Source organism: Adiantum capillus-veneris, chromosome 29 (assembly GCF_014529385.1).
Source record: "Adiantum capillus-veneris isolate H3 chromosome 29, ASM1452938v2, whole genome shotgun sequence".
In the NCBI taxonomy this organism is placed as follows: Eukaryota; Viridiplantae; Streptophyta; class Polypodiopsida; order Polypodiales; family Pteridaceae; genus Adiantum; species Adiantum capillus-veneris.
In genome coordinates this window covers 66,048,637-66,108,321 of record NC_140959.1, presented here as the reverse complement: position 1 = coordinate 66,108,321, position 59,685 = coordinate 66,048,637, and the positions used below count along the sequence as shown (strand labels likewise).

The 59,685-nt window shown below is 41.2% G+C and overlaps 1 protein-coding gene across 1 annotated transcript; it reads right to left on the bottom strand.

Annotated features, from left to right (window-relative positions):
• Positions 1-29,016: 29,016 nt before the first annotated feature.
• LOC147419334 (heat shock 70 kDa protein 15-like) lies at positions 29,017-53,317 on the bottom strand. The gene is made up of 2 exons (XM_086505799.1): positions 52,883-53,317; positions 29,017-29,535 (listed from the first exon to the last, which is right to left on the bottom strand). Exons 1-2 carry the CDS (start codon positions 53,315-53,317, stop codon positions 29,017-29,019), a joined length of 954 nt encoding a protein of 317 aa, XP_086361925.1.
• Between the last annotated feature and the right edge of the window lie 6,368 nt (positions 53,318-59,685).

The following is a 59,685-nucleotide window of genomic DNA, read 5'->3' as shown; positions in this document are numbered from 1 at the left end:
CATAAACAAAGAATGCACACACACATTGAGAGAGGAAAAGAGAGAGAGAGAGAGAGCATGCATAAACCAAAAACGCACACACACATGCATAAACAAAGAATGCACACACACATTGAGAGAGGAAGAGAGAGAGAGAGAGAGAGAGAGAGAGAGAGAGAGAGAGAGAGAGAAAAGAAGAAGAAGAAGAGAGTTGAACTCAAGACCTGTTATTCATGAGGGAAATGGCATAACCAATCTATCACACTTCGGTGATAAAGAAGTTATACCATTTTTCTCCTTTTTTTATTGGCGTGCACACACAGCCACACACACACCCGAGAAGAAGAGAGTTTAATTTAACGTCGTAGGAAACTAATTAAAGAGACCTAAAGATCTAGCCGACGAGGAGTTGAACTGAAGACCTGTTATTCAAGAGGAAAATGGCATAACCAATCTACCACACTTGAGTGATAGAAAGGTTATACCATTTTTCTCTTTTTACTGGCACACACACACACCCACACACACAAGAAGAAGAGAGTTTTAACGTTGTAGGAAACTATCCCAAAAGACGTTAAAGATTAGGTTAGATGTAGACTTACGTTAAATTAGATTTAGGTTTATTTAAGTTAAATTAGATTAAATTTAGGTTTATTTTTAGTTAGATTTACGTTTGATTAGATTAGATTTAGGTTTATTAATTTAGTTTTATTTACGTTATATTATATTAGATTTAGTTTATTTACGTTATTTACTTGTTATTGAAGAGGGAATTGGCATAACCAATCTACCACACTTGGGTGATAGAAAGGTTATACCATTTTCTTCTTTTTATCGTTTAAGATAAGGTTAGATTTAGATTTTCGTGTAGGCGCAACTCAGAGAGCCACCGACGCTTGTCAAAAATGGCGAGAAAATTTCCTGCCCTCACAGCCTCGACAGTCCATGCGGACCAGCAATTCCACCTGCATGTTCGACTGCTGCTACCATACAATAAGCCATCATGATCAGCTAATGGAAGAGCAAATTGAGCCTACACAGAAATTAGTGATGCAAGATGACGATTCCAAGGGTCACACACACACACACACACCACATCTCGTCAAATCTAGAGTAAGAATTAAGTGCCTTGAGCAGACATCAGCTACATTGCAAGAATGGTGTACCTGCATGCTACAAACAAAGATCTACTATGAAAAGATGTTAAGATGTTGTGAAATGCTACAGCTAGAGAAGAGACAAAGGGGTTTTGTCCACTACATGCAGTATCATGTAGACGTGGGTGTGTAGATTTCTTGTACCCACAAATATAGGCGTTGACCAATAAAGACGAGATTATAACCCGGTGGTTCTGATCTCCGTGCACCTCTAGACCGAGGTGTGCGGGGATTGGACATGACTAGAGAATGTGAGGTAGTTTACATTGTGAACAGAGAGAGAGAGAGAGAGATAAAAGACGAAGAATGCCAATAGAAGATTAAATTTGTTGTCCAGGTTATAAGATTTTTATCCTCATTATGAGTAGTGACAAGGATGTGGGGCCGTCCAACCGAAACACCTATCTCTCAACGAGGATCTTATGTCCTTGTAATCATGGCAAGCATGCTGTGCGACGGACAAGACGCATTTCTTTGCAGCACGTTCGCAAATTTGGCGAATTCGATCCATCTATTATAGATCGAGTTTTTGCCAATTATAACTCATCGGACTCTGACGTTGGCCAACAGGCGGCAATCTTGCAACCCAATAGACATCTTCGCAGGCGCTTTGGTCAAGCAGCATATGTGAGGCCACAAGATGTAGCTTCTGACAACTCGGGGGATGATCATGCAGACCACATTCCCAACGAGGCAATGTTTGAGCCTGAGATTGATGAAATGATCGAGACGATCATGGATTCAGAAAGGCTTATCTATGATGATATGAAAAGTGAATCCAATACGCCATTGTATAATGGAGCACGTGTGTCTAGATTGAAAGCACTCCTGGTTCTTCTCAACATGCAGGCAAAGTTTGGATGGAGTGACACTAGCGTCACAGCGCTTTCAGGTGATCTATTACAATTAGTTTACTTTAATAAAACTCTAAATGTATAATGATCTGATAGATTTTTACACAATTGTACTGTATTTTTATGTTGTGTAGGTTGCTCAAAGAGCACATACTACCAGCTGATAATGTGATGCCAGATTCCCTAGAGGAAGCAAGAAAGATTTTGCGAAACTTGGGGATGGATTACAATTCGATCCACGCTTGTCCTAATGACTGCATTCTTTTCAGAGGGGAATACATAGACATGGAGAAGTGTCCAAAATGTGATTCCGAAAGATATCGAGTAGATCTCCACGGAACAAAAATTCCACAAAAGGTTTTGCGACATTTTCATCTACTTCCTCGCATCAAGCATTTCTTCGAATGTAAGTCCATAGCCGCCCTAGCATCATGGCATGAGGAGAATAAATCTTCGGATGGTGTGCTATGGATTCCTACAGATTGTGCAGCCTGGAAACATATAGATGGAACATGGTCGGATTTTGTCAGGGAAGCTTGAAATTTGCGCTTAAGCTTGGCTATGGATGGCGTAAATCCATTTGGTCAAAGATCAACATCTTACAGTGTATGGCCTGTTGTCATCGTTAACTACAACATTCCCCCGTGGTTGACTACGAAGAAGGGGCACCTATGGCTAAGCTTGATTGTGCCAGGGCGATATAAAGTGAAGAATATGGATGTGTATCTTCGTCCACTATTGGAAGAGCTACAACAATTGTGGATTGGCATAGAAGTGGTGGATAGGAGCTGACACACAGGTTGACGGAATTCTTTGATTAGAGGCATTCTAATGTGGACCATGCATGACTATCCCGGACTAACAGAATGCTCAGGTGATCTATTTACACTCCTCACTCAGACGCTGTAAATCTTGGTTTTTCTCAAGCTGATCTATTATCATGTGTATACATGCAGGGATTCAAACAAGCAGATACAGAGCATGTGTCACATGTGGACCTAGACTGAATGCACGTAGGGCGCCCTCATAGGTCATCAAGCATATCTTCCAGAGAATCATGTGTTACGTGACGGCTTTTTGGGAAGAGAGCCATCGAGGATGTTTGCACAAGCATGGTTAGAGCAGAAGGATGTGTGTGATGAAGGATTTCCCCCAGGGATGAAGAGACTATATCTATGGTACGAGTTACCATACTGGCCCCGACTCATGATCAATCACTTGCTCGATCCAATGCACATATTCAAGGATGTGGGTAATCTACTATGGGACCATCTGACCGGCAAGAAAGATACTTTGGGAGCCATAGTTGACCTTAGAAATGTGGATCGTATGGAGCAATATTGGCTGCAAACAGCGTCCGATGGATTGATAAAACTCCCTAAAGCACCATGGATTTTCACAGGAGCCCAAGAAGGCAAAGTAAAAGAGACCATTCGATCTTTGCAGACCCCCACTGGAGTAATGCACTCGCTCCGAACGTGTTTTACTAAAGAAGGAAAGCTTACCAGTTTCAAGTCACACAACTGGCATAAAATGTGTCAGGTATATTCATAGTGGAGTATATCATAGTGGAAATTGTGTAACAAATTAGTGTGTGGACTTTAATATCATTGTTGCACGTGTTTTGCACTTTATTTTATCGGTTTCCATTGAGGGATGTTTGTCTCTTGACGTTCGTAACACAATCTACAAACTTGCGAAGTTGGTGCAATGGATCTCACAAAAGGATATCAACGTAGACTCCATACCATTCGCCAAACTAAACGCTTTGGAGATTGTGTGCATGTTTGAGAAACATTTTCCTACTACCATGCTAACCATTCAGGTGCATCTTCTTGTTCACATAGTTGATGAGGTGGAAATAGCTGGCACAGTACATTCCAAATGGATGTTCTTTTTAGAACGTTTCATGAAAACGCTCAAGGGATATGTGTGTAAGAAGGCACGTCCGGAGGGTAGCATGGCAGAAGGTTGGCTGGTATCAGAGTCCCTAGTGTACATTGGAGAGTGCAATCTCGGTGTTGAGAAGAAGATGACGGAAGATCTAGAGACTAAAATCAATCGATTTTGCATGCTTCATAATCCAGTCATGCAGAAGTGGATTTCACAATATGAGGATGCAAAGCAAGAGTGACAAAGGGCACGAATCGAGTGGAGACGGGGAAGACGACCACCGATGCACTATCCGACGGGTCTGGAGAGCCTACCAACATTCATGAGCTTAAGATGGTTGCACAACCAATTGAAACGTGCACAACAGTGCGGTGAAGAAGTGACTGAGGAAGAGTGGGAGTACTCTCGGGGTTGCGCGACCAAGGTAAGTTTGCAATGTACGACTAGTAACTTTCTAGATGTTTGAACGGCCACTCATAATCTTTGTTGGTTGTAGTATGAGTCATACACAGCAGCATGGTGTAAAGGTCGACATTTTAAGGTGGAACGGATCGACAAAAAGCGTTTTACTCAAGATTGTGGAATCATGGCAAAATTTGAACAGTCTAGTTGACGACGGTCCTCTGATGCAGATCCTGTGGTGGCCGAACTCACTTACTTCGGCACGCTACAAGATATTTTGAGGATCGATTATAGAGGATTTTTTGTTGACTTGTTCGACGTGCAATGCTTCAAGATAATCATGGAGGGTCGCAACGCTACTGTGCGTAGAGAAGAGTCTGGTTTTCTTGAGGTGGATTCAACTAAGAAATGGACTGACCTAAGAGACACTTTCGTACTACCCGAGCATTGTGAACAAGTAAGTATGTAAATAGTTAACATCCCATTTTAGAATTTATGTGCTTAGAAGCTCTCATGTAAGTTATGTGGCTCTGGTAGGTGATATTTCATCCTATAAAGTCTGCATCAAACTGGTGGTATGAGGGTGGTACATCATAGAGGTAGCCCCTCATAGTGCACGGACGTATGAAGGCTACCATGTGCCAATCACAGCGGCATCAATGGAGGAGATCGGAGAAGATGCTCAGTCAGAAGCCGTGGAGGTGGTGCTAGACGAACATCAAGCTACTACTCTCTATGGGGTGCATGCAGAGGATCTACAAAATGAAACAGAGGACATCTGTTTAAACGGAGAGCTCTATATAGATATAGGAAGTTATGCTGAGCTATGCGAGGATGAGATAGAGATCTCTTAAAGCAATAAATATTATATTTGAACAATTTTTCTCCATTTTGTAAAAACTCTGGCTCTCTCTCTCTCTCTCTCTCTCTCTCTCTCTCTCTCTTTCGATTGAAAATTCAGAGTTATGCACTTGCCTCTTCCATCACTCAAGTTGAATAGAAGAAGAACGCTTTCTGTTGTTGCTAGCCTTTGAACATTCCAAAGCTACAAGCACCTTCAAGTTCTTGTACGATTCTCCGTTTTGAACAATTTTGCTGCGTTTTGTAAAAACTCTGGCTCTCTAAGTACCTTCCATGTTGTATAACACTCTTTTGATTTTGCACTCACATCTTGGGCAATCCATGGCCACATGCAGCTCCACCACTTGGTTTTTCGACTCCAAGATTTGATTGTGCTCTCTCTCTCTCTCTCTCTTTCTCTCTCTCTCTCTCTCTCTCTCTCTCTCTCTCTCTCTCTCTCTCTCTCTCTCTCTCTCTCGATTGAAAATTCAGAGTTATGCACTTGCCTCTTCCATCACTCAAGTTGAATAGAAGAAGAACGCTTTTTGTTGCTGCTAGTCTTTGAACATTCCAAAGCTACAAGCACCTTCAAGTTCTTGTACGATTCTCCGTTTTGAACAATTTTGCTCCGTTTTGTAAAAACTCTCGCTCTCTAAGTATTTGCGTCATATGCGTCATTGTGTCATTGTATTTAATGGTCCATCTCTCTATCTCTCTCTCTCTCTCTCTCTCTCTCTCTCTATCTATCTATCTACTTGTCCATGTTTTCTACTCCATTCATTCAATATTAAGTTTAAATGTTTGTGTGTTTAATGCAGGTATGGATGATGAGGAGTTTCTTTCTTCTTTGTCACCCCAGCAGAGACAGTGATACGTGGAGCGTCATCGCTCTGGCGCACCATCGCGCGTTCCTACTTCATCCGCATCTCCCTCTGTTTCGGAGTCCTCAGCGCGCTCCGAAGCTTCGGTGTCGACGAGACAATCTTCACACTCGTCTAGGCACCGGTGCTCTAGTGGTGGCGGTGCCGGTTGTTGTGGGGGTGCCGCCACCGATGCTTCGACACCGCCTCGTGTTCGACGAGGCTCTTTACCCTCCCCTTCTTTGCCCGTTCCGACACCAGCCACGGCATTGCCATCGACACCAGGTTTTGCACGACTGACTGCCGTTCCCCGCAGCTACACACCACTAGCTACTCCTCCAGGAGTCACTCCAGTGGACACTCCTCGCTTCGGGGCTCAGACTCCAGTGGAGACACATGGCGTCTGTATCCCCATTGACATGCCGCTAGAGACCCCTGCCGAGACACCCAGGTTCACGAGTCAGCGGCGAGAGGGCTTGCCTTACTCCGTCAACTTTAGCGGCGGCATCATCTTGGATGATGAAGGCAAGAAGGTGATTTCGCGCATGCGCGATCTTTGCTCTCAGATGTTTAGACATTACATACTAAACAGCTGGAGTGAAGTACGGAATGAATTAAAAGACAGAGTCATCAGCATGCTTCATGACGAGTTTCCCATTCCAACACGGGATGACCGCTTCAATGAAGATGTGATGAAGGTTCAAATGTGCCAATACTGCAAGCATAAGCGTTTCAAAGTGCAAAAGCAATCAAGCATGGGTGGAGCAGACCAGATTGGCTGGCCAAAGAAGATTGGAAGAATGCGAAGAAAGCAGCGCGCGAGAATCCCGACAAGTGGAAGCAACAAAAGGAGGCGGGTGGGCATCATTTGATGCCGATTTTGTAAGTGTTTTCGCATTGCTCTCTATGTTTGATAGTTTAGGGTTTATGGGATTTTAAATTCTAACATAATGGATTCTTTGTATGTTTTGATAGTGGTCGTTTACAGGATGTGATCCCACACCGTATGAGTGTGAGTACGCAGGCAAGAAGGGCTTAAACGCCCTTATAGACATCCTGAGTTCTCGTGGTGGAATGGTTAGTATTAGGGTTTATTCTTTTCTATTTATTGTATTGTTTTATAAACATCGCTATATGTTTATACTTACAAAAAGCTATCTTATTGTTTTTTTTTTTTGCAGAATCTGACAGATACGCCTCTTGGACGCGATGAGACGTCTGATTAGACGACGTCAGTTTAGCCATATCTAGATAGCATTAGTTTCTTTTTGTCATAGCTTATGTATCATGAGACGACTTTTATACGTCTTTTTGAAAACCATGTATATTTTTTAAATAATGACAATGGTTTGTAACTATTACATTTGCAAAGATTAACAATCAAGTGATTTTGCCTATGTGTACAATTGTCATTGATTTACTTTCATCAAATCACGCTTGTGAGTTTTGTATCTTTATTTTGCAAACAATACATACTATGGATGATGGAGTTAATGATTATAGTGTCTTGTGGGTGACTATTTTGGGTCTATATTTACCTTTGCACTTTTTTTCAAAGGTAAATAGACAAATGAAACATTCAATATGGTTGATGGGTGATGCCCTGCCACCAAAAAATTTTCCTCTCGGGTGTCGCTATGACCGTCACTATATAAGGCTCTGCAGCATCGCTATAAGCGTCACTATTGATGGCTCTGCAGCATCGCTATAGCCGTCGCTATATAGCGACGTTTATAGCGACGTCCCCGTATTGACGCTCATAGCGACGCCAGGGGTTATAAAAACCCATTGTATTTCCGTCGCTAAAAGCGTCACAAGAGCACACAACCTCTTGTAGTGATATCATACGATTCACATGTTGTTGGATGTAGCATTGTGCTCTTTATCTAACCTGCATTGGCCAAACACAAAGCCCCTCTTTTTGCAGCATGCCTCGCTATCTTTATCAAAGTCATGGTAGTGGAGGCCAACCATTCAACCACTTTTGCCCATAGATTGACCCCCTTCTTTTGTGGATAGTTAAACTCTTCATGAATAACCCCCCCCCCCCACATGGATAAGCTGAACTACTAGAAAATATTTACATTGACCTTTGGATTTTTGGATGGTGTCCTCATCATCATCGAGATCCATAACACCCTTTTTCTTTGGACATCTTTGCCCTTTTTGATGGAGCTGCTACTACATTCCCTTGGACATTGTCGCCACCCAAGTACAAAGCCTTCTTCCTAGATGGTTTGGGAGATCCTTTTGTGGATTCATGAGAAGTGGGATTTGGGCTAGGGCCACTCTCCACGTATGGAGGGTTGGCATGGAGGTGGAGCACATGGATAGGGTGGTTCAATAAAAAAGGAGAGGAGGGTGATGAAGATGTAAGCATAGTTGTGAATGTTGCAATTAGGGTTGCAGAGAAACGCACAGAGCTTGGAGAAGACGAAGGAAGCTCAAGGCACACAATAGAGAGTATGTTACTTAGTGTGCAATGGAAAGATAGATAGCCCTAGAGTGATGGGCGTATATACAATGCTCGGGGGAAAAGACCTCCTAAAGAGGGAAAAAATGCCACGGCGGTCTTAGTGTGTTCACACACATCACTACCACATGTATATGGTAACAAATCCCCCCTGGAGTGATGCGGTGAACGAGAGCTCGCACATAGTAAAGGGAAGTGCCATGCCCTGAGGACATGATCACTCCACAAAGGGGGGTAATCCCAAAGCTTTGCGGAAAGCTTCAAGCTTCTCACGAGACAATGCCTTTGTGAAAAGGTCTGCAAGGTTGTCCTGTGTTGGCACATAAGACAAGCTGATCTCTCCTGCTGAGAGCCTCTCCCTGACATAGTGGTAATGCACCTCAATGTGCTTTGTGCGAGCATGGAAAACCGGGTTCCTCGCAACTGCCAATGCACTCTGATTGTCAATGTAGATAGTGTTGGTAGTGTCCTGTCCAACACCCAAATCAGCCATAAGGCGTCTGAGCCATACACACTCAACTGTAGCTGTGAAGACTGCCCTGTACTCAACTCCACAACTCGAAGTGGACACAGTAGGTTGCTTCTTGCTCAACCATGATATACATGAATTGACAAGCATGAAACAAAAAACACTTGTGGACACTCGCGTGTCAAAACAACCAGCCCAATCTGAGTTGAAAAAAGCATGTAAGTCTGGCGGCAATGATCCCCCCTTGGGATAAAACAAGCCAAGATGTAAAGTGCCACTAAGGTAGCGAAAAATCCTCTTGACATCCTGCCAATGCTTAGACCTTGCGGTATGCATAAATCTGTTGACCTGTGAGACTGCAAATTGAATATCCGGCCTCGTGTTGCATACATAAATGAGGTAGCCAACAGCAGGTTGATAAAGAGTGACATCAGCAGGATCGCCAGCATCATGTAGACTCAACTTCAAACCTGTTTCCATGGGAGTGGCAATAGGTTTGCAATCCTCAAGTCCAAACTTACATAGCAATGTCTCTATGTAACTTTTCTGACACAAGGCAATACCACCATCACATTGCTTAAATTGTATACCCAAGTAATGATGCAACTGCCCCAAATCTTTCATCTTGAAGGTAGCATTCAGATCAGCCTTAAATTCAACAATATGTCTCTCATTTGGTCCAGTGATCAGCAAATCATCGACATAAAGAACCACAATGAGAAGTACACACCCTCACGCTTTACATACAATGTGCTTTCTGTTGGAATGTTACAAAAGCCTCGTTTGCCCAAATGAGTGTCAGCTTTCTCATACCAAGCACGAGGAGAATGATTCAACCCATACAAAGACTTGTTACATTTGCACACTTTGTCCTCTTGTCCTTTCTTGACAAAACCGCGAGGCTGCGTTACATAAACTTCCTCAAATATGTCACCATTCAAGAAAGCAGTAACAATGTCTGATTGATGTACATCCTAACCAAAATGAGCTGCCAATGCACATAGAAAACGCAATGTAGTGATACGACAAGTGGGAGCAAAGGTCTCTTCATAATCTATGTCTTTTTGTTGTGCATAACCCTTTGCAACAAGTCGAGCCTTATGGCGATCGATCTCACCATCCGGCTTGCGTTTCAACTCGTAAACCCACTTCGTAATAATGGCCTTTTTGACAGGAGGCAAATCACATAAAGTCCATGTGTCATTTTCTATAAGTGCATCATATTCTGATTGCATGGAAGCCATCCAATTTTTTGAATTCTGTGCTTCATCAAAAGACAGAGGCTCCTCAACATCATGTAAGCTAGACACAACCAAAGCATAACAATCTGATGCATAAGATGCATGGCAAGAGCCTGAACGAGTATGACTAGACAAATGTGCATCCAATTTACTGTCACGCAAAGTGTGCACTAGCAATTTTGGCATACCTCTAGCCTGCTCATTTTCAGCCCTTTCCTCATCAAGTACATCATGTACATCTGCATCAGTAATAGGCTGATCAGTAACATTTTCAAAAACCCTCATAGGCTATACATTTGCCTCATGGGAACTTACAGTCATATTTCCACCACTGAAAAGAGGTAACAAAGTATCATAAATGTCCTGTGAGCTTACATTACTGTCTCTAGTACATGACATCAAAGGCTGAACAGAATCTTCCACAAACACTACATCCCGTGAAACCAGAATACGTTTTGTTTGTGGATGATACAACCTGTAACCTTTGCTTTCAGCACTATAACCAACAAAAATACATTTGACAGCTTTATCATCAAATTTTCTGCGTCGTGTTTGTGGCAGTAAAGCATATGCTGAGGCGGTCCGGGGCGGGCAACAAGAGAGGCGACCTCTAAACACCCCTCAAGGCTCCCATGCTGCTCAATTGGGATTGGGGCAAACACAAGCACAACACAACAACCAACCCACAGCCAAACCCAAACAAGATAGGGGCACCACCTAGTTAGAGAGCGAACTAGGACGCAAAAGACGAGAATCCCTTAGCAATACAAGCGAGAAGGAAGGGTACACTATCACTAATTTAAATGCTACAAATACACACACCAAACACACACACAAGAAAGAGAGAGATCTTTGTGCAAGAATTTAGCTTCAATTTTAATGATTGACGTGGGTGCATGAACAGCTTGCAGGAGAGTCAAGAGACACGATTAAGGTTGATGATGTTGCAATCTACACATTATCTTAGGGTTATGGGAGACCTCTCACCATACAACCCTCTTATAATGTTTTCCCAAGCAACAAAAACAAACACAAGAGCTCTTGAGTCACATACAAGCAGATACTACAAAAGAATCTCAAAATGAAAACGCGTCACCTAAACCAAACGAGATGAGGTTGCCAAGTGTGAATTGGAGAGACTCAAGAGAGTTTTGACCCGCGATTTGCACCCAACTTATTGATTAAATTGATGCACAAAAGTAGGTACAACTTTGATTGTAAGTTATGAATCACTCACTCCCTTGCAATGCTATAATTAGCTCAAAGAAGCTTTCCTATACACCACATGTAATGGTGCATAGAGAGCTCACTCTCACTCCCTAAAACTAAGATGGTGAATGGCACGCTCAAGTAGTGAGCAATAGTGTAGGGATCCTGCCCTTTACAAAGGGAGAAGGGCTCTATTTATAGGTGAGGAGAGCCTTACTTAGGATTATACCTAATCAACATTTTCATAGAAAACCATGTTTATGAAAATTTTTATATGTTCTTATGAGAGTGGGGCTCTCTTGTCTCTTGAGTCACATGGATGTGGGCTCAAGAGGAGAGAATTATTGAGGTGAAATAGAGAAGATTCTAGAGAGGTGAGTGATTTTTTGTGTGAGGTTGCCTACTCCACGGTAGAGTAGAGTGGGTGCAATATACAAAAAAAGGGTTAGCAGTTAGTGTTAGTAGTTTGAAGTTAGTAGGATGGGGTAAAATTACATGGCATATGCACTCAAGGTGCATTATATGATATATACAATGATAAAAAGTAAGAGAAGAATGAGAATATACACAATTTGGTGGAAACCACAAGATGTAAATGAAATTTTCCACCTTCTTCTCCAGTGAATGAAGCGGTTGTAGAACTTTGTCGGTGCAGTTCTTGTGACCATGGGGAAGTTGAATTCTCCATGATCAAACTCCTCCTTTTGCAGGGCTTGAGATTGGTTATTTTCTGATTTTTTTCTCTTTTATGAAAGGATGAAGAGGTTATGGTAATATGAATTTGATTCTAGAGAGAGAAATTGAGCTATATGTGTGTAGAGATGATAAGCTTTTGAGCTATGGAGTAAGGAGAGATGGAAATGGTGAAGAAGATGAAGTAAGCCATGAAAGTTGCAGGTTTGAGTGAGGGATGGAGAGGAATGAGTGTATGTGTGTGGAAGTGGGAAAGGAGGTGAGAGAAGACTATGGGTTACTTTGTGAGAAAAGTGGGCAGACTGGGGTCCACTCAAAAAATCATAGCTCACCGGTGGTTCCTCCAAAAATCACCAAATTTTTGAGGTGATTATTCAGCTTTTGTTCCACATTTTCTCTTTTGACCACTGCTCCAAATTCGGAGTGGAGATGGGTGCCAAAAATCTCACCAAAAACCCTGTTTTTTATGCCTGCAAAAGTCTTTTAGTGGCCCCCTCCTTTGTTGAATTTGGACAATGCATCCAAGGTGAGACCCTCCTTTGTCATATCATAATACAAAGCATCCAAGTTTCCCTTTACACATGCATGGAGGAGGATTATTGGTGAATAAAGCAATATATACATGGTGGGACTAGTGTATGGAGTATTCATGGATTTTAGCTCAATGAGCACATGGTGTTAGAATAATGAGAAAAAAATAAAATAAAATAAATGTGGAGAAATTATGGATATGGAAAGATATTGGAATCATATGATATGGTCCCTCTTTGTATTATTTTGGGTGAAAGAGAAAAAGGTATGCAAGTAAATAATATAATAAACGTGACTAAGAGAGTAGAAATCAATTTTTGTTTTCACGAGAGTGAGGGTGAAAATGTGGGGGTGATTTGTATAAAAGAAAAATATGAGGTTAGAGTATGTACACATTGGCAAAAAATATGCTTATGGTGTAAGAGGATGAAAGAAGGCATACACAGGTTTAATAAAACACACACCTAAGTATAAACTTTTAAATAAAATATAAAAATAATTATAAAAACCCTTAAATTTAGGCCATATATACAATGCAATATTTACACACAAATGGGCCATAATATATTTTATTTTTTTGATTTTATTTATTTATTTTTTGCTCAACTAGCCTAGTGACTAGCTAGCTGAGGGTTTTAAGAAGATATGGGAAAAGCCCCCTAACTCACACACGCCTATGTACAATGAAAAGGTAAGAATAGCCACAGTGTTTAGGTGATTTTGGTAGGGTGGGATAACTCACTATGGCAATTACGGAGAGCCGAAAAACGGCTATCATTAGCCCTCCCCCAGGATGATGGTATATTCATGTACCATCATAGAGCATCTTTTCCAAAGAGAGTGCTTCAGAGTCCTTGATGAGATCTTCATTGTTTGGCCCCTCAGAATTTTGGTTGGAGTTACACTCATGCTTCATGTAACAATACTTACATGAGACAGCAGCCTTTGGATAGATCTTTGGTAGATCCTTTGGGAGAAGGCGAAGAAGGCGACTCAAATAGGGCTTCAAGCGATACCTGTTTACCTTTCTGGAGTGCTCTTTGCCATTGAAGTCCATAAGCTGATAGTAACTTGAATTGAAAGCCTTCTTGACTATGTATGGCCCTTGCCATCTAGTTTCAAACTTAGCATCAAAACGATTGTCAAGTCGACTGTCATACCTTAGCACAATCTCTCCTTCCTTTATGCCTTTGTCCTTTAGTTTCTTGTCGAGCTTTTCTTTCGTTTGTGTGGCTTTCGTCTTGTAACACTCGTAAGCTGCTTCTCTTTTCCACTCAAGCTCCACTAATGTAAGAAGTCGATCCATCCATACCTCTTGATCATCTTGTGCACCTTTGCCATGAAGCCGCATTGTTGGAATGGTGAGCTCGATAGGCTGCAAAGCCTCTTGATCATAGACCAAGTGAAATGGTGTGAACTCCGTGGCTTCCCTATATGTGGTTCGATATGCCCACAAGGCACCATCCAAGAAGTCATCCCACAACTTTGTCTTGTTTTTCACCATCTTCCTAATGATGCCTGCAATGACACCATTAGCTTTTTCTACCAAACCATTTGATTGGGGATAGTAGGGTGTACTGTGACGATGTAGAATGTGAAGTTCTTCACAAACTTCTGTAAGCAAGCCCTTCCTAAACCCTAGACCATTATCAGAAACAATCTCCAAAGGTGTGCCAAATCTACAACAAATGTGAGTGTAGATGAATTTGCTCATTGTCCTCTCATTTACCTTTGCCACACTTTGTGCTTCCACCCACCTAGTCATATAGTCTACAGCCACTAGAATGTAGACTTTACCATTTTTTGTCCTAGGCAGAGGACCCATAGCATCAACGCCCCACTTTTCAAAGGGTCCATTTGCAAGCACTATTTGCCTTGGGCCATGCACCAACCTTCTATTTCCATTTATCTGACAATTGTGACAGCTTTTACACCAATGTTGAACATCCACATGCAAACTTGGCCAAACATACCCCGCAAGAAAAATCTTCTTCACAGTTAATTGTTGGGCAAAATGACCACCACATGCCTCTTCATGCAAACCTTTTAGAATGGTTTGAATTTCCTCGATAGTTGGTACTCTTGTGCACACTTGATCCTTCCCTCTTTGATAGAGGAAGCCTTCTAGGAAGAGATAGAAAGTTGCCTTCTTCATGAGTCTCCTCTTCTGAGCTTTAGTGAAGTCTTGTGGAAACTCGCCCTCCAAAATGTAGCCAATAATGGGATCCAATGACTCGAATCCCTGGTATTTCGGTTGCTTGACAGCTACTGCCACCATGATGACCTGCACTTCTTTCTCAACACATGTAACTACTTGTTGTGCAAGTAAATCGGCATCTTCATTCTGTTTCCTAGGAATATGATATAGTTGCACTTCTTCAAATTGATTAAATAATCTACGAATGGCATGAACTTTTGTTCTTAGGCTTTCACTCTTGCATACCCAAATGCCTAAAATTTCATTCACAATGAGAAGTGGATATCCCTTTACCATGAGACGTTGTATCCGTTGGCCAATGCACATCTTCAAACCATGAAGTAGTGTGTCGTATTCTGCTTCATTGTTGCTAGTTGAACTTGGTAGATTGACCTTCTCTTTCATGACCACATCTTCACTTGGGTTGAGCAATACTAGCCCTCCTCCTGCTTTTCCTGTGACTCGTCGAAAAGCTCCATCAAAGAACAAGGTAAAAGCATTAGGAATACTTTTTGGTGGTGGCAATGGTAGGGTCTTTACTTGAGGCACCTTAATTTCCTTCTCATGTACCCTATAAGTGAGAATCCATGCCAATTGTGCACGCACACTATCTTCTACCTTGAAAGAGTATTGGAACTCTTGCAACTCCATAATCCACTTTGAGATCCTAGTACTAAGATCCATTTGAGATGACACCCAAGGGAACAAATTTTCTGCAGTGAGAATTACAAAAGGTTTTGGTAGCAGGTAGGATCTAAACTTTCTCGACGCAAACATGAGAGAAGAGCATCATGAGTTCTGCTTCTGTGTAGCCTCTCTCCAAAGCATTCATGACCCTACTAGCAAAGTAGATGGGTCGCATCCTGGTACTGTGGGGATCTTGTTGTAATAAAACTGCACCAATCGTTTCCTTCCCAACACTAGAGCTAACAAAGAATGTGTTCTCCCAACAAGGAGGCATGAGTGTTGGTAGCTCTGACAAAATGACTTTAATGTTACAAAAGTACTCTTCAAGCTCATCAGACCATGCAAATTCTACTTGTTGTGTCAACTTTTGCAAAGGATGAAGCAACTCCGAAGCTAAGTGAATAAAGCGTGACATATACTTCACCTTTTGAATGAATGAGATGACCTCTTTAAGACTCTTTGGTGATGGTAGCTCAATGAGAGCTTTTGCCTTTGCTGGATCCACCTCAATAACTTTATAGGAAACCTTGTGACCAAGCAAGATCACTTCATCCTCACCTATGTGACATTTGTCGGGGTTGAGTTGACCTCCCATGTCGTAGAGCTTCTTTAAACCTGCTTCTACCCTTTGTAGATGCAATGATTTTGAGCTATAAATGCATAAATCATCAATGAACACCCTAATTGACTTTCCAAAGAATGCTTGAAACACCATGTTCATGAAACGTTGAAATGTTGCAGGAGCATTTGTTAGACCAAGACCAAATGGTATGACTCTAAAAGCATAACCACCCCAAGGAGTGATAAGGGTTGTTTTCAATTGATCTTCCAATGCGATACCTATTTGAAAGTAACCCGAGTAGACATCACACACAATGTACGTCTCATGACCAGCTACCTCATTTAGTATCTCATCTTGAAATGGAAGGGGAAAGTGATCTCTTTTTGTTGCCTCATTGAGTGGACGGTAATCCACACACACCCTCCACTTGCCATTTTTCTTAGGAGTGACAACACGGGAGAGACCCACTCTGAATTCTCCACTGGATAAATGAAACCTGCTGCTAGAAGCTTTCTTACCTCCTTGAGTAAAGCCTGCTCCTTGATGACTCAATTTTGTGTTGAACAACATCTACTCCACGCATATCGGTGTAGTCTTTAGCAAAAAGCCTAGGAAATTTCCTTAACACACCTTTGAGCTCCTCTCTTTCATCCTTTGTAAGTGTTGTAGATAACATACCTTCTAGCATTCTTTCATCTTCCACTTTTTGGTTCTCTTGGGAACCTACCTCTTCCAAACCTGGGCAAAGAGGTCTCTTGGTTGTTTGGCTTAAACCTTACCCCCATGACTTCAATGGAAGTCTCCTCTTCAGTAATGCTGCCGCTACTTTCTCCTTCTGAAGTGCTATCGGTCCAGTCTTCCTCCGTCTCACTTTGAGATGATTCTTCATGGAGTACCTCTTGGCGTTGCTCCTTCATGTCAAAGACAACCTTCTTATGATTGTCATTCCTGCAAATTAGCTTTCCACTCTCCCAATCCTGCAAAGCTCGCATTTTCATTATCCATGGTCTTCCTAGGATAAATGGGTAACCATTTCCTTTGGTAGACATGACATAGAAATCCACTGCCTTCTTAATGCCAAAGGCCTCCACAAAAACATTTTTACAAATGTCTACGCACCTAGCCTTGCTATTGTTTGCCATCTTGACTTTAATTTCAGGTGTCTCATGGATGTGCATGCCTAGTCTTTGCATGAGCCCCTCTGTCATGATGCAAATTTGTGCACCCCCATCCACTAGACCTTTCCTAACCAATCTTCCCTTGATGTAACAATCTAGCACAGGTGTAATATCCTCATTCATTTCAGCTTGTGCAATTTTTTCAACATGCACACTCTCTTTTACCTTTCTCCTCGTGCTAACTGCCTTTGTTAAATCCCTCCTAACTTGTGGACATAATGCAAGAAACTGAGACCATGAGATATCAGGACCCTTACCTCTCATGTCTTCCAACAAGTTGTATGGAGCCATTCCATGTCCAAGAGGGAAGTCTTGGAGGTTGATACGACGTCGAGTCCTCTTAGCTTCCTTGGTCTCCTTTGCCTTCTTTTCTCGTCCATGGTCACTTTGTGATGTAACTCCTTCTTTCTCCTTACCTTTCCCTCGGCCACGCTTAATGCCATTTGCTTCCATGTCAACCTCTCTTGAATTTGTCACCTCTACCGCATGCACATTTGGGTCTGGCAAAGGTGGAACTCCTTCCACTCCATGTGGAGGTGGTCTTGCTCCATTTGGCCTTTGTAGAAGCCGTGGTTGCTGACTAGTTCCTTCACCTGCATTCATCACTGGGTAATTCAAGTTAGGTCTCCCTGGCTCCCCACGTGGCCAAGGACAATTATACATCCCATGTCCAGACTCACCGCAATTCCAACATTGCAAGACTCTCCTAGGTCATGAATCTCGCTCTTCAGACTTCTTTGCTTGTCCCTTTGGACCTACAGCTTGTGTAAGGTGAATTCACAAGCTGCTTAAAGATTCATTTAACTTCTCAATCACTTCCGCCGTTGATGTTGATGCTCGTGACTTACCTTTCGGGTCTAAGACCTTCTATTGGAACCTCCCCCCTTAAGCACTTGAGTTTCCTATATTTCTCAGCAGCCCTAGTTTCAGCTGCACCCGCCTCAACTTTTACCTTAAGGTCAGGAAAGAGTCCGTCTATGAACCTCTCCTTCTTTAGGAACTCTGCACCATCACCAGGGTTAGCAACATTTCTCACCCATACAACCCAAAGACGTAGAAACTCTTGTTTATACATGTAGTAGTCATCTAAGTCTTTTTGTTTGTGAGAGACAATGTCTTGCCATAGCTTTTGAGTGTTTTGGGGATCAAAGAAGTACCTCTTAAAATGATTCACAACTTCCGTGTAATTCCCTTTAACTTCCTCAGGCAAAGAGTCAAACCAAGTGCTAGCATCTTTCCTAAGGACCACCTCAAACATCTCTACACGTTCTTGATCAGTTACTATTCTCTTGATACGACAAGACATCTTGAAATTTGCTAGAAATAATTCTGCATCCTCTACAGGCTCTCCAAAGAAAAGAGGATATCCGGACATTTGGCATTGGGTCTCCATTGAATTAGTTTCAAAGTGACAACACGTTTTTGTTTTTTTCAATAATATTTTTTAAATTGCAATCTATTCTACCACAAAATAAAAATATTCACATCAAATGACCTATGATAATCAATAAGAGGTAGGATGACAGGGTTTGGTGATGCGAGAATTTCTCCTACTCTTTGGGCACCAAACATGAACACCATACGTAGTTGAAAATGGATTTTTCTACTAATTGCAATGTTTACTCTAATGTGTGGAGTGAAATGGAAGGGGAAAACCTCTATTCCTGGGCCATTATCCATGGTCTATGCATGACCTAATTCTTAAAACAAAACAAAAATATAGACGTCCAAACTAAGGTCGTACCTAATAAGAGGCAAAATAAAAGGATTTACTGAAGCGTTTATCTCGGCCAACCTACGAGGGCCCAAAATTCTACGAATTACTCGTTGAAATTGTAACTTAGTACTAACAATTATGTGCACCTTTTACCTTGCAAGGGGAATAAAAGGATCATACAAATTCTCGTGATTCATGCAAGCTACTTGATTATGCTAAAGGTTGAGCCTACACAAAACGTACACAAGCCGTCCTCAGTGGGGGCACCAAAATTGAGGCGGTTCGGGGCGGGCAACAAGAGAGGCGACCTCTAAACACCCCTCAAGGCTCCCGTGCTGCTCAATTGGGGCTGGGGCAACAACAAGCACAACACAACAACCAACCCACAGCCAAACCCAAACAAGATAGAGCCACCACCTAGTTAGAGAGCGAACTAGGACGCAAAAGACGAGAATGCCTTAGCAATACAAGCGAGAAGGAAGGGTACACTATCACTAATTTTAATGCTACAAATACACACACCAAACACACACACACACACACACACACACACACACACACACAAAAGAGAGAGATCTTTGTGCAAGAATTTAGCTTCAATTTTAATGATTGACGTGGGTGCATGAACAGCTTGCAGGAGAGTCAAGAGACACGATTAAGTTTGATGATGTTGCAATCTACACATTATCTTAGGGTTATGGGAGACCTCTCACCATACAACCCTCTTATAATGTTTTCCCAAGCAACAAAAACAAACACAAGAGCTCTTGAGTCACATACAAGCAGATACTACAAAAGAATCTCAAAATGAAAACGCGTCACCTTAAACCAAACGAGATGAGGTTGCCAAGCGTGAATTGGAGAGACTCAAGAGAGTTTTGACCCGCGATTTGCACCCAACTTATTGATTAAATTGATGCACAAAAGTAGGTACAACTTTGATTGTAAGTTATGAATCACTCACTCCCTTGCAATGCTATAATTAGCTCAAAGAAGCTTTCCTATACACCACATGTAATGGTGCATAGAGAGCTCACTCTCACTCCCTAAAACTAAGATGGTGAATGGCACGCTCAAGTAGTGAGCAATAGTGTAGGGATCCTGCCCTTTACAAAGGGAGAAGGGCTCTATTTATAGGTGAGGAGAGCCTTACTTAGGATTATACCTAATCAACATTTTCATAGAAAACCATGTTTATGAAAATTTTTATATGTTCTTATGAGAGTGGGGCTCTCTTGTCTCTTGAGTCACATGGATGTGGGCTCAAGAGGAGAGAATTATTGAGGTGAAATAGAGAAGATTCTAGAGAGGTGAGTGATTTTTGTGTGAGGTTGCCTACTCCACGGTAGAGTAGAGTGGGTGCAATTTACAAAAAAAGGGTTAGCAATTAGTGTTAGTAGTTTGAAGTTAGTAGGATGGGATAAAATTACATGGCATATGCAATGAAGGTGCATTATATGATATATACAATGATAAAAAGTAAGAGAAGAATGAGAATATACACAATTTGGTGGAAACCACAAGATGTAAATGAAATTTTCCACCTTCTTCTCCAGTGAATGAAGCGGTTGTAGAACTTTGTCGGTGCAGTTCTTGTGACCATGGGGAAGTTGAATTCTCCATGATCAAACTCCTCCTTTTGCAGGGCTTGAGATTGGTTATTTTCTGATTTTTTTCTCTTTTATGAAAGGATGAAGAGGTTATGGTAATATGAATTTGATTCTAGAGAGAGAAATTGAGCTATATGTGTGTAGAGATGATAAGCTTTTGAGCTATGGAGTAAGGAGAGATGGAAATGGTGAAGAAGATGAAGTAAGCCATGAAAGTTGCAGGTTTGAGTGAGGGATGGAGAGGAATGAGTGTATGTGTGTGGAAGTGGGAAAGGAGGTGAGAGAAGACTATGGGTTACTTTGTGAGAAAAGTGGGCAGACTGGGGTCCACTCAAAAAATCATAGCTCACCGGTGGTTGCTCCAAAAATCACCAAATTTTTGAGGTGATTATTCAGCTTTTGTTCCACATTTTCTCTTTTGACCACTGCTCCAAATTCGGAGTGGAGATGGGTGCCAAAAATCTCACCAAAAACCCTATTTTTTATGCCTGCAAAAGTCTTTTAGTGGCCCCCTCCTTTGTTGAATTTGGACAATGCATCCAAGGTGAGACCCTCCTTTGTCATATCATAATACAAAGCATCCAAGTTTCCCTTTACACATGCATGGAGGAGGATTATTGGTGAATAAAGCAATATATACATGGTGGGACTAGTGTATGGAGTATTCATGGATTTTAGCTCAATGAGCACATGGTGTTAGAATAATGAGAAAAAAATAAAATAAAATAAATGTGGAGAAATTATGGATATGGAAAGATATTGGAATCATATGATATGGTCACTCTTTGTATTACTTTGGGTGAAAGAGGAAAATATATGCAAGTAAATAATATAATAAACGTGACTAAGAGAGTAGAAATCAATTTTTGTTTTCACGAGAGTGAGGGTGAAAATGTGGGGGTGATTTGTATAAAAGAAAAATATGAGGTTAGAGTATGTACACATTGGCAAAAAATATGCTTATGGTATAAGAGGATGAAAGAAGGCATACACAGGTTTAATAAAACACACACCTAAGTATAAATATTTAAATAAAATACAAAAATAATTATAAAAACCCTTAAATTTAGGCCATATATACAATGGAATATTTACACACAAATGGGCCATAAGATACCTTTTTTTAATTATTTTTTTATTTTTTTGGCTCAACTAGCCCACTGACTAGCTAGCTTAGGGTTTTAAGAAGATACGAGAAAAGCCCCCTAACTCACACACGCCTATGTACAATGAAAAGGTAAGAATAGCCACAGTGTTTAGGTGATTTTGGTAGGGTGGGATAACTCACTATGGCAATTACGGAGAGCCGAAAAACGGCTATCAATGCCAAACAGCCAAAAACACGCATGTGCTCAATAGAAGGCTTTTTAGCATGCCATGCTTCATATGGAGTAATAGATTGCAAAGCTTTCGTAGGACACCGGTTTAGTACATAAGTGGCACACATGATGGCCTCAAGTCAAAAAGAATGTAGTAAAGCTTGACTTTTGACCATACATCGTGTCATTTTCGTAAGTGACATATTTTTCCTCTCAGCAACACCATTTTGCTGAGGTGTATAAGGCACTGTACATTGGTGTTTTATACCACGACTAGCCAGAAATGCATTGAATTCATGAAATATATACTCCCCCCCTCGATCAGAACGGAGGGTGCCCATAGTACATTTCGAGACATTTTCAGCCATAGCCAGAAATTGTTTGAAGCACATAAAAACTTCGGACTTCGGTTTAAGCGAAAATACCCATGCATGCCTGGAGTAATCATCAACGAAAGTCATGAAGTACAGGGAATTGCCCAAGGCTGGTGTTTGCATGGGCCCACAAACATCACTATGCACAAGCTGCAACCTGCATGTGGCCCTAACTGAACCATCCTTTGGAAACTTAGAATGCTGCATTTTACCCAGAATACAACCTTCACAAACATGTTTGACAGGTGCTTCAAGAGGCGGCAAAGAAGGAACCATATCAGATTTCTGCAAACGCAGCAAACTGGCAAAATTTAGATGACCAAAACGTACATGCCAAAGTTTTACATCTGAAATAGCCCTTGAATCTGCAACTGCATTTGCAAAATTTTGTCCACACTTGTCATACAAAGTGAGCATATACAACCCACGGAACGAAAGGCACAATTTCATCACCAAAACTGAGATCATGAACTGTACATTTGTCATCCACAAATTTGACTACAAGTCCAAGTCTAGCAAGTGCGAATACAGACAAAAGATTCTTCTTGATCCCAGGTACATAAAGTGCATCAACAAGTGTAAAAGAACTGCCATTAGCAACAGTAAGCACAATCTTTCCAACTCTCTTAACCGGATAAGAGGCATTGTTGGCACAAGTGACTGAATTCCCATGAGGACAGACTCGAGAGAGGTGAACAATTCACGATGTGAGGTAATGTGCTTTGTAGCACCACTGTCGACATACCACACATGTGAATCTGTAGCAACTGACAAGCATGCATCATGGATAGTAGGATTGTAAGTGCACTCTATGCTTAAAGCCCATTCTGCATCAACATTAGCATTACAGTCTCCTTTTACAGAAGACTCAACAATGGCTGCATGCATCAACATTAGCATTACAGTCTCCTTTTACAGAAGACTCAACAATGGCTGCATTTGTAGTGGAACCAACATTTTGCAGTGGAACCACCCTCTTTCTTCTTAGCCTCTTTGGCCTTCAACTTAGGAACGACTTAATCAAGTGATCTTTAGCTTTACAATAATGGCAACGCATCTTCTTTTTGCCCTTAGCACCAGAATTTCCAGACGAAGTGGTGCTAGCAGAAGCATTGGGAACATAAGTTTTGCCACTCGTAGCAGAACCATAAGAAGTGGTTGCATTGCTGTTACCACCCTTTCTTTGAGAAGCAATAAAAGCCTGTTCAACTGCACGCTGTCTAGTCCTATTTTTTTAAAAAAGTGACTCTTGCAATAGCAATGTGCAAATGCATCAAACTTGACAACTTCTGGATTTCATTGGGTTATAAGTCTCCAAGTACTAGCAAAAGTCTGGTAAGAATCTGGTAAGGCATCAAGAATAGTCTGCACAAGGGAACTGTCTGAAATGAATTCACCTGCAGAAATAAGTTGCTCATTGATATCCTTGACACTAGCACGGAAAGTGTCCATATCATCTTCCTCATGCATAATCTTCGACTCCAACTCTTTATGCAACAAAGCAATTTTAGCCTCATTGCGACTTGCATAAAGACTAGCCAAAATATCCCTAGCCTGTTTTGTAGATTTTGCTGAATGGATGTGAGGAACAATGGTGCGCTTCACAGACAATGCATTCAATGCGTGAGCCTGCGCATCCTTTACATCCCAACGAGCTTGTTCTACTGTAGGCAAAACAACTCTAATAGTAGAAATCCTTGCAGCAAGACCTGCAACATCCTCAACATTGCCTACATCCTCAGAACCAGGACGTACATCAGTGCCCTGCACAATATTCCAGACGCCCTTTGACACAAGAACGTGTTGCATCATAAAAACCCACATAGGGAAATTGTCCCCATCCAACCTGTCCTCAGCAACAAACATCTTGAAGACATCTGTGTTGTTGTCAGCCATGGTAAATGATGCACCTGATGTGAAAACTGTCCGAAAATAGAAGAAACGGAGCGGGAACAACACGTGCTATATAGCACAAATCGTAGAAGACTACATGTAAGGCACCTGTTATGCAAAAAACGGCAATGGAAAAAAATTTGCACAAAATGACGAAATTGTTTGTGCAGACCTGCCTGTAGTGGAAACGGAGGCCGAAATGAGCCCGAATCAGAAATATGAGCAGACTAAGCTCTAAAAGCTTTCCCGAAATATTTGTCGACCTGTGAACGCTCGCCAAACCTCACTGTAATCGAAGAAAGTGAGTAGGTATATGCTGGAGTAGCTGGCGACTAAGCCCGGGAGAACGTAACCTGCTCTGATACCAATTGTTGGAATTAGGGTTGCAGAGAAACGCACACAGCTTGGAGAAGATGAAGGAAGCTCAAGGCACACAATAGAGAGTATGTTACTTAGTGTGCAATGGAAAGATAGATAGCCCTAGAGTGATGGGCGTATATACAATGCTCGGGGGAAAAGACCTCCTAAAGAGGGAAAAAATGCCCCGACGGTCCTAGTGTGTTCACACACATCATTAACACATGTATATGGTAACAGTGAAGCTATGCAAATCATCGTGAAGGGAGGCGATGAGAATGAGTAGTAACAGGGCTGGGAGAGTACATTTTGGGATGGATTGTCATCGATGTCCTTTTGGTTATCAATTGTTGATATGGATCCATGACTCTTGCGTAATCAGACAAATAAACTCTATTAGCATGTTAATTGTGAACATCATGAGCCAAATAAAGCATGCATGAGCAATACGGAGTATGGAGAAGGAATCTCTTCAATGTAGAAGGACCTATCCCTCAAAAGAGAGAGAGATGAGGGGGGTGGAGAGAGAAAGAGAGAAGAGAATTGTTTATTTTCCATGGACAAGCACGAGAGAGAGAGAGAGAGAGAGAGAGAGAGAGAGAGAGAGAGAGAGAGAGAGAGAGATTTAGAGAATTATTGCAATGTTATCTATATAGAACATTTGCTACAAGCCTCAAGAGAAATAGGCACAAGTTGATCGGAAAAAAAAGTTTTTCTAGCCACTAGGGGACCATTTTGTCCTTTTAGTTGTTTAGGAGACATAGAAAACTTGGAATCTCCTTGGAAACATCATTCCTCCTTGTCTTTTGATGTTGCTCCATATCACGCTGCATTAGATTTAGAAATAAGTGTCAATGTACAAAGGAAACTAGCTAAAAATAACAATATTTTGAAATAAGCGTCCATGTGAAATTAGTGTCAATGTTCAAAGAAAACTATCAAAATTTCTAAAAATGACTATTTACAACCCGTATATATATTAGAGAGGGGATCAAGTTGACTATATAAGCACTGTAGAAAAGGGTGTATATGGGTTCTTTAGAATTTGTAGATAGGGGGTAACGCTAGTGCTATGGGGTTCGTAGATAGAGGGGTGTTGCACGCAGGTGGCACCCCTCCCTAAGTATAAGTGAATCCACCGGGATCTGGCCTTGCTCTTCCTTTAATTGGCACTGTTCGTTTTGTTGAATTCTCTTGCTTCTTCGTATTCAAGCTTTTCCCCTTACCATTGAAAGCCCCTTTCGAACTTTTCAACTTCTAATTGTCTGATGCTTTTTCTTTTTTAACTTCAGCCGTTTCTATGTCGCCTTGTAAAATATGAACTGGCATGAGAACGAGCTCTTCTTATCTTTTGAGTAATCGAGTTTGTTGGCACTGCCTGCTTGCAGGAAGTGATATAGGCGTGCTGCCTATGAAATTGGGTACACATTTTTTAGGCTGTTTTTTAGCCTTTTTGAGGCTATTTTTAAATTCGCTTCGACATGTGATAAAGATAGAGCGGTGCTTGTTAAAATTAGCGCTGATTTGTGCGCTTGCTGAAGAGAACTTCTGCCACCGCGAGGATGAGAGCATCGCGAGGTCGAGAGCAGGAGCAAGCAGCAGACGGTTTACGTGCAAGGTAGGAGGAGCACAAAATATAGTGTTTTGTGTGTGTGTGTGTGTGTGTGTGTGTATGTGTGTGAGAGAGTGAGTGAGTGAGAGTGAGAGAGAGAGAGAGAGAGAGAGAGAGAGAGAGAGAGAGAGAGAGAGAGAGAGAGAGAGAGAGAGAGAGAGAGAGAGAGAGAGAGAGAGAGGATTCAGTAAACCCATAGCTGTCGTGCCTGCCTTGGAAAAATTGGGGCTTCCTACTACACACCCAGGACGAGATCATCGTGAGGTCGAGAGCAGGAGCAAGCAGCAGACCGTTTACGCGCAAGGTAGGAGGAGCACAAAGTATAGTGTTTTGTGTGTGTGTGTGTGTGTGTGTGTGTGTGTGTGTGTGTGTGTGTGTGTGAGAGAGAGAGAGAGAGAGAGAGAGAGAGAGAGAGAGAGAGAGAGAGAGAGAGAGAGAGAGAGAGAGAGAGAGAGAGAGAGAGAGAGAGAGAGAGAGAGAGAGAGAGAGAGAGAGAGAGAGAGAGAGAGAGAGAGAGAGAGAGAGAGAGAGAGAGAGAGAGAGAGAGAGAGAGCAGCGACTATACACTTTGATATTTGCAAAGCTCGCCAATTTGCCAAAAATCTTCTAGATAGATCACCTTTGTGTCGCAGGTCCCGACCATGGCATGATCACTGTGCAAAACGATATTGACACCCTCAAATATGCCCATCTCATCAAGACCATCAATAGGCCTTCTTTTGTAGAGCAAACCATGTGCTGATCTGAAGCGAACCATACGCTGATCTGAGGCCTAATCTGAGGCAAACCGTATGCTAATCTGAGGCGAACCAGATATCTTTTGTAAAGCAAATGCTGGTATGAAGCGAGGCAGATATGATTACTGATTTGCTTCTGACTTAACCTCCGTAGAGGTTGATTTTTAGCATGTATCGGCCAGATGCTTCTAAGCATGTGTCCGATTTGATGCCGACCCAATTCTCCTGACCATGGTGCTGATTTGGTATAAATCCGATCTTTCTTCTTCGGTAGTGCTTATTATCCCTAGTATTATTGTAGCCATCTAGAGCCACTGGATTAGACAGCCACCTTTGAAGGGTTCCTCATTGCTTGTGTTTTTCACCGTGAGATTTTTGGAGCTCGTACCAAACTAACTCTCCAAGATCTTCCCACCACTATCCATGACATGCTATATATGTATAGCGATGTCGACCAGATGAGTTTCAAAGAAATGTGTTACTCATGCCCGATCCTCCCTTGAGTTATCCAGTCCACTGGTCATGAAGATGATCGTAATGTATCTGAGCATGGTTAACTGCAAATTGCTCGTACGCTGAGTGAATATCTTTCTAGTAGAAACCTATTGTACTTGCATCTGGTTGCCGTCAACGAAGGACAACGATGAAATGCTCGGGTCCCATTGGATCCAATTGGATACATTCACACTTTGGCATCAAAGCTGAGACCACATGTTGGCTCAATAACATCTCAGTTTTGATTTACTAACCTGCTGATTGCCGTGGAGTTCCTTTGGTTCATGTCCAGCCGACCACTTGCTTGACAAAACCAGGTATTCCCAAAGGATTGTCCTCAAAATTTAATCGCCGAGATTTTACTTTCACCATGATGCCAATGCAAAAGGTTGCCAGGTTGTCTTGAAGTCCTGTCTGTGGTCCCCATTCTTTGTCATGCAATGGTTTCGAAAGTACTCGTTCTACTACCACAGCCCACTACACTCGAAAACCTTTTGACAGTGACACCCTCAAATATGCCCATCTCATCAAGACCATCAATAGGCCTTCTTTTGTAGAGCAAACCATATGCTGATCTGAAGCGAACCATACGCTGATGTGAGGCAAACCGTACGCTAATCTTTGGTGAACCAGATATCTTTTGTAGAGAAAATGCTGGTATGAAGTGAGGCAGATCTGATTACTGATTTGCTTCTGACTTAACCTCCGTAGAGGTTGATTTTTAGCATGTATCGGCCAAATGCTGCTGAGCATGTATCCGATTTGATGCCGACCCAATTCTCCTGACCATGGTGCTGATTTGGTGTAAACCCAATTTTTCTTCTTCGGTAGTCCTTATTATCCCTAGTATCATTGTAGCCATCTAGAGCCACTGGATTAGGACAGCCACCTTTGAAGGGTTCCTTGTTGCTCGTGTTTTTCCCTGTGAGATTTTTTGAACTCGTACCAAACTAACTGTCCAAGATCTTCCCACCAATATTCATGACATGCTATATATGTATAGCGATGTCGACAAGATGAGTTTCAAAGAAATGTGTTACTGATGCCTGATCCTCCCTTGAGTTATCCAGCCCCTGGTCATGAAGATGATTGTAATGTATCTGAGCATGGTTAACTGCAGATTGCTCGTATGCTGAGTGCATATCTTTCTAGTAGAAACCTACTGTACTTGCAGCTGGTTGCCGTCAACGAAGGACTACGATGACATGCTCGGGTCCCATTGGATCCAATTGGATACATTCACACTCTGGCATCGAAGCTGAGACCACATGTTGGCTCAATAACATCTCAATTATGATTTACTAACCTGCTGATTGTTGTCGAGTTCCTTTGGTTCATGTCCAACCGACCACTTGCTTGACAAAACCAGGTATTACTCTTACCCAAAGGATTTTCCTCAAAATTCAATCGTTGAGATTTTACTTTCACCATGCTGCCAATGCGAAAGGTTGCCAGGTTGTCTTGAAGTCTTGTCCGTGGTCCCCATTCTTTGTCATGGAATGGTTTCGAAAGTACTCGTTCTACCACCACAGCCCACTGCACTTGAAAACCTTTCGACAATGCTACATTCCGTCTTGTATATCCCATATACCAAGGCAGTGGACACGTGACCAATGTCCACAAACACGACATTGATTGGGTCATTCTTTGGTAAATCAGTCTTGTACATCCCATATGCTAAGGCAGGTGGGTTGTGGGCTCATGCATCAAGCAAAGAGGACAAAGTCCAGGAATGGCAGTAGCATCCAAGACAGCATGACATTGGATCTCCTTAAAGAAGATAGAGATTCCAATGACACAATCTGTAACATGTGTTTGAAGGTTCTTTTCAGCACTCCCTTTGAGGCTAGACAATACCATACGAAGAACCTCTGCTGGAGAAAAAGACCTAGCCTCGCGTAGGTATTGGACATGAGGAAGGGGGGACCCATTTGGACCTTCTATAATAGAAAAGGGAAGGTTTTTGATGTCTTGGTGAACTTCTGGATCGCGATAGAGATGAACAATTGAGCGCTTAATCTGCGCTATGGTGTTCTTGGGGTTCATTGTAAAAGATGCAAAAGCTGCGATACCAATAAAACACTGCTTCTCATTGAAGGCGACGAGAGCAGGAGTCTCCCTGTTGGACTCATCAGTCCAGAGCACATCGAATCCATGTTGGCTAAGGTCGATTCCACCACACTCATGGTTAGGGAGCTACTAAGTATCCATGTATGTGAGGTCCCTGCCCCTTTTTGAGAGGAGCGGAGTACCTTTGATAGGTCTCCAATCCTGAGAAGGAAAAACCAACGGACATTGCCTCAGCTACTACGTAGCCATGGGCATGAACCGTTAGTGAAGGATTGGTCGTATCTCGCTATGGCGGAGCGTGACCACCATAACCCTATCTAAAAACTATCTATAATCAATTATACCTAAAAGTATAAATCTTAGAGTGACCAACCTGTGTGCTTTTTTCTCCATGTTTCAGAAGCACAGCCGCCAAGGTTTGTCTCTTTTAAGATTTATGACTTTAAAAAAAAATTCTAGCGTTGGAAAGTTACCCGACTCATCGGGTCCACCCGTCCATAGAATGATACTGTCGGGGTATCATTCTCCCACTTTCCACACCATACTCACCCTTCTTTTGTTATCTAATTACTACGACACTCTTTAAACATACATGTTCCTTTACTTTATTTATGATACTGGTTTGTTAAAACAACCCTTCAAACAGTATTACAAACAATTGTCAAACAAGAAGTCGTCCAATTTTAAACCAACAACCCTTGGATTAGGTTCACTCAAGAATCTCTACTGGCGCTATTATGTCCGATCGGTATATACATTATTTATAAAAACCCTTGTCCTCATGAGCGTCTCATACCGCTCGACAAGTACTCGTTGTGCTAATCTGGATGTACTCCCGTCACAGCAACAACGGTGCCAATCTGGGCGTCATCCTCACGCCACGGCAAAACAAAATTACAGTATCCAGCTGGGCTAATTTGGGTGTACTCCCACCACAGCATCAGCGGTGCCATCTTGGGTGTCATCTCACGCCTCGGCAACTGCCACATAATACCAGCGCTAATAAGTAGAGAGACTTACTGAAGGTTTTGGACAAACATTCTTTCCTATAGCAACCAGTTTAACTAGACAATCTTTCCTACTTGTCAAACATATGCCGAGTTTCTTGGCGTTAAGCCCAGTGGTTTCGGTCCGTGTTTTCTTTTCATAAGGTAAATAATATATTTCTATGGTTTGGCATATGCAATGATGCATAACTTGAAACTGCAATACTAACCTGTACCATAGCTCCGATTGGTCCGATTGGTGGAGACATAACATGTTCCGCAGGAGCTCCACCGTTACTTGTACCAGCTTCATGATCATTAGCGCCTTGGGTTCGAGCACGCTTTGGAGCCATTTTTTTGTACTACACTTATGTTATACACTTAGAACTTTAAATTGATCAATTTTCCCAGTAATCTCTTGTTTCCAAAGAGAGTCTGTAATTTGAACCCTCGCCAACTCGGATTCACACTTAGTGTTATTGTTCTACATCTAATTTCTATACATCAAATATTTGATAATCGTAATTAATCAAAAATTAAGTGTGTAAACTACGAGTGAAAGTTTAGGACTGCATTACTTTTATGCATGACATTTCTAATCCAATTCTAACTTCCATTTCTATACTTCAACTAAATCAATTTTTAGTATTATTCAAAATTCTACTTAATCTAATTGACAATAAAATTGTTGAATGATAATTTCATCACGTATAATAAGAATATGATGAGTTCTCTTATGTATTAACTTTCAATTAACTATGCATAAGTTAATAGTGAAGATGTATTAACTAGAGAGAGTAAGTATACTTAGAGAGATTAGAGTAAGAGAAAACATACACACACATCTTTTCTAAAGTTAATTGAATCTTACTAATCCACTAGAAAGATTAGAGTAAAAGAGAACACACACACATCCTTTTCTAAAGCTAATTGAATCTCACCAATCTATTAGAGAGATTAGAGTAAGAGATAGCACACACACACATATCTAATTGAATCTTACTAATCTATTAGTGAGATTAGAGTAAGAGATAACATACACACACACATATCCTTCTTAAAACTGATTGAATCTTACTAATCTATTAGAGAAATTAGAGTAAGAGATAGCACACATACACACATATCCTTGTTAAAACTAATTGAATCTTACTAATCTATTAGAGAAATTAGAGTAAGAGATAGCACACACACACACATAGCTAATTGAATCTTACTAATCTATTAGAGAAATTAGAGTAAGAGATAGCACACACACATACACATATCTTTCTTAAAACTAATTGAATCTTACTAATCTAGTAGAGAGATTAGAGTAAGAGATAGCACACACACACACATAGCTAATTGAATCTTACTAATCTATTAGAGAGATTAGAGTAAAAGATAGCACACATACATCATTCCTAAAGTTAATTGAATGCGTAATTAATACGCACCTTATTAGTCCACTAGAGTTTTTGCTCTCTTAGTGGTTTGTGGACGCCTTCTCTCTAATAGAAGTGGCAGCACTTCGTGAGCACTATAGAGACAATCTCTATGTTTAAAGTGTGAGCATGGATGCTCTATTTATAGCAGAAAAAAAAATGTCCAACTTTTTTTTCCCAAAAACAAATAATTTTTTTAAATTTTTGTTTGAATTTTTTTTTTCCAAAAATCATACCCGCGTTTTTGGTACCCTTGTGGTACCCATCAGCTTGACCACTTTGTCATTATCATCAAAAGATAAGGCCACACAGCCCCCCCTCATTAAGATTAGTCAAGACTAGCCTCTCCTTTTCATGTGATAGTGTGTCCCACTTTGTCCCCTCTTATGTGAGTCCAGGTGAGTCCATGTGCCTTCATTTGTCATCCCTGTGTATTCTTTTGTCTTTATAATTATTTTATTTATTTCCTTAATAATAATTTACTTTATATTTTGAAACTTTACAGTCTTATATTAACTTTACAGTAGTAAAAGAAAATTCTACAATCAGTAAATAAGTCTTGCAATAAGTTAATTAGTGATTCATATAACTAAACATGTCAGAATTTTGTAGCGTAAAATTTAAATTCTAGGTTTTCTCAACCTACAATTTATAATTTGAACTCGAATATCTTAAATAATGATTGATGTTTAAAAAATATTCAAATGCGTAATAGAACTTGTGTGAAGTTCGAAAGTAGAGACCTTACAATCTCCCCAACTTAGAATTTGAGATGTCCTCATCTCAAGAACAATGAAGGGTAATCCTTAAGAAGGGATGTCTCATCTTCCCAAGTAGCATCTTCTATAGGAAAATCCTTCCATAAGATAAGATGTTCTTTGATGGATCTATTCCTAAGATTTTTCTCGCGAGTTTCTAGGATAGTATCCGGTTGGAGTTGTAGAACATCTTGAGCAGGTAAAATGATTTGCTCATCATCAAGGACATGGTCAGGGTTATATACATAAGGTTTTAACAGACTTACATGAAATACATCATGCACTTTGAGATGAGAAGGGAGTTTTAGTTTATAAGCTTGATCACTTAGAACCTTGATTATTTCGTAAGGTCCACAATATCGGTAGCTAAGCTTCTTATACCTTCCGAGAGACAGATTGCTCTTTTTGGGCTTTACTCGTAAGAAAACTTTGTCACCTTCTTTGAAAATCCGATCAGATCTTTTTAAGTCGGCATACTTCTTTTGTCGATCTTGAGCCACTTGAATATCCCTTCGAATAGCTTTGGTTTGAGCTTCCATTTCTTCAAGCATTTTCTTTGAGGCTTCTACCCTTATAGTGGGGTCAGAAAAGTTAAGAGGTGATAAACATTCTTGACCATAAAGCGCATTGAAAGGTGTCATTCCAATACTTCTATGAGTAGAGGAATTGTATGCATACTCTACCAAGGGTAGGTATTGAATCCATTTGCGAGGTTCTCTATTGCAGTAGGCTCTGAGGATGTCTTCAACTACTTGATTAACTCTTTCAGTTTGGCCATCAGTTTGAGGATGATAAGCAGTACTAAAACATAACTGGGTTCCAATAGCTTGAAACAATGATACCAAAAACTTTGAAGTAAACTTGGCATCACGATCACTGACAATCCTCTTGCGTAAACCATGAATTATGAAAACCTCCTTCACAAACAGACGAGCAATATCTGAAGCTGTAAAGGTTGTCTTGACTGGGATTAAGTGAGCCACTTTGGTAAGCAAGTTGACTATGTCCATGCTAATAAATTCCCATTTCATTTGGGGAATATCTAAAGGATGTAATTTACCTGGCATCTTTAGTCTTTCTGCCTTAATCCTTTGACAAGACAAACACTGCTTGACATAGCGAAGGACATCACCCTTCATACCTTGCCAATAGTAACTTTTGCGAATTGCATTGATGGTTTTGGCATAACCTGGATGTCGTGAAGTTGGGCCATCATGTGCTTCATATAGGATAGCATTCCTTAGGGTAGAATCCTTAGGTATGCATAGTCGATTCCTATAATAAATTTTCCCATCTTCTAAGGAGTAATGTAGAGGTTTAGGCTGATTTGATGATACCCTCTCTTCATGTAGGATACTAGCAAGCATCTGGTAATCCGCATCTCTGACAACAGCATCCGAGACCTTGTCTAAAATAGGGTTGTTAGCCATGGAAATTGCCCCCAGAAAAGCTTTACGGCTTAGGGCATCTGCCACAACATTATCCTTACCTGGTCTAAATTTAATATCAAAATCATATTCGTGCATGATCTCTATCCATCTCCTCTCTCTCATGTTAAGGTTAGGTTGGGTAAAAAATCCACTTAAGACTGTTGTGATCTATTACCAATTGGAATTTGCGTCCCAATAGATAGTGTCTCCATAGCTCGAGAGCGTGAATAACCGCTAGCAATTCTAAATCATGTGTAGCATAATTCACTTCATGAATCCTAAGCTTTCGAGAAGTATAAGCTACAGGCCTTCCTTCTTGAGTAAGGACCCCTCCTAATGCAAGGTTACTAGCATCTGTGATCACCTCGAATTCTTGGGTGAACTCTGGAAGTTTTAAGAGAGGTTCTGAAGCAAGATACTCCTTAAGCTGTTTGAAGCAAGATTCATGTTTTTCTTCCCAAAGTATCGTAGCTTTTTTCTTTAGCAAGTCAGTTAGTGGTGCAGCTTTAAGAGCATAGTCCTTTACAAAGATCCTGTACCACCCTGTGATACCTAAGAACCCTCTGACTTCGGTTTGTGAAGTGGGTTGAGGCCATTCCACAATATCTTTGACTTTGTCAGGGTCAACAGAGATTCCTTCAGGTGAAATGATAAACCCTAAGTAACAGACCTTAGGGGTAAAGAAGGTACATTTTCTTTTCTTTGCATACAACTTATTTTGGCGTAAAAGGTCTAACACTTTCCTAACATGTCCTTCATGCTCTTCCTCTGATTTGGAATAAATTAAGATATCGTCAAAGAATACTAGGACAAAATCATCCAAGAATTCTCTAAAGATATCGTGCATCAAACGATTGAAAGTTGCAAGAGCATTTGTAAGTCCGAAAGCCATCATTGTAAATTCGTAATGACCATAACGAGTGTTGAAAGCTGTTTTGGAGATATCAGCCTCCTGGATTCGAATTTGATGATAGCCAGATCGAAGATCGATCTTTGTGAATATTTTGGCTCCATGTAATCTGTCCAGCATCTCATCAATACGAGGAATTGGATATTTATTCTTGATGGTAACCTGATTTACGCCCCTATAATCTATGCAAAGTCGAAGAGAGCCATCCTTTTTCTTTTGGAAGAGAACAGGTGCACCCCATGGAGATGTACTAGGTCGGATAAACCCTTGCTCAATCAGCTGCTTGAGCTGATCCTTGAGTTCTATAGCCTCTGGAAGTGACATCTTGTACGGCGCTCTTGAGACTGGTTCACTACCTGGAAAAAAATTGATTTCATGGTCTACCTCCCTAGGTGGTGGTAGTTCAGAAAGTTCAGTGGGGAAAACATCCGAAAATTCTTCTAGCCACATTGGTTCAAGGTTGGAAGAAGATTTTTCTACTTTGTTTAGCTTGACTAAAAAAATTTGTTGACCCTTGCGTAACCCTTTCAAAAGACGATTAGCTTTGACCATGTAAGCTTTTGGTCGTCCATTATGGCCTTGAATAGTGACTTCTTGACCTTGGTTGTCCACAAAAGTAACACTTCCTTGGGCACAATGGATATTGGCATTATGACTGGCTAACCAATCCATTCCAAGAATTCCGTCATAGATTCCTATGGGTAAGGTTCGAAAAGTAGCAGAAGTAGAGTATTCTCCCAACTTGCAATCTATTTTTCCTACAATGTACTGAGATAACACCTCCTTTCCATTTGCTAATTCAACTCTCATCTTTCTTGCAGGGTGTTGATTAAGTCCTAACCTCCTTAAACATTTATGTGACAAGGAAGAATGAGTACTGCCACAATCAATAAGAAGCTCAAATTTTTCACCTTGGTGATTTGCAGGTGTTTGAATGACAACATATTGTTGTCTTGCTCTTGGGTTATTAATTGTAGCATGTAGAGTTGCTCTTTCCTCTTGTTCTTCTCCCAATGTTGGTTCTCCTATGATAGCATTGACTCTGGCAGCCATTCCGCGTCCTCGACCTCGTCCTCCATTTCTTCCTCCACAATTTATTATTTGGCCTTGTCCTCTAGCTCGATTATGTGTATTTGTTGCAGAGACTCACCTAGGATATACATTCTTGAAATGTCCTAGCTCGTTGCATTCATAGCATCTAAGATCTGCATTTTGAGCTCCATTTGCTGAAGCTGCAACTATTGGACGAGTTTGGTGAACTGGGTGAACTTGCCTTTGGTTCCACATCATAGGCTGTCCTCTTCTTCCAGCATTCGTTGTATTTCCATTTTGCACCCTTTGAGAGTTTGACATCTCTTTAGCTAAGGGTTTAGCTATTAAAAGAGCATCTTGCAAATTTACAGGCCTCATAGCTTCTAGACGTGTATTTAAAGGAGCATTTAGCCCTAGCAGAAATGGGCTACTTGTTGATTTGCGGTCATTGGCGGAGCATAGCGCCTAAGAGTTACAAATTTGGAGTAGTATTCTTCCACTGAAGATGAAACTGACGTAAGTTGAAGAATTCAGTCATCTTAAGGGATCCGTGTGTGTAGGTGGAACATAACTTCCTTTGACAGCATACTTAATATCTTCCCAAGTTTGAGTGTTTTGAGCTACTTGATTATCTTTGCAGTGTTGTTTCCACCATAGCTTGGCATCCCCCGTGAGACGAAACATAGCCAACATTGCTTGGTTATCGAGAGTAGTACCAACAGCAGCAAAATAATCCTCCATCTCTTTGAGCCACACTTCTGCATCGCGCTCAACTAGGGCTCCTTCCCCTTTGAAAGAGGGATGTTTAGCTTGCTTGAGAAGTAGCTTTTTCTCTTGAAGAGATGTGTACACCGCACTCTGTGCAATATAGATTAAGTGAAACTTTATTGGATACTCTAACTTTAATCCACTTTAAGGCAAGACTTGATCAGACAATAATACAAACAAAAAATAATATTAATCCAAACTTTATTTATATACACATTATTTGCTACCAAGGTTGGTAGTCTTTAGGTACAAGGATTGTAATGTCTCTATATTTTGAGTTTAGTGACTACAAAAGGATAGGCTAAAGGATCAAAATAATAAGTTTCTTTTGACCCTTGAAAGCTACGAGATACACATATGGGTCAAATCCTACCACCATGGATAACTTTTGTAACTTGGTTATAGACCCATTGAGTCTGAGATATCTTTTCTCCTCCCAAGGTAATGGTAGTATCCGGATTCTTAGTACCAATGAAAAGATAAACTTTGATGACTTTTAACTCCTCTATCCAACGAAGTTTCTTGAGATTGGTATCCATGCACCATATCTTGTCAGCATCGATGGTATAGATTCCTCCAGATGGACTCCAATTGATGCCCCATCCTCTATGCACCCTTGGGATAGGTGGTGCAAACACCCTATCCAAAATCATCATCAACCTTTTTCGAAACTGATAATTTGGTGATTGGCATGCATTTTCAAACATGATGGTGAACACCTGGAATTTCTGGTCGGCTGAATGAACATTTTACTGTACCAGGAAAGTTCAGTCTTCAATACCATATAAAAATTCAAATCAACTTTTCTAGGTTCTTCTATTATTTCAAACATTCGTATCCTTCAACATCCAAACATCAATTTAAAAATCTACCCAAGATTTAACCTAGGCTTTGATGCCATTGTGAGGTCCCTGCCTCTTTTTGAGAGGAGCGGAGTACCTTTGATAGGTCTCCAATCTTGAGAAGGAAAAACCAACGGACATTGCCTTAGCTACTACGTAGCCATGGGCATGAACCGTTAGTGAAGGATTGGTCCTATCTCGCTATGGCGGAGCGTGACCACCATAACCCTATCTAAAAACTATCTATAATCAATTATACCTAAAAGTATAAATCTTAGAGTGACCAACCTGTGCGCTTTTTTTTCCATGTTTCAGAAGCACAGCCGCCAAGGTTTGTCTCTTTTAAGATTTATGACTTTAAAAAAAATTTCTAGCGTTGGAAAGTTACCCGACTCATCGGGTCCACCCGTCCATAGAATGATACCGTCGGGGTATCATTCGCCCACTTTCCACACCACACTCACCCTTCTTTTGTTATGTAATTACTACCACACTGTTTAAACATACATGTTCCTTTACTTTATTTATGATACTGGTTCGTTAAAACAGCCCTTCAAACAATATTACAAACAATTGTCAAACAAGAAGTCGTCTAATTTTAAACCAACAACCCTTGGATTAGGTTCACTCAAGAATCTCTACTGGCGCTATTATGTCCGATCGGTATATACATTATTTATAAAAACCCTTGTCCTCATGAGCGTCCCATACCGCTCGACAAGTACTCGTTGTGCTAATCTGGACGTACTCCCGTCATAGCAACAACGGTGCCAATCTGGGCGTCATCCTCACGCCACGGCAAAACAAAATTACAGTATCCAGCTGGGCTAATCTGGGTGTACTCCCACCACAGCATCAGCGGTGCCATCCTGGGCGTCATCTCACGCCTCGGCAACTGCCACATAATACCGGCGCTAATAAGTAGAGAGACGTGAGAGAAACCCTACCGAAGGTTTTGGCCAAACATTCTTTCCTATGGCAACCAGTTTAACCAGACTATCTTTCCTACTTTTCAAACATATGCCGAGTTTCTTGGCCTTAAGCCCAGTGGTTTCGGTCCGTGTTTTCTTTTCATAAGGTAAATAATATATTTCTATGGTTTGGCATATGCAATGATGCATAACTTGAAACTGCAATACTAACCTGTACCGTAGCTCCGTTTGGTCCGATTGGTGGAGACATAACATGTTCCGCAGGAGTTCCACCGTTACTTGTACCAGCTTCATGATCATTAGCGTTGATAGCCGTTTTTCGGCTCTCCGTAATTGCCATAGTGAGTTATCCCACCCTACCAAAATCACCTAAACACTGTGGCTATTCTTACCTTTTCATTGTACATAGGCGTGTGTGAGTTAGGGGGCTTTTCCCATATCTTCTTAAAACCCTCAGCTAGCTAATCACTGGGCTAGTTGAGCCAAAAAAATAAAAAAATAATTAAAAAAAGGTATATTATGACCCATTTGTGTGTAAATATTCCATTGTATATATGGCCTAAATTTAAGGGTTTTTATAATTATTTTTGTATTTTATTTAAATATTTATACTTAGGTGTGTATTTTATTAAACCTGTGTATGCCTTCTTTCATCCTCTTACACCATAAGCATATTTTTTGCCAATGTGTACATACTCTAACCTCATATTTTTCTTTTATACAAATCATCCCCACATTTTCACCCTCACTCTCGTGAAAACAAAAATTGATTTCTACTCTCTTAGTCACGTTTATTATATTGTTTACTTGCATACCTTTTCCTCTTTCACCCAAAATAATACAAAGAGGGACCATATCATATGATTCCAATATCTTTCCATATCCATAATTTCTCCACATTTATTTTATTTTATTTTTTTCTCATTATTCTAACACCATGTGCTCATTGAGCTAAAATCCATGAATAGTCCATACACTAGTCCCACCATGTATATATTGCTTTATTCACCAATAATCCTCCTCCATGCATGTGTAAAGGGCAACTTAGATGCTTTGTATTATGATATGACAAAGCAGGGGTTCACTCTTGGATGCATTGTACAAATTCAACAAAGGAGGGGGCCACTAAAAGACTTTTGCAGGCATAAAAAACAGGCTTTTTGGCACCCATCTCCACTCCGAATTTGGAGCGGTGGTCAAAAGAGAAAATGTGGAACAAAAGCTGAATAATCACCTCAAAAATTTTGGTGATTTTTGGAGAAACCACCGGTGAGCTATGATTTTTTGAGTGGACCCCAGTCTGCCCACTTTTCTCACAAAGTAACCCATAGTCTTCTTTCACCTCCTTTCCCACTTCCACTGGGGGTGCAAAAATTTGCATCATGACAGAGGGACTCATGCAAAAACTAGGCATGCACATCCATGAGACACCTGAAATTAAAGTCAAGATGGCAAACAATAGCAAGGCTAGGTGCGTAGGCATTTGTAAAAATGTTTTTGTGGAGGCCTTCGGCATTAAGAAGGTAGTGGATTTCTATGTCAAGTCTACCAAAGGAAATGGTTACCCATTTATCCTAGGAAGACCATGGCTAATGAAAATGCAAGCTTTGTAGGATTGGGAGAGTGGAAAGCTAATTTGAAGGAATGACAATCATAAGAAGGTTGTCTTTGACATGAAGGAGCAACGCCAAGAGGTACTCCATGAAGAATCATCTCAAAGTGAGACGGAGGAAGGCTGGACCGATAGCACTTCAGAAGGAGAAAGTAGCGGCAGCATTACTGAAGAGGAGTCTTCCATTGAAGTGATGGGGCTAACGTTTAAGACAAACAACCAAGAGACCTCTTGCCCAGGTTTGGAAGAGGTAGGTTCCCAAGAGAACCAAAAAGCGGAAGATGAAAGAATGTTAGAAGGTATGCTATCTACAACACTTACAAAGGATGAAAGAGAGGAGTTCAAATGTGTGCTAAGGAAGTTTCCTAGGCTTTTTGCTAAAGACTACACCGACGTGCGTGGGGTAGATGTTGTTCAACACAAGATTGAGTTAAAGCCTGAGGCCACACCTAAAGCTCAAAAGCTACGAAGGCTAGGAGTTATAAAGGAGCAGGCTCTACTCAAGGAGGTTAGAAAGCTTCTAGCAGCAGGTTTCATTTATCCAGTTGAGAATTCAGAGTGGGTCTCTCCCGTTGTTGTCACTCCTAAGAAAAACGGCAAGTGGAGGGTGTGTGTGGATTACTGTCCGCTCAATGAGGCAACAAAAAGAGATCACTTTCCCCTCCCATTTCAGGATGAGATACTAAATGAGGTAGCTGGGCATGAGAAGTACACTGTGTGTGATGGCTACTCGGGTTTCTTTCAAATAGGGATGGCATTGGAGGACCAATTGAAAACAACCTTCATCACTCCTTGGGGTTGTTGTGCTTTTAGAGTCATGCCATTTGGCCTGAAAAATGCTCCTGCAACTTTCCAACGCTTCATGAACATGGTGTTTCAAGCATTCTTTGGAAAGTCCATTAGGGTTTTTATCGATGATTTTTGCATTTATAGCTCAAAATCATTGCATCTACAAAGGGTAGAAGAAGGTTTAAAGAAGCTCTATGACATGGGAGGTCAACTCAACCTCGACAAGTGTCACATAGGTGAGGATGAAGTGGTCTTGCTTGGTCACAAGGTTTCCTATAAAGGCATTGAGGTGGATCCTTCAAAGGCAAAAGCTCTTATTGAGCTCCCATCACCCAAGAATCTCAAAGAGGTCATCTCATTCACTCAAAAGGTGAAGTATATGTCACGCTTTATTCACTTAGCTTCGGAGTTGCTTCATCCTTTGCAAAAGTTAACACAACAAGTAGAATTTGCATGGTCCGATGAGCTTGAAGAGTACTTTTGTAACATTAAAGTCATTTTGTCAGAGCTACCAACACTCATGCCTCCTTGTTGGGAGTACACATTCTTTGTTAGCTCAGGGTTGGAAGGGAAACAATTGATGCTGTGTTGCTACAACAAGATCCCCACAGTACCAGGATGCGACCCATCTACTTTGCTAGTAGGGTCATGAATGCTTTAGAGAGAGGCTACATAGAAGCAGAACTCATGATGCTTTCTCTCATGTTTGCGGTGAGAAAGTTTAGATCCTACCTGCTACCAAAACCTTTTGTAATTCTCACTGCAGAAAATTTGTTCCCTTGGGCGTCATCTCAAATGAATCTTAGTACTAGGATCTCAAAGTGGATTATGGAGTTGCAAGAGTTCCAATACTCTTTCAAGGTAGAAGATAGTGTGCGTGCACAATTGGCAGGGATTCTCACTTATAGGGTACATGAGAAGGAAATTAAGGTGCCTCAAGTAAAGATCCTACCATTTCCACCACCTAAAAGTATTCCTAATGCTTTTACCTTGTTCTTTGATGGAGCTTTTCGACGAGTCACAGGTAAAGCAGGAGGAGGGCTAGTATTGCTCAACCCAAGTGAAGATGTGGTCATGAAAGAGAAGGTCAATCTACCAAGTTCAACTAGCAACAATGAAGCAGAATACGACACACTACTTCATGGTTTAAAGATGTGCATTGGCCAAGGGATACAACGTCTCATGGTAAAGGGAGATCCACTTCTCATTGTGAATGAAATTTTAGGCATTTGGGTATGCAAGAGTGAAAGCCTAAGAACAAAAGTTCATGCCATTCGTAGATTATTTAATCAATTTGAAGAAGTGCAACTATATCATATTCCTAGGAAACAGAATGAAGATGCCGATTTACTTGCACAACAAGTAGTTACATGTGTTGAGAAAGAAGTGCAGGTCATCATGGTGGCAGCAGCTGTCAAGCAACCGAGATACCAGGGATTGGAGTCATTGGCTCCCATTATTGGCTACATTTTGGAGGGCGAGTTTCCACAAGACTTCACTAAATCTCAGAAGAGGAGACTCATGAAGAAGGCAAGTTTCTATGTCTTCCTAGAAGGCTCCCTCTATCAAAGAGGGAAGGATCAAGTGTGCAGAAGAGTACCAACTATCGAGGAAATTCCAGCCATTCTAAAAGGTTTGCATGAAGAGGCATGTGGTGGTCATTTTGCCCAAGAATTAACTGTGAAGAAGATTTTGCTTGCGGGGTATGTTTGGCCAAGTTTGCATGTGGATGTTCAACATTGGTGTAAAAGCTGTCACAATTGTGAGATAAATGGAAATAGAAGGTTGGTGCATGGCCCGAGGCAAATAGTGCTTGCAAATGGACCCTTTGAAAAGTGGGGCATTGATGCTATGGGTCCTCTGCCTAGGACAAAAAATGGTAAAGTCTACATTCTAGTGGCTGTAGACTATATGACTAGGTGGGTGGAAGCACAAAGTGTGGCAAAGGTAAACGAGAGGACAATGAGAAAATTCATCTACACTCACATTTGTTGTAGATTTGGCACACCTTTGGAGATTGTTTCTGATAATGGTCCAGGGTTTAGGAAGGGCTTGCTCACAGAAGTTTGTGAAGAACTTCACATTCTACATCGTCACAGTACACCCTACTATCCCCAATCAAATGGTTTGGTAGAAAAAGCTAATGGTGTCATTGCAGGCATCATTAGAAAGATGGTGAAAAACAAGACAAAGTTGTGGGATGACTTCTTGGATGGTGCCTTGTGGGCATATCGAACCACATATAGGGAAGCCACGGAGTTCACACCATTTCACTTGGTCTATGATCAAGAGGCTTTGCAGCCTATCGAGCTCACCATTCCAACAATGCGGCTTCATGGCAAAGGTGCACAAGATGATCAAGAGGTATGGATGGATCGACTTCTTACATTAGTGGAGCTTGAGTGGAAAAGAGAAGCAGCTTACGAGTGTTACAAGACGAAAGCCACACAAACGAAAGAAAAGCTCGACAAGAAACTAAAGGACAAAGACATAAAGGAAGGAGAGCTTGTGCTAAGGTATGACAGTCGACTTGACAATCGTTTTGATGCCAAGTTGGAAATTAGATGGCAAGGGCCATACATAGTCAAGAAGGCTTTCAATTCAAGTTATTATCAGCTTATGGACTTGAATGGTAAAGAGCACTCCAGAAAGGTAAACGGGTATCGCTTGAAGTCCTATTTGAGTCGCCTTCTACCAAAGGATCTACCAAAGGTCTGTCCAAAGGCCGCTGTCTCATGTAAGTATTGTTACATGAAGCATGAGTGTAACTCCAACCAAAATTCTGAGGGGCCAAACAATGAAGATCTCGTCAAGGACTCTGAAGCACTCTCTTTGGAAAAGATGCTCTATGACGGTACATAAATATACCATCATCCTGGGGGAGGGCTAATGATAGCCATTTTTCGGCTCTCCGTAATTGCCATAGTGAGTTATGCCACCCTACCAAAATCACCTAAACACTGTGGCTATTTTTACCTTTTCATTGTACATAGGTGTGTGTGAGTTAGGGGACTTTTCCCATATCTTCTTAAAACCCTCAACTAGCTAGTCACTGGGCTAGTTGAGCCAAAAAAATAAAAAAATAATTAAAAAAGGTATATTATGACCCATTTGTGTGTAAATATTGCATTGTATATATGGCCTAAATTTAAGGGTTTTTATAATTATTTTTGTATTTTATTTAAATATTTATACTTAGGTGTGTGTTTTATTAAATCTGTGTATGCCTTCTTTCATCCTCTTACACCATAAGCATATTTTTTGCCAATGTGTACATACTCTAACCTCATATTTTTCTTTTATACAAATCACCCCCACATTTTCACCCTCACTCTCGTGAAAACAAAAATTGATTTCTACTCTCTTAGTCACGTTTATTATATTATTTACTTGCATATATTTTCCTCTTTCACCCAAAGTAATACAAAGAGTGACCATATCATATGATTCCAATATCTTTCCATATCCATAATTTCTCCACATTTATTTTATTTTATTTTTTTCTCATTATTCTAACACCATGTGCTCATTGAGCTAAAATCCATGAATACTCCATACACTAGTCCCACCATGTATATATTGCTTTATTCACCAATAATCCTCCTCCATGCATGTGTAAAGGGAAACTTGGATGCTTTGTATTATGATATGACAAAGGAGGGTCTCACCTTGGATGCATTGTCCAAATTCAACAAAGGAGGGGGCCACTAAAAGACTTTTGCAGGCATAAAAAATAGGGTTTTTGGTGAGATTTTTGGCACCCATCTCCACTCCGAATTTGGAGCAGTGGTCAAAAGAGAAAATGTGGAACAAAAGCTGAATAATCACCTCAAAAATTTGGTGATTTTTGGAGCAACCACCGGTGAGCTATGATTTTTTGAGTGGACCCCAGTCTGCCCACTTTTCTCACAAAGTAACCCATAGTCTTCTCTCACCTCCTTTCCCACTTCCACACACATACACTCATTCCTCTCCATCCCTCACTCAAACCTGCAACTTTCATGGCTTACTTCATCTTCTTCACCATTTCCATCTCTCCTTACTCCATAGCTCAAAAGATTATCATCTCTACACACATATAGCTCAATTTCTCTCTCTAGGATCAAATTCATATTACCATAACCTCTTCATCCTTTCATAAAAGAGAAAAAAATCAGCAAATAATCAATCTCAAGCCCTGCAAAAGGAGGAGTTTGATCATGGAGAATTCAACTTCCCCATGGTCACAAGACCGACAAAGTTCTACAACCGCTTCATTCACTAGAGGAGAAGGTGGAAAATTTCATTTACATCTTGTGGTTTCCACCAAATTGTGTATATTCTCATTCTTCTCTTACTTTTTATCATTGTATATATCATATAATGCACCTTTACACCAAATTGTGTATATTCTCATTCTTCTCTTACTTTTTATCATTGTATATATCATATAATGCACCTTGAGTGCATATGCCATGGCATATGCACCTTGAGTGCATATGCCATGTAATTTTACCCCATCCTACTAAATTCAAACTACTAACACTAACTGCTAACCCTTTTTTTGTAAATTGCACCCAGTCTACTCCACCGTGGAGTAGGCAACCTCACACAAAAAATCACTCACCTCTCTAGAATCTTCTCTATTTCACCTCAATAATTCTCTCCTCTTGAGACCACATCCATGTGACTCAAGAGACGAGAGAGCCCCACTCTTATAAGAACATATAAAAAATTTCATAAACATGGTTTTCTATGAAAATGTTGAGTAGGTATAATCCTAAGTAGGGCTCTCCTCACCTATAAATAGAGCCCTTCTCCCTTTATAAATGGCAGGATCCCGACAGTATTGCTCACTAATTTGAGCGTGCCATTCACCATCTTAGTTTTAGGGAGTGAGAGTGAGCTCTCTATGCACCATTACATGTGGTGTATAGGAAAGCTTCTTTGAGCTAGTTGTAGCATTGCAAGGGAGTGAGTGATTCATAACTTACAATCAAAGTTGTACCTACTCTTGTGCATCAATTTAATCAATAAGTTGGGTGCAAATCGCGGGTCAAAAATCTCTTGAGTCTCTCCAATTCACGCTTGGCAACCTCATCTCGTTTTGTTTAAGGTGACGCGTTTTCATTTTGAGATTCTTTTGTAGTATCTGCTTGTATGTGACTCAAGAGCTCTTGTGTTTGTTTTTGTTGCTTGGGAAAACATTATAAGAGGGTTGTATGGTGAGAGGTCTCCCATAACCCTAAGATAATGTGTAGATTGCAACATCATCAAACTTAATCGTGTCTCTTGACTCTCCTCCAAGCTGTTCATGCACCCACGTCAATCATTAAAATTGAAGCTAAATTCTTGCACAAAGATCTCTCTCTTTCTTGTGCGTGTGTGTGTGTGTGTGCGTGTGTTGGTGTGTGTGTGTGTTTTGGTGTGTGTATTTGTAGCATTTAAATTAGTGATAGTGTACCCTTCCATCTCGCTTGTATTGCTAAGGGATTCTCGTCTTTTGCGTCCTAGTTCGCTCTCTAACTAGGTGGTGTCCCTATCTTGTTTGGGTTTGGCTGTGGGTTGTTGTTGTGTTGTGCTTGTGGTTGCCCCAGCTGTAATGGAGCAGCACGGGAGCCTTGAGGGGTGTTTAGACGTCGCCTCTCTTGTTGGCCGCCTCGGACCGCCTCAGCGCCTTGGGTTCGAGCACGCTTTGGAGCCATTTTTTTGTACTACACTTATGTTATACACTTAGAACTTTAAATTGATCAATTTCCCTAGTAATCTCTTGTTTCCAAAGAGAGTCTGTAATTTGAACCCTCGCCAACTCGGATTCACACTTAGTGTTGTTGTTCTACATCTAATTTCTATACATCAAATATTTGATAATCGTAATTAATCAAAAATTAAGTGTGTAAACTACGAGTGAAAGTTTAGGACTGCATTACTTTTATGCATGACATTTCTAATCCAATTCTAACTTCCATTTCTATACTTCAACTAAATCAATTTTTAGTATTATTCAAAATTCTACTTAATCTAATTGACAATAAAATTGTTGAATGATAATTTCATAATGTATAATAAGAATATGATGAGTTCTCTTATGTATTAACTTTCAATTAACTATGCATAAGTTAATAGTGAAGATGTATTAACTAGAGAGAGTAGGTATACTTAGAGAGATTAGAGTAAGAGAAAACATACACACACATCTTTTCTAAAGTTAATTGAATCTTACTAATCCATTAGAAAGATTAGAGTAAAAGAGAACACACACACATCCTTTTCTAAAACTAATTGAATCTCACCAATCTATTAGAGAGATTAGAGTAAGAGATAGCACACACACACACATATCTAATTGAATTTTACTAATCTATTAGAGAGATTAGCGTAAGAGATAACATACACACACACACACACATATCCTTCTTAAAACTAATTGAATCTTACTAATCTATTAGAGAAATTAGAGTAAGAGATAGCACACATACACACATATCCTTCTTAAAACTAATTGAATCTTACTGATCTATTTGAGAGATTAGAGTAAGAGATAGCACACACACACATAGCTAATTGAATCTTACTAATCTATTAGAGAATTTAGAGTAAGAGATAGCACACACACACACATATCCTTCTTAAAACTAATTGAATCTTACTAATCTAGTAGAGAGATTAGAGTAAGAGATAGCACACACACACATAGCTAATTGAATCTTACTAATCTATTAGAGAGATTAGAATAAGAGATAGCACACATACATCATTCTTAAAGTTAATTGAATGCTTAATTAATACGCACCTTATTAGTCCACTAGAGTTTTTGCTCTCTTAGTGGTTTGTGGACGCCCTCTCTCTAAGAGAAGTGGCAGCACTTCGTGAGCACTATAGAGGTAATCTCTATGTCTAAAGTGTGAGCATGGATGCTCTATTTATAGCAGAAAAGAAAAGGTCCAACTTTTTTTTTCCAAAAAATATAATTTTTTTAAATTTTTTAAATTTATTTTTTCCAAAAATCATACCCACGTTTTTGGTACCCTTGTGGTACCCATCAGCTTGACCACTTTGTCATTATCATCAAAAGGTAAGGCCACACAGCCCCCCCTCATTAAGATTAGTCAAAACTAGCCTCTCCTTTTCATGTGATAGTGTGTCCCAGTTTGTCCCCTCTTATGTGAGTCCAGGTGAGTCCATGTGCCTTCATTTGTCATCCCTGTGTATTCTTTTGTCTTTATAATTATTTCCTTAATAATAATTTACTTTATATTAATAAACTTTACAGTCTTATATTAACTTTACAGTAGTAAAAGAAAATTCTACAATCAGTAAATAAGTCTTGCAATAAGTTAAGTAGTGATTCATATAGCTAAACATGTGAGAATTTTGTAGCGTAAATTTTAAATTCTAGGTTTTCTCAACCTACGATTCATAATTTGAACTCAAATATCTTAAATAATGATTGATGGTTAAAAAAATTCAAATGCGTAATAGAACTTGTGTGAAATTCGAAAGTAGAGACCTTACAATGTACCTGCGCTACTTGCAGCCCTTAGGCCAGCCAAGGACTATGCATTCAACGAGAGGCATCGTTGAACGTGACATCACAACTCTTCTTACATCGCCCCATGGTGAGTGTGGTCCCTTGTGTTCAGTAAAGTCTACAGTAGACCTCCCCTGAGCAGAGAGATACATTGGGTGGAAACAGATCTGACGCAATAAGAGTTCTAATGATTACCCGGAATTTCCCTCCTCTCCCTTGCAGCAATGGAGCCCTCCATTTCCTTGCTGATGATCGAGTAGCCCTTCAAGATGCAGTTGTAGGTGATTGCATCTGGAGAGATGCCCTTGCTTCCCATCTATTAGAAACATCCCTGTCCCTCTTACATGTACCTTGCAATCAAGTCATTCGAAGAGACGATATTCCGCCCCCAAAGTTTCTCGAGCACTTTCTGTCCTTCCTGGCCCTATGTCTATGGGCATATCCCACAATCAGTGGGATCGAAGAGAGCATGACGTTTTTTTCCTCCAACAGCCCGATTGCAGCGTTTAATATAGTACGTAGTGCCTTCAAGATGCAATTGTAGGTGATTGCACGTGGAGAGATTCCCTTGCTTCCCGTATGCTAAAAACAACCCTACTCCTTTTAGACATATCCCGCAATTAGTGTGTTCGAGGAGACGGCATTCCGAACTGGAAGCTTCTTGAGCACTTTTCGGGCTTTCTGACCCGACCTATTGGGCATACCTCACAATCAGTGGGTTCAAAGAGAACACGACAATTTTTCTTCCCGCCAGCCCCATTCCAGCGTTTCACGTAGTGCCACATGCCTTCAATATGCAATTGGAGGTGACTGCATCTGGAGAGATGCCCTTACTTCCTATTTGATGAAAACAACCCTACCCCTTTTAGACATATACCGCAACCAGTTCATTCAAAGAGATGACATTTCAGACTGGAAGATTCTTAAACACTTTCTGTGCTTCCTAGCCCTACCTCTATTGCGCATATCCCACAATCAGTGGGTTCGAAGAGATGACATTCAAGCCAGGATGCTCTGTAAGCTGTGGGGCAGAATGCGGAGCTGGCAATGTTGTACCTCACTCTGGCATCATTGAACGTGATGTCACAGCTCTTCTTGCATCACCCCATGGTGAGTGTGGTCCCCTATGTCCAGTAAAGTTTGCAGTAGACCTCCCCTATATAGCAGAGATGCATTGGGGTGGAAAGAGATCTAATGCAATAAGAGTTCTGAGGATTAGCCGGAATTTCCCTCCTCTCCCTTGCGGCAATGGAGCCCTCCATTGCCCTGCTGATGATCGAGTAGCCCTTCAAGATGCAATTGCAGGTGATTGCATCTGGAGAGATGCCCTTGCTTCCCATCTACTAGAAACATCCGTGCCCCGCTTACACGTATCCCACAATCAATTCATTCTAAGAGACGATATTCCGGCCCGAAAGTCTCTCAAGCACTTTTTGTGCTTTCTGTCCCTACCTCTATTGGGCATATCCCACAATCAGTGGGCTCGAAGAGAGCATGACTTTTTTTCCCTCCAACAGCCCGATTTCAACGTTTCGCATAGTACGTAGTGCCTTCAAGATAAAACTGTAGGTGATTGCATATGGAGAGATTCCCTTGCTTCTCGTATGCTGAAAACAGCCCTACCCCTTTTAGACATATCCCGCAGTTAGTGCTTTCGAGGAGACGGCATTCCGAACTGGAAGCTTCTTGAGCACTTTTCGGGCTTTCTGGCCCGACCTCTATTGGGCATACCTCACAATCAGTGGGTTCAAAGAGAACACGACGATTTTTCTTTTCGCCAGCCCCATTTCAGCATTTCACGTAGTGCCACATGCCTTCAATATCCAATTGTAGGTGATTGCATCTCGAGAGATGCCCTTACTTCCCATCTGTTAAAAGCAACCCTACCCCTTTTAGATATATACCGCAACCATTTCTCAAAGAGACGACATTTCAGAGTGGAAGCTTCTTAAGCACTTTTTGTGCTTCCTAAGTTCCTAGCCCTACCTCTATTGGGTTTCAAGAGATGACATTCAAGCCAGGATGCTCCGTAAGCTGTGGGGCAGAATGCGGAGCTGGCAATGTTGCAACTCACTTTGGCATCATTGAACCTGACATCACAGCTCTTCTTACATTGCCCCATGGTGAGTGTGGTCCTTTGTGTCCAATAAAGCTTGCAGTAGACCTCCCCTGCACAGCAGAGAGATGCCTTCGGGTGGAAAGAGAGCTGATGCAATAAGAGTTCTGAGGATTAGCCGGAATTTCCTTCCTCTCCCTTGCGGCAATGGAGCCCTCCATTGCCCTGCTGATAATCAAGTAGCCCTTCAAGATACAATTGTAGGTGATTGCATATGGAGAGATGCCCCTGCTTCCCATCTACTAGAAACATCCCTGCCCCTCTTACACGTATCCTGCAATCAATTCATTCGAAGAGACGATATTCCGCCCTGAAAGTTTCTCAAGCACGTTTTGTGTTTCCAGGCCCTACCTCTATTGGGAATATCCCAGAATCAGAGAGCATGACGTTTTTTTCCTCCAGCAGCCCGGTTTCAACGTTTCACATAGTACGTAGTGCCTTCAAGATGCAATTGTAGGTGAATGCATCTGGAGAGATTCCCTTGCTTCCCGTATGCTGAAAACATCCCTACCCCTTTTAGACATATCCCGCAATTAGTGCGGTCGAGGAGACGGCATTCCGAACTGGAAGCTTCTTGAGCACTTTTCGGGCTTTCTGGCCCGACCTCTACTGGGCATATCTCACAATCAGTGGGTTCAAAGTGAACACGACGATTTTTCTTTTCGCCAGCCCCATTTTAGCGTTTCACGTAGTGCCACATGCCTTTAATATGCAATTGTAGGTGAGTGCATCTGGAGAGATGCCCTTACTTCCCATATGTTAAAAACAAGCCTACCCCTTTTAGAGATATACTGCAACCAGTTCATTCAAAGAGACAACATTTCGGACTGGAAGCTTCTTAAGCACTTTTTGTGCTTCCTAAGTTCCTAGCCCTACCTCTATTGGGCATATCCCACAATCAGTGGGTTCGAAGAGATGACATTCAAGCCAGGATGCTCCGTAAGCTGTGGTGCAGAATGCGGAGATGGCAATGTTGCAACTCACCCTGGCATCATTGAACGTGACATCGCAGCTCTTCTTACATCGCCCCATGGTGAGTGTGGTCCCCTGCGTTCAATAAAGCCTGCAGTAGACCTCCCCTGTAGTAGCAGAGAGATTCATTGGGGTGGAAAGAGATCCGATGCAATAAGAGTTCTGATGATTAGCCAGAATTTCCCTCCTCTCCCTTGCGGCAATGGAGCCCTCCATTGCCCTGTTGATGATCGAGTAGCCCTTCAAGATGCAATTTTAGGTGATTGCATCTGGAGAGATGCCCTTGCTTCCCATCTACTAGAAACACCCATGCTCCTCTTACACGTATCCTGCAATCAATTCATTCTAAGAGACGATATTCCAGCCCGAAAGTTTCTCAAGCACTTTTTGTGCTTCCTGGCCCTACCTCTATTGGGCATATCCCACAATCAGTGGGCTCGAAGAGAGCATGACGTTTTTTTCCTCCAACAGCCCGATTTCAGCATTTCACATAGTACGTAGTGCCTTCAAGATGCAATTGTAGGTGATTGCATCTGGACAGACTCCCTTGCTTCCCGTATGCTGAAAACAGCCCTACCCCTTTTAGACATATCCCACAATTAGTGCGTTCGAGGAGACAGTATTCCGAACTGGAAGCTTCTTGAGCACTTTTTGGGCTTTTTGGCCCGACCTCTATTGGGTGGGTATATCTCACAATCAGTGGGTTCAAAGAGAACACGGTGATTTTTCTTCTCGCCAGCCCCATTCCAGCATTTCACATAGTGCCACATGCCTTCAATATGCAATTGTAGGTGACTGCATCTAGAGAGATGCCCTTACTTCCCATCTGCTATAAACAACCCTACCCCTTTTAGACATATACCGCAACCAGTCCGTTCGAAGAGACGACATTTTGGAGTGGAAGCTTCTTAAGTACTTTTTGTGCTTCCTAGCCCTACCTCTATTGGGCATATCCCACAATCAGTGGGTTCGAAGAGATGACATTCAAGCCAGGATGCTCCGTAAGGATTGCTTGTTCTTTCTAAAGTGCACCTCATTTGGCATGCACCAAAGAAATACCAAGCACAACGTTTTTTTTAAACCAGTCCCTCTCTCTCTATCTCAATCCCTCAATGCAAGTGTAGGTGATTGCATCTAGAGAAACGCCGTGTGAAACCAATGCAGAGCTTTCTGGGCTTACCCATGCTGAGCATATCTTGGAATTGGTGCGTTCAAGGAGACCACTCTTTCAGGAGGGGGAGATGTCACAAATGCTTGTTGTCAATACGCAAAAATATACGACCACATAGCTGACACTAAATTCCATTTCTTAAGCATGATGCCCATATATCTGACATTTGAGATGGCTGAGATCGCTTCGCTCCCCCCAAAGGACTAATTCTCCAGGACCTCACCGGTCGGTCGATCGGGCACGTCTCCTAAAAAGATAAGAGGCGGTTGAGTTGAGTACCAGCTAGGCTTCCCAAATGACAAATTCCCAGCTTTTGTCCCCGTGACAAGCAACTGTTGCAACCCAATTTCTGGCCAATGCCGACCAGACCGCGCCCACCAGGTTTGCTTTGTCGATGGCTGGCTATTCCCACTATTAACACGACCAGATGTTGATGTCGAGAGCGAATGTCTGCTACGAACCAGCTTCCGATGTGAGCCACTGTGATGGTATAGAGAATACAGATATGATGCCAGTTCTTTTGTAGAGCAAACCTTATGCTGATTTGAGGTGAACCAGATATCTTCTATAGAGAAAATGCTGTTCTGTAGTGAACCAGATCTAATTGCTGATTTGCTTCTGCCTTGCCATCCGTAGAGGCTGATTTTGAGCATGTACCTATTAACTTCGCACAGACCACTATGAATAAAAGAGAACACAGTTGCATCCAACGATCAGAATGTCTTCGTGCACAGAGACCGACACCCTGTAGGCCATTTCGGTATTTCTTTATTCAATTGAGAGTAGACGATCCGAACACTTAGTCCAAACTCTCTCAAAGCTGTCCAAACCTGGCGAGGGCTGAAAACGCATGTTCCTGACATGATCTTGGCATCACAACGGAGCAAAAAACCTTGTAGGTCAAAAACACCTGTCTAGGATGGATTCCCTTGCAATTTACGACTTTTTTGGTGAGGTGTCGCAGACATTTAGCGCGATATAAGTCTCTGTTTTCCTGCTCATGGGTGCTCAAAACCCTATACACGCATCCCAAGGCTGTTACGAAGCTCACCCGGTGTTCCCTTGCAGTGTAGGTGTGAAATCCTAAACTTGCAGAAAAACGCAGCAGACTGTAATTTCCCGATTCAGATCGGATTTTAGCGGAGCAAAAATTCCTCCATGTGTCCCAAGGGCTCCCACTGGCAATGGGACAGTTCCCCTGCGAATTGGATAAGTTTTCACGCGAGAAAACTCTCTAAACTCGCAATCTTCTGTGATGGATTAGGATTAGGAGTTAGCTAATCTGATTCATGTTCAGAAGGCTCCTGCATTGGCAAACGCACATAAACTCCCAGAACTGTACATATTAGCCCAACTAGTGGGGCATTACCATATGTGCCAAAGGGGAGAGAGAGATGCACTAGAGTAAATCATCGCGCTACATGAGGTAGAGGAGAAGGCAAGCTTTCCATTAAAGCTGTCAACCTGCACCCACTGCTCACGCACACACCGTAATTGCACACATACAAAAATCAATCCTCTCTCTCTCTCTCTTGGGTGTCCCCCTCTTCATGCTGAAACTGGCAAAATCATCTGGAGTCGTATACGGGCGGAATTGTGCCGGTGAAGTAGCTGCCACCAAGATGAAGATGCTAACGAGTTGAGACAATGGAAGCAGAGAAGAGAGACAGGGACAGAGAGTTGATCATATATTAACCACCTCATATAGAAAAAAAAAGAGAGAGAGACATCTCACAAAACAAATTACAAAGAGAGAAGCATGAAGGTTAATTCACAAAGACAGAGTGAATGAGAGACAAGCAAAGGGGTCAAAACAACAAAACACACACACGCACACACACACACACACATATATATGTACACACACACACACACACACACATAGAGAGAGAGAGAGAGAGAGAGAGAGAGAGAGAGAGAGAGAGAGAGAGAGAGAGAGAGAGAGAGAGAGAGAGAGATAGATAGATTTTATTATTGTCCTCGGAGGTCAAATATGACCTATGGGACCAAAGTTACATGTGATGTAGTATGTGTATGGCTGATGAGTGACTCTCGATGCTCCAAAATTGTAGTGATGAGAGTCGCAATGGAGAGCCCACACTTTGGCTGGGAGAGGAAAGTGTGTAGGTCTAAGTTATGGCTGAAAATGTGAGAGAAGCAAGTTCGGATGTGATCAAAAGCTGAGCACTCTAGTAGTGTGTGGTACTCAGACTCTCGAACTTGTAGTGAGCATAATGTGCACAATCGATTTGACTCTTCTCCATTGCCCCAACGCCCTATCTCGCATCGAAGGAAATGGGAGCTAAGCCGAATTGCTGCGATACTACGTATCGCGGACAAGGGAATAGGCTCAAGCATGTAAGTGTGAGTACGGTTTCCTCTCTCAGCGAAGAACATGGTTTTGTAGTTGGGGGCAATATAGGTGGTGTAATGTATGAAGCGTGACCCACCGGATTTCTCTCAAGCCGTAATACATTGGCATTGTAGAAAAGCTTCATTCACTTGAGAGTCAATTGAAGCATCATGTAGCAAGTGTAATGCATCCCATCTCCCAAACCACTTCTTTATGTCTTGCATCCATCCCGTGCTCAAGATCTTGCTTTTATGCATCTTTTGAACTTTTTTGCTTGCTTCCCATGCAATTGTAGGAAGTCGATGTGAGGGGTTTTGACGCATCTTTATCATGTACTCCACAACCCTTTCCATGCCCATAACCTCGACAATTGGAAGAGATCCCGACTCAAGAAGTAGGAGCATATATGGTGTTTGTGTCTTAACTTGGAGAAAGTTTGTAAGAAAACGCTTTTGGACATTCTCAAACTCTTTCCAAGTAGACTTTGAGATGCTCCCGCCCCACACTTCAACTCCATAAAGAAGAACCGGTGTCACCAATGCATCAAAAAGATACTTCTTGAGAACCCAACACTTGATGTTTCCCGCATTACACATGTTCTCAAATGCATAATATGCTCTCTTTCCCGCTTCCAAATGACGCATAGCACATTCATGCCACTTGTGATTGGATGGAACCTCAAGGCCAAGGTACTTAAAGCTCTCAACAACTTCAAGTGTCTCGTTGTTGTACACAATGCATGGCTTCTCCTTATGGTTGGTTTTCACAAGCATAACCTTTGTTTTGGATTCATTTACAATCAGCCGACTATGCAAGAAAAAGTTCTCAAGGACAACCATAAGCTTTTGTGCATCTTCTAAAGTGTGTGCTAGAAGCCTTACATCATCCGCATACAACAAAAGCATGATTACCGCATTGCAAATAGTGACCTCTTCAATGCCTTCTTCTTGCATAAAGTCAAGTACCATTTGTTCCAATTGATCGATGCATAGACCAAAGAGAGTTGGTGACAATGGACATCCTTGTTTAACCCCAATAGTGCTTACAAAAATTTCTGAAATTTCTCTTCCCATGCGCAATTGACAAATCACCTTCTCATAGATTCGAGAAACCGCAAGCATAAACTCACTTGGCACTTGGAGTTCTTCCATCCTTCTCCACAAATTGTTATGTGGAATCATATCAAAGGCTTTCTTAAAGTCCACAAAACAACAATACAATCGCTTGCCTTTCAACCGACTTTCCTCCATAAGAACACGAAGAGTGACAAGATGATCAATGGTGCTATGGCATCGACGAAAACCCGCTTGTCCCTTTGCACGCTTGTCATTCTCTTCAGCCCAATCACTCAATTTCATCTCCATTATGCACCCAAACAACTTTGCCATAAGAGACCCAATCATTATAGTCCGGTAGTTGCTTACATTCTTTACATCCCCTCCTTTATGCAAAGGCTTAACCTAATTAGTACTCCAATCATAAGGCATACCATGTTGAAGTGCAAGGTTGAACATATCACACATCCACTCATGGGTAAAATCTCCCGTCCATTTGATCATCTCTGGCTTGATACCTTGAAGATCTCCCGCTTTGCGAGTGGCCAACTTTTCAAGCCCACCGCATACATCCTCAATAGTAAAAAAAGACGGCATACATGGGAGTGAACCATAAAATGGTATTTTTTCAATATTTTCTTGCTCATATAATTGCCTACAATGTGTGTACATATCCACTAGACTCAAGTTACCAAAATTCTCAACTTGCTTGCCTCTCAAGTTTCTCCAAAATCTTCCACATGCATGTGCCTTTTCTTGGACTTGAAATTCTTGTTGCTTTACTTCCCATCTTCTTCTCTTCTTTTGAATCAATGCCTTGTATGTATGCAAATGACTTTAATAGTTGTCTTTGTCCATAGTTGCATCAAGCTTTATCAAGGACTTTCGAGCATCTTGACATTCTTTATCAAACCACCTTTTGCATGATCTATCTTTGTTGATACCATGGAGATGCTTTATGGCAAAGCATTCTTCCGCACAAGAACAAATAGCTTTCTTGAAAGCTTCCCATTTAGTTTCCAATGGTGCATCACATTGAAGCTTTGTCATCCATAATTTTTGCTCAACCATTTCAATGTACATTGGTGCCCGTTTGAAATCCATACATAGTGATAACTTCTCTTTCCTTTGGCTGAGATTATCATGCTTAGTTGCTTCTCCACATGAAAGGTCAATACATAAGGTGCGATGGTCGGATTCCAGGGTCCATTGACCAAACATAAAACTCTTTATGCGATACATGATGGCTTCAGAGAGTAGCATATAGTCAATCACACTATCCCCATTATGTCTCCTACATGTAAATCCATTGGTTCCACTCCACAAAGATACACCATTGGCAATGAGCATACCCGTGCTATTACACATGTGTAAAAGTAACTTTCCATAGTGATCCGGCTCTTTCTCATCCATTGAAGTACGATCATACAAGTGAACTTCCTCCAACTCCCTTGAAATGTATGGCATATCAAATTGTTGAGTATCATGTTGCAATGTTTTTGTGCGAGCATTCATATCCCCAAATACAATAACATCACCTTCACCTTTGAAATAAGCAATGTCCTCTTCCAAATCAGAAAATGGTTGATCTCTATCCATGCGAGCATAAAAGGGAGAATCATGATGAGGAATGTAGCAACCGGCTACAAAAATGGGTGCTCTTTTTGGTGTCATAATTTTCAGCCATACATAACGTTTGTACTTGTCATCTTTCACAATTGATACAAAATCTTCCAATCCTTTCTTAACCATACATGCTAACCCTCCTTGTCCTCTTCGTTGCTTGAGATTCTTTGATCACATCAATGAATGTACATTGTAATTCTCCAAGCCGTTAATCCTTTGTGTATCATGCTCCCAAGTTTCAACAAGAAGTACAACATCGGCTTTGCTTGTTAGTTCATCAATGACAACCCCCGCATTCCATGGGTATCCATTACAATTCCAAAAGCATATTTTCAATTGTAACTCGGTCTCATAGGTCACGCATCCCTATTTGCTTGAGAGACTTGTCTCCTCCTTGGGCACATTTTCTTCATGAGAGATCTCCTTGTTTTTATTATTCTTTTCCTCATATGCCTTGCGATGCATATTTTGTTGCTTAAAAGTGCGATCTTCACATACAAAACATTTTGTATCCCTCAAATAGATCCAACTATTATCAAGGATAATCTTTTGCTTGGTCTCATCCGGCATGGTGCATACAATTGGCCGTTCTCCCGAGCGAGGAGCTCCTTGCTTCCCCACTCTATGTGCTCCATAGACCATAACTTCGGACATGCCAAAGTGGGTTTTGAAGAAATATTCAATAACAATGGCAAGAGAAGGAGGTGTCTCTAACTTCTCTTCGGGAATTCCACGAATAACAATGTTCTTGGAACGTCGCTCGCGTTCCTTCAACTCCTCCACATCCACATTCTCAACATTCTTTGTTTGAACCATAGCTTGCATGAGTGAGGAATTAGAAACCACATTGCTACCACATACATCAGCCCAAGACTTGTATTGCAAATGTGGCCATACAAGTCTCTATGTTTACGAAGCGGCACGCTGGTATCGTACACCCCTTAGCAATTTCAACAAGCCCTGATTCACCAAGGATTGTGTATAGATTTTGGAATGGTGGATGCTTAGAGAGATGGCTATACTTGGCAACGGCAGATGGGAATAGACCAATGCCAAGAAACTTTGTTGATATCCCAACAGAGATAGGCACGTTAGAAATGGTGAATCGCCATGGCATTGAACTTGTTTACTCTCTGCTTCTCAATACACTTCTTGCATTGTACTGGGACTTTACATAATAACATCTACACCAAGAATATTGTTCTCCACTTCGACCAAACATCTGATATTGTTTACTTGGGCATTGCTGGGCTCAGTCGAAGTGCACACATATCAACTTTGAAGACATTCAAACCGATGCCAGATATTGCATTACATACAATGCGAACTTACAAGCATAAGTATCGCCATATAGATCCGGAGTGTTTCTCTACTTCACCTCCAGCTCACACCCACAGTCATGATATGTACTCTACATCTTTCCTTATCTATAAAATGCTCAGAGTATGTACTCCAAGAAACATTGCGGAGGAATAAATTGTTGATAAAATAGGACAAATTTGTGAAAGAAATTTGGCCAAGGACTCCACATACCGGCCGGCGCTATCGGACTTCTTTGCTGCATTTAGCCCTTTTGACAGGGACTACGCAGAAGAACATAAGCTCCTTCAACTTCGTCCTCTTCTTGACTGAGTTCCACACATGAACACATTTTTTTCATGCCTCCAGTTTTTTGTATCGAGCTACCTATTAGTAATATATTCGTTGTCTTTTGGAGTTCTCCTCAATATATAGAAGAATTTACTACTCGTATATTTCTTTTTTATTGTCTTGCAATTGACATGAACATTTTCAGTGCTCTACAAATTAGAAGAAGAAATACAAGCTAAGTTGGATAATTTCATGTTTTCTTTAATATTGTTCACTAGAATTATCTATGCATAATTGTGCAGGCCCCACCAAAGGCGCCTTCTTCAACAATTTTGAAAATTGGCGACATATCTGAGGAGATGTCACACGGAGAAACTTTTGACGGTTATATTTTATG

Coding starts and splice junctions, on each gene's coding strand:
- LOC147419334 (XM_086505799.1), bottom strand. CDS start 53,317: ATGCTCAAAATCAGCCTCTACGGATGGCAAGGCAGAAGCAAATCAGCA. Junction 29,536..52,882: donor CCGATCGACCGACCGGTGAG/GTCCTGGAGAAT, acceptor GATACTTAGTAG/CTCCCTAACCATGAGTGTGG.